At 31.5% G+C, this 71367-nt stretch overlaps 7 protein-coding genes and 1 non-coding gene across 12 annotated transcripts in view; 4 read left to right on the top strand and 4 right to left on the bottom strand.

Moving 5' to 3' along the window:
- The window catches only part of LOC129308736 (U-box domain-containing protein 6-like), a 5479-nt gene extending 999 nt beyond the window's left edge, over positions 1-4480 (bottom strand). Inside the window, exons 1-5 of one of the 2 annotated variants that reach the window (XM_054950069.1) lie at positions 4266-4480; positions 3247-3336; positions 2924-3109; positions 2671-2784; positions 901-2057 (exon numbers count right to left, since the gene is read on the bottom strand). In XM_054950069.1, the coding sequence (XP_054806044.1) occupies positions 901-2057; positions 2671-2784; positions 2924-3109; positions 3247-3300 (1511 nt within the window). In that variant the 5' untranslated portion in view covers positions 3301-3336; positions 4266-4480. Of the gene's footprint in view, positions 1-900; positions 2058-2670; positions 2785-2923; positions 3110-3246; positions 3337-3554; positions 3632-4265 lie in introns of those variants that run through there. The other variant, XM_054950070.1, reaches the window with a different exon arrangement.
- Positions 4481-15638: 11158 nt separating this feature from the next.
- LOC129308734 (pre-mRNA-splicing factor ATP-dependent RNA helicase DEAH7) lies at positions 15639-24893 on the top strand. 3 transcript variants are annotated; one of them, XM_054950066.1, is made up of 18 exons: positions 15639-15765; positions 16445-16503; positions 16594-16732; positions 16820-17038; positions 17232-17290; positions 18416-18632; positions 18804-18977; positions 19120-19265; positions 19383-19480; positions 20205-20310; positions 21086-21263; positions 21375-21604; positions 21693-21869; positions 22202-22273; positions 22424-22600; positions 22685-22746; positions 22858-23010; positions 23128-24893. In XM_054950066.1, the coding sequence occupies exons 2-18, from the start codon at positions 16498-16500 to the stop codon at positions 24725-24727; spliced, it is 3813 nt and encodes a 1270-aa protein (XP_054806041.1). In that variant the 5' UTR covers positions 15639-15765; positions 16445-16497; the 3' UTR covers positions 24728-24893. The 3 variants fall into 3 exon arrangements, with proteins under 3 accessions (XP_054806041.1, XP_054806042.1, XP_054806043.1); XM_054950067.1 differs by having other exon boundaries at positions 15679-15811; XM_054950068.1 differs by lacking the exon at positions 15639-15765 and adding an exon at positions 15843-16028.
- Positions 24894-34617: 9724 nt separating this feature from the next.
- On the bottom strand, positions 34618-36814 carry LOC129309334 (60S ribosomal protein L17-2-like). The gene is made up of 7 exons (XM_054950880.1): positions 36737-36814; positions 36595-36631; positions 36321-36361; positions 35308-35538; positions 35122-35224; positions 34978-35045; positions 34618-34889 (listed from the first exon to the last, which is right to left on the bottom strand). The coding sequence occupies exons 1-7, from the start codon at positions 36737-36739 to the stop codon at positions 34854-34856; spliced, it is 519 nt and encodes a 172-aa protein (XP_054806855.1). The 5' UTR covers positions 36740-36814; the 3' UTR covers positions 34618-34853.
- On the bottom strand, positions 35871-35996 carry LOC129310185 (small nucleolar RNA snoR74). The gene has a single exon (XR_008593028.1). It is a non-coding gene; the product is annotated as a small nucleolar RNA snoR74 (small nucleolar RNA).
- Positions 36815-37123: 309 nt separating the features above from the next.
- LOC129309762 (probable arabinosyltransferase ARAD1) lies at positions 37124-39934 on the top strand. Of its 2 annotated transcripts, XM_054951469.1 has the most exons (5): positions 37124-37381; positions 37464-38243; positions 38482-38778; positions 38877-38975; positions 39278-39934. In XM_054951469.1, the coding sequence occupies exons 2-5, from the start codon at positions 37779-37781 to the stop codon at positions 39698-39700; spliced, it is 1284 nt and encodes a 427-aa protein (XP_054807444.1). In that variant the 5' UTR covers positions 37124-37381; positions 37464-37778; the 3' UTR covers positions 39701-39934. The 2 variants fall into 2 exon arrangements, with proteins under 2 accessions (XP_054807444.1, XP_054807442.1); XM_054951467.1 differs by having other exon boundaries at positions 37124-38243.
- A 13075-nt stretch (positions 39935-53009) lies between these two features.
- Positions 53010-56959, top strand: LOC129309595 (uncharacterized). Its single transcript, XM_054951220.1, has 9 exons — positions 53010-53320; positions 54383-54492; positions 55085-55153; positions 55260-55375; positions 55481-55535; positions 55726-55846; positions 56087-56134; positions 56279-56373; positions 56536-56959. The coding sequence occupies exons 1-9, from the start codon at positions 53224-53226 to the stop codon at positions 56632-56634; spliced, it is 810 nt and encodes a 269-aa protein (XP_054807195.1). The 5' UTR covers positions 53010-53223; the 3' UTR covers positions 56635-56959.
- Positions 56960-61522: 4563 nt separating this feature from the next.
- On the top strand, positions 61523-65581 carry LOC129307747 (65-kDa microtubule-associated protein 8). The gene is made up of 11 exons (XM_054948623.1): positions 61523-61729; positions 61852-62055; positions 62335-62589; positions 62691-62903; positions 63144-63299; positions 63374-63533; positions 63617-63768; positions 63861-63948; positions 64032-64105; positions 64894-64968; positions 65089-65581. The coding sequence occupies exons 1-11, from the start codon at positions 61646-61648 to the stop codon at positions 65182-65184; spliced, it is 1557 nt and encodes a 518-aa protein (XP_054804598.1). The 5' UTR covers positions 61523-61645; the 3' UTR covers positions 65185-65581.
- Positions 65582-65995: 414 nt separating this feature from the next.
- LOC129310098 (DNA polymerase II subunit B3-1) lies at positions 65996-66869 on the bottom strand. The gene has a single exon (XM_054951949.1). It carries the CDS (start codon positions 66797-66799, stop codon positions 66380-66382), a length of 420 nt encoding a protein of 139 aa, XP_054807924.1. The 5' UTR covers positions 66800-66869; the 3' UTR covers positions 65996-66379.
- Positions 66870-71367: the final 4498 nt, after the last annotated feature.

Below are 71367 nucleotides of genomic sequence, written 5' to 3'. Positions count from 1 at the left end.
GTTCAAAATAAAATAAATAAATATCTATGTGAATGATGCTCCAGAAGAATTTAGAAAAGAACCATTTTTTAAGTTTACAGCACAAACATGGCTTACACAAATATCATAATAGTCATATCTTTGGAAACTTCAGTCACATCCTGGAACTGAAAAATAATATCCAACTTAAGTATTTTCTTGATAGAATATGGTAATAAGGAGCACAAGCCTAATTACCGAAGGAACTATATGGTTGTAAAAAAGTATATATGATGTTCTAAAATCATATGCATGTCTTCCCATTTTTTCCTTGTGAGAGCGTTTTTCTTTTACAAGTGCTACGATGATTAAACAGCTAGAGAACATGAAATTTATTTCCTTATCAGTACAGAAGAATTTACAGAAACAACTGTCATGTCTCCTGTGATGAGCAGTTAGGAATGTTGTGAGTGCTACAGTTCACAATAAGACAAGATATGATATCCACTACAGAATGCCTGACTGGTCTGATCTTGTAATAAATTTCAAGCAGCCTCTCTCAATTTTAAGAAGGGAAATTATGAATAGATCTCATGATGGGAATTTATTTACAACTAAATCTCACAAAATTCAGAAATTGCAGCTAAATCCTTTCAGACCTGAGTGTAATTTGAAGTTATGGTGCAAAGATAATATTGCCCTTATTAATTTAGTTTTTCCTTCCAACTACAGCTATATAATTTACAAGTAAAAATTCATAATTCACACAACAAATTTCTTGTTTAAAACTTAATATAATCACAAATTACATTCAAGTCTCAAAAGACTTGGATACAGTTTTTGAATTTCACGAGGGTTATTAGTATATAAGTCTGCTATGCAGGACCTATTTGTAATTTTCCCTTTTAAGAGACTGCCAAGACTAGATCAGATAGTACGCACCTGTTGTTATTCACAGCAAGGTTGAACAGAGCCATTGCTCCACTTTCCTGTGCTTTCTGATTCCCTTCAGACACAGCTGACTTTAGAAACCGCAGAAGCGCCTCAACCAACCCATGAGCTCCCATATAATTCCTGGCTTCCTCATTATCCCTCAATAATATCCTTAATTGTTCAACAACATTGCACTTTGTCATGTAATTGGTCTCTTCGACCAAAACTTTCAGAAACCCAAGATATTGCTCAGTGTCTTTCTCCTGTGCAGACAAACCTTCCATTTTATCTACTCTGGATTCTTCTGAGATACTGCTCTCTTCTAAAGGAACCACTTTGACACCCTTCAACTTGCATGAGTTCAAAGAGTTTACAGATTTTGAATTGGTTGATTCTGGCTCTGACGAAGCCAATCTCGAGTAGTTAATATCAAAAGATTCAGGAGGGCCATCGGGAACAGAAACTCCATTCTGTTCACACCAGGTAATGACAAGACCCTTAACGCAGTAATTTGGAATCAACAAAAGTTGCTCGAGTTTCTGTTGAGTCTTGGGGCAAGTGTTGTGTCCATCTCTGAACCATTTCTCAATGCAAACCCTTTCATATGTTTGTCCGGAAACAATGATGACAGGATCATACATAAGCTGCAAAGATATTGGACACCTCAACTCTCGAGGCGGAAGAGGAATCTGTCCTGATTTCCTATTAATTGGATTTAAACTAATGGCACAACGTTTTGAAATCTCTCTCTTGAGGGCCTGAGATTGACAGCTAGGAACGCTGCACTCAACAGGTCCTTGTGTAGTGGGAGAACAAGGAGCAGAACCCTGTGAATCATTATCATCTGAAATTTCACTTTTAAATAACTTCGAATATTTCCTCATAAGGTGTAAAAGATATGCAACAATTGTTTCCTTTTGCTCGTCTTCTTCAGCCCTAGCTCTTTCTATGAGTTTCTTGAGAGCTCTTCTTTCTGTAAGAGCTTCTCTTGAAGATGTGATTCCAAGTTTAATAGCACACTGGTGAAAACATTCAAGCTCACTACCATCATTATTAGAGCCGCTACATTGTCTCCCTTGCTGAAGCAGTGCAATTAAATCACCGCCAACTTGCTTCTCCAATGGGTCAAGTGCAAATTCTATACTATCAAATTCATTCACAATCTCCTGAATTTAAAAAAAAAAAAATTATAAAGAGGGTTCAAATACCTTTCCAATTACAATAACAGAAAAAGGCAACATTCATGTGCATATATGCATACAACGGGAGGAGATTCTCTCCTGGTCATTTCCATCATGTCCCCTCTTGCCCCCACATGGGCATGGTGATGGTGGGGGTGGGACCCCCTTTTTTATTTTGAAAAAAACAGTGGGTCCCACCGACACCATGTGAGGGTAGGAGGGGACAGGAGGGAAATGAGGAGGAGAGAGTATTGGTCCACATACAAACGTCAGTATTGAGAAAACACAACTGAATTATTAATAAGAAAGGATGATCTACCTCAGTTTTTACAAAATATTGCCAAATAGTTAAAACTTAGATGGGATTCCATTAGTTTGAAAGGATGACATTAAACGTTAAGAATAGGCCCCCACTCTCTCACGCACAAAAAGGCAGTAACCTTGGTTTATCAGTAACCTCCACTTGCCCCTATTAAGGTTGAAAACTATAATAACAGTTAAAATGTCAAAACATGCTTCACCCACATACGCAATACTCCAACATGTGCATGCAACTCAAATAAGAAAAGCAAACTATAAAGCCATATTGTTCAAGTACCTGACACTGACATGCAATAGATCGCGGAACAATATCTTCCACCTGCTTAAGGCTGTCTTTAATAGCAGATTTAGCCTTCTGAGATTTTAGAAGAACAGTATCCGCAGTTATAGCCTGCATAAATAAAATAATGCATTTCAGAAAAAGTGACTTCATCAACCAATAATTGAAAAGCAATCCTGTGGAGTAAGATTTAAATCCAGTTTTTATACTTGAGACATAAGGAAAGAAATAAAGGAATGAAGACCCATACCAAGTAAAGTTTACTACACTCTGAGCAGTGCTGAAGAACATTCTTGGCCTTCTCTAAGGCTACATGCAATGAACATAAAGCCTCAATGCCAGATTTGCTCCTAGGCTTAGCTGCTTCTAAAGATGGAAACATCGACGATACTTTGCAATACATTATAGAGAGAGCCTTGCACATTTCTCCATGTAACTGCATGAGAAACCAAATTCGCATTGGTTAGACTACATTATCAGACATGTACAGGAAAGAAACTAGCAACAGCTTGCGAAGCAATGCCTCTAAAAACCAGAACAAAAAAAAAAAAAAAGTAGAATGTATCATCATACCTTGGCATCACTTGCTGCAAACAGATTTTCTTCAACCTCGGCAGCATCCATCATTCACTTCTTGGTGCTAAATGATCTCAACTACTTTAACTGGGATCATAACGCAGAAATATATAAGTTAGCCAAGGGGGCGAAAAGATATCATTGCATATTATTTTATAAATAATAGCAGTATTTCATAGTTTGGTAACGCCCGTTAAAGTAAGCAGAATAAAATGTTGAAGACGATGACTAACAGAAATTTACCGGACAAGCAAAGAAAAAACATATATCGTTTTTAGGGCACGGTGTTCACCTCACAAACTCACCTAATGCAATGAACACAAAGAACAATGCAAGGTAACTTCTATCAGGCAGTATGCTCATCCGCAGTCCCATTTCGGACGTAATCCATAAGGACGGTAAGAAAAGTTAATTAATAATAATAATATAAGGGTGGTCTATCTATATATAAATCAGTTAATCACGTACAAATGGAAAAAGTAAATGAAGCTAGAATAAATCATATGAATGTCTTTGTGGAAGAATGATCCTCAGATGGCAATAAATATGAGAAATTCCAAAAAAAAAAAAAAACAAGCAAATCAATTAAGACATTCCAATATTTGATCGAATAGTCCATGGAACGCAGAACATTGACTAAGAATAAGAAAAAACAGAGCAATGAAATCATTATAATTATTTCGCTATAAGTGTAATACAAACAACAGTTCAGACAAGATACAAATTAAACACTAGAGACTTGAAAACGGAATTGCTAGCTCCAACGTCGACTAGAACAGTTTCCACAAATGAAACGTCCAGCAATACAAATTCCAAAATGCAAGAAAAGAACAAGAACCCTTCGTTGCAGGAAATGAGCAGTGAAACATTTTGTCGCCATGAAAACTCTGATTCAGAAGCAAAACAGAGATCCCCGAATGGGGGGAAAGGGAAGAGAGAAATTTCAGACACAAATAACAATAGAATCAGTAAATGCGGATGGAGAAGCAAGATTAGGATTCAGAACAAATACGTACCCACAAATGTCCCTTCATCTACGTCCGAATCGAAGAGCAAATTTCTCAGAGCACCCATACACGGAAACAGAGAACATCGTCAAAGGGAATGGAGACAGGGATTCGATTATTCAGGTTAAAATTGTAAGAAAAATATGGAAATCGTTTGAATTAGAACTTGGGTTTGATTAATTTGCATGAAAATAACACAAGCACGATGATTTGTAGTTTTTTAAATTTCATATTTCATAATTTCATTTTGGGGAACGAGTAGTTGTATTGTTCTTATCTTAAATAAAACTTTCGCGGCTTTAATCTCTCCAGTTTCCGGCCATCAGTTGTTAACCTCCTCGTTTATCGCCGAGCAAAAGTTGCCATAACCGTAATTAATTAATTACGGTCCAAACGAGAAAAAATTAGTTCCTTTTCAGCTTTTTTTGAATTTTTTTTTTAGTTCTTTTAAAGATTTTTTTTCCTGCATGGTTCTTTTTAAGCTTTGCTTCTTTAAATTAGTACTCTATTTATAAATTTTAAAAAATAAAATAAATTGATAAATGACAAAATTTAAAATTCTTAACTGTTTTAATAAATTGATAATTGATAATATTGCATGATTAATTATTTCACATGTGATTTGATCTCTTTAATGTGGGTAGACAATTAATATATATATTTATATATTTGTGTAACTCATTTTTTTAAATTAAAGTATACTTTTAATCTATTAACTTTATATAAAATTTTATTTTAGTTCTTTAATTTTATAAAATATATTTTTAATCCTTTAATTCTAACACAATTTATTTTATTACAAAGAATAAAATTTACGTTAACTTTTTAAATATTGATAAAATAATTCTCAAATGTTAATATATTAAATTTAATTTTTTTAATTAATAATAATTAACACAAAAAATAATAATTTAAAGCTGACAATGTTATAGAGACAGAAAATATATTTTATAAAATTAAAAGACTAACTTAAAATTTTATGTAATGTTAAAGAATTAAAAAAATATTTTAATTTTTTTTATAGTTACATGTTAAATATATATATATATATATATATATGGATAATAAATTAATATTTTAGGGATGAGCGTAATTCGGGCAAATACACAAAAGTCAAACAGAGATCAACTTATAAGGCCATCCAAAACTGCTTTGGCTTAAACCTAAGGTTAGGATGAAGCCTCTTTTTGGCCATTCATGCTGGTAAATTTGGCGCTCACGTTGCAGAGGCAAGCTTTTTCGACGAAGGAGCACAAGGTGAAAATCAACTCCAGAGGTGGAATGTTACTTGCTCTTTTAATCTTATTTATAAAACACTTTTAATATATTTTAACATAATTTAAAAAATTAAAATTTAATAATTTTATTTAAAAATTTAATAATTTATCAACTTTTCTCTTATTAAATATAAATATTTTAATAATATATTTTTTCTCTTCAACATTTAATAAAGATCAAATGAAAAAAATTTACAATAAAAATTTGATAAAATGGTTTATAAATAGAATAAAAAAAATATTCTCCATTTGTTTTATAAATAAGATTGGAGGACATATTGTAGGTGAAGTTGAATTGGATGTGGATTGCTAGAAATAGCAATGTTGATTGGTTAATTGATTTCAATGCAAATACAGGCTATCATCCTCTCGCTATTAATCAAGCCATTGGCATCATATATGGACTACAAAAATGCTGGAATTGTATCTTGAAAAAATCAATTTTCCTCTGGGAACTCCATTTTGCTCCAAGCTGTTTATTTGAATATTTTTAAGAAAATCTTGGTTAGGATTTTATAATTGATTTTGACATATAATAGAAATATTTAGAAGATAAAATCTTTTCTTTTGTGAAATATAATCTTTACTACTGTTTGTTCTACAGTAAAAACAACGGTAACATTTTTTAAAAAAAAGAAACATCAATAAAATTGACCCATCCTGTGTATCACATTGGGGCATAATCTAGTTATGATTTTATAAAAATATATTTAAATATTTCTATTATATGTCAATTTTATATAACATGATATAAATATTATTTCTTACTTATATTAAAGGTCAAAATATGATTTTGACCAATTATTATTTTATGGACTTAATTGATATTAATTTTTTCATGGGATATTCATTTGCAATTTAAATTATCCTTTTGTGTAATTTTTTATGTCCCTTTTGTATTTTTTTTGTTAATTAAGTATCAAAATTAACTTTTTAAATTATAGCGTGCCTAATAATCCATTTTCAAATTAAAAGAAAAAATTACACCATATATAAGTTTAAGATGCCAAACATTCCTAAATAAACAGTTGAGAAGTAAAAATGTCATTTACCTTAAAAGAATTTAATTATGTAATTAAACATAATTTTTATAAGGGAAAATGACAATTAGGGATTCTGTAAAAACATTAATGACAATTACATACCTTAAATTATTGAAATTTTAATAACAAATTATAGTATTTACTTATTGTAAATTATCTCTTATTGATTAACTTGAGATTCACAGTAAACTTTAATAAACTCTCCTTTTTGTAATTGTGTACCCAAGTGATCTGTGTGTGCAGATAATAATTTCAATCATATTATTTGCTATAATATATCTTTTTTTTTTGCCAAAGATTTGCTATAATATATCTAATTAAGTAATACCTTTCAGTAATTATTATATGCATTAATTTTATTGTATATATTAAACAACACTTTTGAACTAGAGTCTAGCCAAGTGGGCTCGTTCAACCCCATTTAAATCACGAGTCAGACGCAACACTTGTATAATTTTAGGATTATCAATCTTAGACAAGTCGGCCTATTTATACTCATGTAATTTTTTTCAAAAAAAAAAATAACCTAAATTATTGTTGAATAGCAGACTAGGGAAAGAGAGAGATAGAGAGAGAGAGAGAATTTCAAATATAAATTAAGGATATGACTTAATTACTAGTGGGTTTAAAAAAATTCTAAAATTTTAGTTGAGTCTAGGAGAATAAAGGTGAAATTTTCAACTGTGAAAAAGATCAAAATACTCTTCATTTGCTATGCAGAATCACTAGTTATGAATTTTTTTTACTTCATATGTTAATTTATTAATATCGTTTGTAAATTACATTCATTTGTCAAACAAGTAGTAACATGAGTTATTAATTTGCTAACATTAGTTATAAATTATAAGTCCTGTTAATAATTTATAATTGATATTAGTAAATTATAAGATTTGTCAATAATTTATAACTAATGTTAGTAAATTAATAAGTAAAGTTAGCAATTTAACAATTGATGTTGCTGTTTATGATTGAACAATTGATATTAAGCCTTATATAATTATTGACATATCAATTCGTATAATTTGCAACTCATATTAATAAATTAATAAGTGAAGTAAGAAAATTAATAATTAGTGATTTTGAATAACAATGAAAGATACTTTTTTGAACAGTCTGATTTTTGAAAACCAATCTGGTTTCTGGTCTGACTGTTAGTCCGAAATGACTCAATTTAGCTAAACTCCCAAAACAATTTTTACATGCTAATTGAGCTAAAAATCAAATCAATGGATGGTCAAACCAATCCAACCATATGACTTTTTAATCATTAGTTATTAATGTTTAGCACTTAGTTTCTATTTCTACCTTTTAAGCTTCTGCTTGCCTTTGTATCTCCAAAAAAAAAAAAAGTATGCTACAAGCTTGATGGGTTCCAAGTGGTGTAGAGTCTTTATTGAGAACCTGGAGGTTTGGAGAACTTCGATTAAGGATGTGTTTAAGAGTGGGTTAAGGCATGGAGAAGTGATTAAATAAGGGCAAAATGGTCTAAAATTTTAGCTCCTCTCCAAAAGAAAATCTCAAATTGAAGGGAAGTAATACAAGGAGAGGGGAGGAAAAATTTTGGCTCTCCTTCCCTTTAAAATTTCTTAACCAAATCATCCTCCTTTCTTTCAAAATTTCTCGACTAAATACTCTTAAAGATTTATAGTTGTTATTTGAATAAAATATTTTTAAAAATAAATGAATGCTAGAATTGCAATATCTTAATGGAGAGTCATGATTGAGGGTGGAGTAGTTTTATAATTTTTAAATTAAAAATTTGAAATTTTGAATAAGTTAAATTAGAAAGTTTGAACATGAAAGGCATGTGACATTACTATATTGCTAGCTATTCTACATTTATATATATATATATATATATTACAAAATTGAAGTTGATTATTATTTTTGTAATTATTATAAATTTAAAATTAAGTTGGGATAATGGAGAGAGAGGGGGGAGAGAGAGAGAAGGTGATTTTGTTTATTTTTAAAACAAACAATAAATTATAAAATCATAAAGAATACATGATATCATTAAAGGACCCGTGATGTCACCAAACATAAACTTATGATTCTATTCATTTACATACATATATACATACGTACATACATACATACATACATACATACATACATACATACATATATATATATATATATTTGTATTATAAATATTATATTATAGATGTCTATAACTTATAAATTTTTAGGATTCTTTTATTCTTAATGTTTTCATGAATGGCATGAAAAGAGTTTCTTAGTCTTAATAGCTTATAATCTTCAAAGGTTACATAATGCAGTATTATATGTCTCATTATATCCTTATAACATTAGGATAGAATTTGAATAGTTGATGCCTATAAATAGAGATTATGTCCAAAATATATGTACACTAGTGAATAAGAATTTTCCTCCATTATTTTCTTTCCATTTCTTGTATTGCTTTGTCTTTTTCTACTCTTCATATTAACTATATTTTATAACAAGTTATTAGCACGAATTGACTCTGAAAATAAGGTATGAGCTTTTAGTTAAATTAATGTGTTCTTATATTATATATATATATATAATATAAAATATATATAATTATATTTTATATTATTGTTTTATTAACATTCATGGTTATGTTGTTCTTATATTTTATTATTTTATTTTCCTATCATTTCATTTTCTTAGTTATAAAGTAATTTTAAATTTCTCCATTTATCCATTTGAAAATAATCATGTAATTAGTGATTTAATTTAATCAAGCCTCATTTGAAATTATTTTCTTTATTTTTATTATTTGTTGTTATATATATTTTTATTAAGATTGATATATTTAGTTTTCTTTCTTTATATTTATGTATTTGATGTCATTGTCATGATTACTATTACTATTACTATTATTATTATTATTATTATTATTATTATTATTATTATTCATTGCTTTATTATTTATTTATTTATTTATTATTTTTATTATCATTTTACTCCTCCATTAAATTAATACTATATATACATATTATATATTTTGTGTTTGTTTATGTGTGTGTGTATTGATCAATTTATGTTGTTGATATAATTTATTTTATCATATGAATTATTTGTTTTATCCGTCAATTTATTTGCTTTACTGCATTTTTTATCTTTATTATGCTTTATTTGTTTAGTAAGTTTGGTTATTTATATTTTTGTTTCTTTATATTGTGCCTCTTTCTATTATATTGTATTATAAATTATATTTTAGCATGTGTGTGTGAAATATTTTTTTACTATAAAATTTATTTATTATGCTTTATTTATTAATTTTGTTATAATTCTAATTGTTATTATTATTTTAGTTTGAATCATGGCAAATCTTATCAAACTTGAATTTACGACTCTTAATATTACGGAAAAGAATTATTTATTATGGGTGCTAGATGCTGAAATTTACCTAAACGCCAAAAGTATAGGAAGTGTAATTTAACCTAGAAATCAAGCAAGTAGTCAAGATAAGGCCAAGGCAATGATATTCTTTTGTCATCATCTTCATGAAGGGCTAAAAGCCAAGTAACTTACAATAAAAGATCCACTTAAAATTGTGGATTAACCTAAAATAAAGGTATGCTCACCAAAAATAGTAATTTTACCTCAAACCCAATTTGAATGAATGTATTTGAGGTTGCAAGATTTTAAAACTATAAGTGAATATAATTCAGCAGTTTTTAAAATAAGTCCTCACTTAAAATTATATGGTGAGAAAATCAATTATGAGGACTTATTAGAGAAGATATTTTTAACTTTTCATGCTTCAAATGTGCTCCTGCAGCAGCAATGTCGTAAAAAAGGTTTTAAAAGGTATTCTAAATTAATTTCTTATTTTCTTGTGGTTAACCAAAATAACGATCTGCTGATGAAAAATCATGAAATTCATCTCACTAGATCAGCTCCATTCCCTAAAGCAAATGTGACTATACATAGTAATTACCATGATCGTGGCCGTGGACGTGGTCGTGGCAGGAAACATGCTAATTACCACTATAATAGTGATAGTGGTACTAGTTATAATCCTAATACCTATCAAAAGAAGAAAAATAATGAAGGGCAGAAAAGAGATAAGAGCAGCCCTTCTAAAACTGTTAAAAATCAATGTGATCAGTGTGGTATAAAGGGGCATTGGTCACGTACCTGTCATATGCCTAAGCATCTAGCAAAGCTTTATCAAGCCTCTTTCAAAAAAAATTCAAATAATGTGAAATCAAATTTCACTTTTTAAAATGATGATGTTAAGGCACATTTTACATACAAAAATGATGATACCAATAAGTTGGATGATATTAATCATCTTGATGCTATGGCACACTTGGAGGTGAATGATTTCTTTAAAAATCAGGATTAGATAAGTTTGGTTGAAAAATAATTAGAATAATTTGGATTATGTTTCATTTATGTTTCTTGTTTTCTTGTAATTTAAGTTATGTTTCATTTAACTTTCTTGTTTTCTTGCAGTAAAAGCATTATTGCTATGAATAAATTTTATTTTATTGAGTATTTATTTTAATATATTTTCTTTCTTTTGTTGAAGAATATGGATATTTCATTTTCTTTCATTGGACATAAGAATGAAGATATATGTCTCGTGGATAGTGCTACAACGCACATTACTCTTAAAGATAAAAAATATTTTACTTATTTAACAATAAGAGATGAAAGCGCCAATACCATAACAAGTAATCCTAAATTAATCAATGGTTCTAGAAGAGCAATTATAATATTATCTGAAGGAACAAAAATTATTATAGATGATACATTATATTCATCTAAATCTCAAAGAAATTTATTAAGCTTTAAAGATATCCATCGAAATGGGTATCATATTGAGACTACAAATGATAAAGATATTGAATATCTACATATTATAAATTTTAAATCCAGAAAGAAATGTGTTCTAGAGAAATTATCCACATTATTTTTTAGTTTGTACTACACAACTATTAGTACAGTCGAAATAAATATAATAGTCAACAAGAAATTTACCAATCAAGATATATTTATCATTTGGCATGATCACTTAGACCATCTCAGTTTAACTATGGTGCGAAGAATTATTGCAAAAATTCACATGGACATCCATTGAAGAACCAAAAAATTCTTTAATCTAAAAATTTTTCATGTGCAGCTTGTTCTCAAAGAAAATTAATTAAAAGACCTTCAATTATAAAAGTGAGAATTGAATCTCCTGCTTTTCTTGAACGTATCTAAGGGGATATATGTGGACCTATCCATCCGCCATGTAGACCATTCAGATATTTTATGGTTTTAATAGATGCATCTACAAGATGATCACATGTGTGTTTGTTATCAATATGTAATTTAACATTTGCTAGATTACTTGTCCAAATAATTTGATTAAGAGCATAGTTTTCAAATTATACAATTAAGACGATTCATTTTAATAATGCAAGTAAATTTTTATTGCAAATTTTTGATGAGTATTGCATATCAACTGGAATAATAGTTGAAAAATTTGTTGCCCAAGTTCACACTCAAAATGATTTAGCAAAATCATTCATTAAATGCCTCCAATTGATAGCTAGACAATGATCTTAAGGACAAACTTCCTATTTCTATAGGGGGACATGTGATTTTACATGCAACAGCACTTGTGCGCATCAGGCCAATAAGTTATCATAATTTTTTCCTATTACAATTGACTTTTTAGTTAGGAGCCAAATATTTTTCATATTAGAATTTTTGAATATGTGGTGTTTATTCCTATTGCTCCACCATAACGCACAAAGATAGGACCTCAAAGAAGGGTGGGAATATGTGTTGGTTCTAAATCTCCTTATATAATCAAGTATCTAGAATTATTAACTGGAGATTTATTTACTACACGTTTTGACAATTGCCATTTTGATGAAACAATTTTTTCAACATTAGGGGGAGAAAATAAGTAGTTGGAGAAAAAAAATTATATGAAATGAGTAATAATTATCTCATCTAGATCTTCATACAAAGTAATATGAACTTAAAGTTAAAAAAATAATTCATCTGCAAAATATTGTAAATCAATTGCTAAATACATTTACTGACCTTCAAAGAATTACCAAATCTCATATTCCAGCTGAAAATGTTCCTATTAGAATTGATGTCCCAGTAAGATAATTAAAAAGTGTAAATGAATCTAAGCCACATTTGAAACATGGTAGATCAATTGGTTCCAAAAATAAAATTCTTAGAAAGAAGAAAGGAATACAAAATAAAAATGACATAGTAAAGGAGGCTGGTACTTTAGAAGAGTACGGAGACATAACTAATCAAAACACCCCATAAAAGGTCCTGGCACTTGAACATAATGAAGAGATCTTGATAAGTTATGTCACTATAAGAAAAAGATGAAATCAAAAAAATACAATCGTCAATGACATATTTTCATATAATGTTGCTGTGAAAATAATGAATCAAAATGAGAATCTAGAATCAAAATTGATTGAAGAATGTAGATATAGAAATGATTGGCTAAAATGACAAGATGCAATTCAAGCGGAATTAAACTCACTTTCAAAACATGAAGGTTTTGGATCTGTAGTCTAAATACTTAATAGTGTAAAACCAGTTGGATATAGATGGATATTTGTGCGAAAACTAAATGAGAAAAATGAAGTCGTTAGATAAAAAGCATGACTAGTAGCACAAGGATCTTCATAAAAACTTGGTATTGATTATGAAGAGACTATTCTCCTATAATGGATGCAATCACTTTAAGGTATCTAATCAGTCTGGCAGTACACAGAAAACTTGATCTGCACCTAATGAATGTTGTTACAGCCTATCTATAAGGCTCTTTAAATACAAAAATTTATATGAAAATCCCTAAAGAATTCAAATTGCCAGAAGCATGTAAAGATTCTTGAGAAAAATATGCAATTCATTTGCATAAATCTTTGTATAGACTAAAACAATCTAAAAGAATGTGGTACAATCGTCTCAGTGAATATTTATTGAATGAAAGTTATAAAAATGATCCAATCTCTCCGTGTATTTTTATAAAGAGAAATGGGTCAAAGTTTGTTATAATTACTATCTATATGGATGATTTAAATATAATTAGAACTTTTGAAGAGTTTTAAAAGGTAGTTGATTGTTTAAAAAAAATTTGAAATGAAAAATCATGGAAGAACAAAATTTTTCCTTGTTTATAAATCGAGTCTTAGCAAATGAAATTTTTCTTCATCAATCAACTTACATTAAAAAAATATTAAAGTGATTTTACATGGACAAAGCACATTCATTAACTATTCTGATAGTTGTGAGATCTCTTAATGAGAAAAAAGATCCTTTTCACCCTCAAAAGAAAGATGAAGAACTTCTTGGTCTTGAAGTACCATATCTTAGTGCTATAGGTACATTAATATACCTTGCTAATTTAACAAGACTTGATATTACATTTGCTGTAAATTTATTCGCAAGATTTAGTTCTTCCCTAACAAAAAAACATTGAAATGGAGTTAAACACCTATTTCGATATTTTCAAGGGGCAATTGATATGGGTTTATTCTATTCTAATGAATTTGGATTACTACTTATTGGTTATGCAGATGTAGGATTTTAATCAGATGCAAATAAAGGTAGATCATAAACTGGATATTTATTTAGTTGTAAGGGTATAGCAATATCTTAGCGTTCAACAAAACAAACTTTAGCTGTTTAGCTGCTACCTCATCAAATCACATAGAAATAATTGCAATTCACGAAACAAGTGGAGAATGTGTTTGGTTAAGGTCAATGATCTATCATATCCAAAAGATGTATGGTTTATTGTTGAAAAAAAAGATTCCAACAATATTATTTGAGGATAACACAGTGCGCATAACTCAATTGAAAGGAGGATATATCAAAAAAGACAGAACAAAACATATTTTTCCAAATTTTTTTTCACTCATGATGTTTAATAATTTTACTCATGTGACAATCTTATAGATTTGTTTATTAAGACACTACTCACTTCAACATTTGAGAAGTTAATGTATGGAATTAGAATGTACAGACTCAGAAACATAAAGTGATGATGTCATCAGGGGGAATGAAGTGATATTATTATCAAGAGGAAACTATGAAGAGTAAATATTATGCTGTACTCTTTTTTCCTTTCTAAGGTTTTACCCCATTGAGTTTTCTTAAGAAAGTTTTTAATGAGGCAACATTAATGAGCATTTAAAATATTATGTATTCTTTTTCTTTCATTAGGTTTTTATCCCATTGGTTTCTTCTAGTAAGGTTTTAATGAGGCATAATATTTGTTATGAATATTCAAGGGGGAGTATTATAAATATTATGTTATGAATGTCCATAACTCATAGCCCTGAGGATTCCTTTATCTTTAATGTCTTCATGAATGACATGGAAGGAGTTTTTTAATCTTAATAGCTTATAACCTTCAAAGGTTACATGATGCACCATTATATATTTCATTATATATTTGTAACATTAGGACAGGATTTGAATAGTTAGATGCCTATATAGAGGTCATGTTCAAAGTTATGTACACTAGTAAATAAGAATTCCTCTCCACTATTTTCTCTCCATTTTTTATATTGTCTTGTCCTTTTCTACTCTTTATATTAACTATATTTTACAACAATTTGATTATTATTACTTTTTAATTTAGGAGAAATATTTTCTTTAAAGTAAAATCAGTTCTTTTTCAATACTTTTGTTCTGATTTTATTAAGATTCTCTTAAGTATTTTTTTTTAGTTAATTAGATGTCTTATTTATTTATTTATATAAAACGCGATTTGGGATTAACAGAAGCTATTTTCTTAAAAAAAAAGAACATAAAATATTATTGTTCATTGATTTTGAATTATTTTTATTGTAATAATATGTGATGGGTGATTTTTTTTTTCATTTGAAAAAATTATTTATTTTTTAAAATTGCTTTAAAAATGTTGTAACGTTTGTTTAAGTTTTTAAATATTCCAATTCTAAAATAAAAAAACATATTTTAGATTTTTTTTTAACTTTAAATTGTTTTAAAAATAATCAAATAAAAATTTGTAAATGATGTTTGATTTATATCAATAAAGATAAAGATTTCTTTTTCATCTTAATCATCTTCATCGTTGACATCCCAGCAGTCTCCACCGCCAGAGCCTCCATCAGAGAGCCAATCCAAACCCTCTTCGCTGCGAATAGCAGAAACCGCCATCCTCGAAAACCAAGATTGGTAGAGGTCAAGGTAAAAAACTGTAAAGTTAAATTAAACCCTAAACCAGAGGATAAAGGTAAAGATTTAAATATCATAGGGATACTGTATCATCTTTTTTGATTATTACAGAATCGCTTTAAAATACCGAATCATATCCATCTTCTCTCTGTTTCTGTTTCTCTCAAACTTTTCCAAAGCTCTAAAGATTGAAACTCAAACTCAAGCTGTCATATGCTTCATTTCCATCTCTCAATTTGCTCAAGGCTTAAGGTCGGCAACTAGTCAAGTGAAAGGTCCTTCTACTTCATTGTCTGCTCAAGCTTTGTAATAAAACATCTTTCATTTTCATTTTGCTCCCAATGGTTGATTGGGTGTTCTGCTACTGTCGTCCCCATGTTTTTTTTTTAATATTCTAAATCAAATGTCCCCTTCAGCATTTCTTGTCTCACTCCTTAACCGAATTAGCTAACCGAATCGAATAATACTTCGCTTCGGTGTTGCTTTAGTTTACAGATGAAATATGGTTCGGTCCGGTTTGGTCCATATAATAAGTTTGTCGGTTTTGAGCAATTTGGCACCGAACCGAAGGAACCGAAGCTCCCCCCATTTGAACTATTATCTTTTTTGTTTTTTTAATCAAAACTTTAAACTACTATCCTAGTTGCTTTTAGTTTTCGTCTCTTAAAACGTTTCGGATTTGTGTTGACAGGAAGGAACCTCAACGAACCACCAACGCGAGATCGTTCTAGGGTTCTTGTCTTCATGGAGGTCAGTATTTAATTCACTAATATTGCAATTTTATGTTTTCCCCCCTAGACAATCACAATCGAAATTTACTTTATTAATTTCTTTGAGTAGAAAGGAGATGGTGCTGCAATCCTTGACCTGGACAAGACAACAGTTACGTTGGAACCAGAGAAGTCCATTGGCGGCGGCCTGTATGTTCCTGGGAAGGATAAGGTGGTTTACATCCCTCAAGAAAGAAAATCTCGTTTAGGTATACTTTTTCATTGTGTTAATTTACTTTGATAATTTTGTATGTATATTGTATGTTGTATGGTGTTATTGATAAACGATGTAACAGGACTAGATGTCCTTGCCAATGCAAAGCGGGGAGGATCTCAGCTTGATGGGGGATTCAAGGTACCAAAAGAAAAGATAACTTCTATGGCAGCATCTGCGGAGGAAGAAGAAAGGCCCGAGATTTCTGCTGTGGATGAAGGTACTAATGTTAGATCTGTTAGTTCGAAGAAGCATGCTAATAGGAGATACCGTGAAGTGACTAGTGAATCGTCGCAAGCAGGTATTTATTTGTATAATTAATTTAATCTCATCTCTTGTTCTTCATTATACAATTTATTTGTTATGGATGTGCTTATTGTTAGTGTGCAACTGTATGCCTTCATATGAGCAATCAGTTTGAATTTTGATTCAATCAAATCTTCGTTGCTTCAAACAAATAATAATATCAAAAGTTTATATGATTTATTCTGCAGAAAGTTCTGTGACTGAAGATCAGTATAGAACTCGTCCAAGTGAGCATATGGTTTCAGATGTAAGATATTCTATCCTATCTCTCTCTCTCTCTTTATCTTTAATGATGTTAATCTGGTTAAGTTGTTATTTTGTGGTTTAGAAACATTGTTTTAATTGGTGACTTGTCTCGTCAATATTTTACTCGAATATCTATCTCTTGGCTAAGATTTGATTTTCCCTCCCCTCCTCTCCAAACAAACATAGTGTAAAAATTTATAGTCGATAGCATTTATAGTATGAGTATCCTAGTTCTTATTGCTTTAGGTATAATCTTTTAACTTATCCTATTTTCTGGGAGGTAATCCCTGCTTTGGTTTTTCTGATGTAAAACCAAAATGTATTGCATATATGTTATGGTGTGTTTACAAAGTTGGCCAAAGTTGAAATTTTGGGTACTGGACGGTGAGTCCTACTCATTATCATCCTTGAAGATCAGAAAATTAAAAAAATTAATTTTAAAAGGACTTATAATGCAGTTTTGTATTGTGTATTTTTTAAGTTCCCATTTCTATGTTGGCTAAGATATGTCATGAAGGTCTTAAAAGGTGGTTTGAGAAGATTTTTGGTGACATTGTTAATATATGCTTTTGTTGATACCTTTGATAAAGGTGTTTTGATGGGTACATTAGTGGGATGGGAATCTTACCCCAAAAGCTAGCCGTTAAGGTGGGAGAATCAACCCACTTAAATATTCCGTTGAGCATCCCATATTACTCAATGTGGGACTTGATAGCAATATTCTATGCTATCAAGTTTCCATCAATTGGCTCCTCATAGAAAGCTGATGTGCTGCACTCCGATGCACTCAACTTGACCTCTTGTTGGTCAAAACCCTCTAGGGATAGCATTTTTCAGAACTGCTAACAACTTGGCTCTAATGTCAATTGATAGGTGCTTAAGTGGGATGGGGAACCTTACCCTCAAAGCTAGCTCTTGAGGTGAAAGAACCAATTTACTTAAATGTTCCATTGAGCATCCCATACTACTCAATGTGAGACTTGGTATCTCATATTATCAAGTCTCTATCATGCGTCATTACACAGAAATGACATTTCATTTTTTGCAATTGGCATTTTTCATTAAAAAAAGATTCTTATTGTGAATATCATGATGAGAGCCTAACTTTATGGTGCCGCTTGTTTAGGGTCCTGCTTCACCTTCTAAATATGAAAAGGAGGATCATAGAAGTGAGAGAAGACATCTCAAGCATGATTCAAGAAGTGACGGTAGAAGCATACATCATAGAAGCTACAATGATAGTAGGGAACGGTATTCAGAAAGGGAAAGGGATTCGCATGGCAGATATGATTATGAATATGGTAGAAAGAGAAACAGATATGAAAGTTCCAGGAGAGCACCAGGTGTGTAACAGCTCTACCCTGTGTTTTTGTTTTATGTTTTGTTTTTTTATTTTTTTACCCCAAGGAAGTTCTGATTTAATCCAAATTCTGAAGCCAGCCAAGTAAATGTCATTTATTTTTCCTGTTTATTATGTTTAATATTCTAATGGTCAAATGTTTCAAATCTTACAGGCAGGTCTGACTGGGATGATGGTAGATGGGAATGGGAAGAGACTCCACGAAGGGACAGTGCCTCTTATTCTTCTAAGCGTCATCAACCTTCACCATCGCCAATGTTTGTTGGTGCCTCACCTGATGCACGATTAGTTTCTCCATGGTTGGGGGGTCATACTTCACATTCATCCTGTATGTTATTTCATATCTTCTAGTGAATGTTATAAAGTTTTTTTTTTTTTTTTCCCTTTTGCCTGCATTTGACATGATTGACTCAGATGATACTAGTCTTTGTTAAGCAGTTTTAATCTAATTCATCATGAATACAATGCAGTTGCTTCATCTTCTCCCTGGGACCATGTATCTCCATCTCCAGTTCCAATACGTGCTTCTGGATCTTCAGCCAAATCTTCTGGAGCCAGGCATAGTGGAAGGTCCTATCGCCTAACTTTTTCTTCGGAAAATTCGAAGTCATATGAGGTATTTTTGGCTCCTCGTTTCTGTCATAAATGATATAAAACGTTTTAATGATTATGGCTTACTTTCATTGGTATGCATGCTATAATTGTATTGTTAATTTCTATTTTATTTGTGAAGGATGAAACTGCAGATAATGCTAATTTGGGTGAAGAACACCACTATGAGATTTCTGAAAGCATGCGTCTAGAGATGGAATATGATGCTGACCGAGCATGGTAAATAATATTTGTTCTAGACAAGCTCCCCCCACCCCCCCCCAAAAAAAAAAAAACAAAAACCATTTTGAAGCTGAAACTGCTATATTCGAATAAACTACTGTTGTAGTTATAGATTGTGTTTCGCCATATGTAATTATAGATTAGGAGAACTTAAATGCTTAAAAATAGCATCTGGTGAATGATATGGTGGTTCCTTTTATAATCTTCCAGAAATTGTAGGGTCTGTTTGAAACTGTTTTTGTTTTATCATTTTGAGAACTGGTGTTTTATAGAAAATGTTTTGAGAACCAAAAAAAAAAGAAAAAATTAATAATGAAAATAGGCTTTTTTTTCATTCTTTTTTATTCTCCAAATCCAGAATTCTAAAACACTTAAAAGATGTTTCCGTTTTTCTATTCTCCAAAACTATTTTGTTTTGTTTTGTTTTTTTTTTTGTTTTCCAAAACACTTTTTGAAAACGCGTTACCAAACAGGTTGTTTTTTATTCTAAAAAGCAGAAAACTGTTCGTAGAACAAGTTGCCAAACAGCCCGTAGTAGTTAAATTTTTCTTCATTGGCTATGTCTAAATATTGACTCCTCATTTTTAATTTAGTACTCATGTAACCGATGTTGAAGACAATTATGTCTAACCTCATAATACTTCATAGTCACCAATTCTTTGGGTTTCTGTTATCCTTTCATTCCATCTTATTCTAATTCAGATGGTTCTCTTTTATGTAGGTATGATAGAGAGGAAGGGAGTACCCTTGATGCAGATAACTCATCAGTTTTTCTGGGAGACGAGGCTTCCTTTCAGAAAAAAGAAGCAGAGTTGGCCAAAAGACTGGTATTTGTTAAGAACAAGTTAATTATAATTATGAGGTTAGACATAATTATGAAAAGGACTAACATGAAAGAGTTTAGAAAGCATATGAGAGACTTTGAAACATTATTACATGCTGTTGAATTGAATTGTTTAGGAATCATATGAAAGAGTTTTACTTTTTATAATTGTTGTCTCATAATGTTCTAATATGTTTCTTTTATTCAAATAATTACTAAACTAGCCCTTAAACTAGAAAAAGAAGTACCATGGTTGACTAATTTTTTTTTTAATAAAAAAAAATATAAGCATAGACAATTGTTTTTTTGGATGCAATAGTAAAGGGAAAATATTTTAACGTTAAGTTGATGCATATTTTAAAGAAATCTAGAACTATTTTAAAATATTAAATTTTTTTTAATCGAATTTGTATATGACAGTAAATCAAATATGAAATGATGTCCAGGGTGCCAAATCTCGTTAGAAATATATGAAAAAAACTGGCCATTGGTTGATTTAATGCCAGTACACCCACTTTTTGATGGATGAGATGGATGACTTTTTGTTCTTTTAGAACTTTAAGTATCATTTGCAAAATGATCACGATCAAGTTATTTTTAAGATAATCATGCCCCTGTGTTAATTGTGATCATCATGAGTAGTTTGTGCATTGGATACCGTTTATGTTTTAGATTTGAATTATTCACAATTTCAAAGTTTTAGCTGTATTGAACAATTTACTTCAGCACAAGTTGGCTGCTGCTTGCTCGCAAATTAACTGAATCATTATCAATAACAGGTCCGAAGAGACGGGACAAAGATGTCCCTTGCTCAGAGCAAAAGGCTGTCTCAACTCACAGCTGATAATGCTCAGTGGGAGGACCGGCAACTGCTGAGATCGGGAGCTGTTAGAGGTACAGAAGTTCAAACTGAATTTGATGAAGAGGAAGAACGCAAGGTTATCCTTCTCGTGCATGGTATGACTACTTTCTGACAAATTTTCATTTGAAAAACTGTGGAAATGTAGCTCTTTTTGTGTTGATGATTATCTTTCTTTTTATCTGATTATCTTGCCTTTTTGGGAACAGATACAAAGCCACCTTTCTTAGATGGAAGAGTTGTTTTTACAAAGCAGGCAGAGCCTATAATGCCAATAAAAGATCCTACATCTGATATGGCTATAATTTCTCGCAAAGGATCCACTCTAGTAAGAGAAGTCCATGAAAAGCAAAGCCAGAATAAGTCTCGTCAACGCTTTTGGGAGCTTGCGGGATCAAAACTGGGTGACATCCTAGGGGTTGAGAAAACAGCTGAGCAGGTATTTTTCTTGGATAATTCGTATTTCTGCTGTCTTCTATGTTTAAAAAAAAAATTGTGGTCTTATTTGAATGTATTTCCTCTTGCAGATTGATGCAGATACTGCTGTGGTGGGTGAACAAGGAGAAATTGATTTCAAGGAGGATGCCAAGTTTGCCCAGCATTTGAAGAAGGGAGAAGCTGTGAGTGACTTTGCGAAGTCAAAAAGCATTTCTGAGCAAAGACAATATTTACCCATATTTTCTGTGCGTGAAGAGCTGTTACAGGTTAGCTAGCCTTTTTTATTTTCTTAACCTGATGACTGTTAGCTTGATTGCTTTCTGCTGAAAATATAAAATTATGTGGGGAATGACAGCTTTTGACTTGGAAGTATTTTCTAATTACAACCAATTTGTCGAATTTCAAAATTATTACCTTGATTAGTTTTACCATTAACAACTACATCACATATCTCTTTCATAAGTAACTGGGTTATGTTATATTGATTGTATTATTTATGTTGCTTTCATTATATTAAACACTTGGCTTTGTTGATTAAAGCTTGTAAATATTGTCATGTGTATTTTCTTATAATTTGTTTTGGGTATACAATGTATAGGTAATTCGAGAGAATCAGGTGGTGGTGGTGGTGGGAGAAACAGGCTCTGGAAAGACAACACAATTGACACAGGTTTGGCCTCCAATTCTCTATGCTTTATTATATTTTTAGTTTCGCAGCCTCCATTCTCCAAGCAAGAAGGGGGGGGGGGGATGAAATAGGTTTGTTGGAAAGTAGTGTATGCACTAACAGTGGAAATTTGATATTTGGCTTTGTGGACAGTATCTGCATGAGGATGGCTATACTAAAGGTGGTATAGTAGGCTGCACCCAACCAAGGCGTGTGGCAGCCATGAGTGTTGCTAAGAGAGTCAGTGAGGAGATGGAGACAGAGTTGGGTGATAAAGTTGGCTATGCAATACGTTTTGAGGATGTAACGGGGCCAGATACTGTTATCAAGGTAGTTGCTATCTTATTATATGGGTATGTGGTTATCAATTCCTAATATGGTCTGAAGTCTAACCCCTGTGGTTTACTTTTGCAGTACATGACTGATGGGGTGCTTCTTCGGGAAACACTAAAAGACTCTGATTTAGACAAGTATAGGTATGGTAATTCTGAATTAAGATAATGAAAAATTCTCCCCCCTTGATTTATGCTTCATTCCTTTGTGCTGTCATACAATGTTACTGATCTTCAGAATTTAAAATATTGCAGGGTCGTTGTCATGGATGAAGCCCATGAAAGGTCACTTAGCACAGATGTTCTATTTGGAATATTGAAGAAAGTGGTTGCCCACCGTCTTGATTTCAAGCTGATCGTCACATCTGCAACTCTAAATGCACAAAAGTTTTCAAATTTCTTCGGAAGGTAAATTTGAATCCTCCCCCCCCCCCCCCTTTTGGGCCAAAGAATTTGTATCCTTGACTATGCATGTTTGCCTTGGAACAACTTACTCAGTTCAACTAACTTTGGGCATCCTTGCAGTGTGCCAATATTCCACATTCCCGGGAGAACATTTCCTGTTAATATATTATGGAGTAAAACTCCATGCGAAGACTACGTCGAAGCAGCAGTGAAGCAGGCGATGACTATTCATATAACCAGCCCACCAGGTGACATTCTTATTTTCATGACTGGCCAAGATGAGATTGAGGCAGCGTGTTATGCCCTTGCTGAGAGAATGGAACAGGTGGTATCATCTTCGAGTAGAGAGGTCCCTAAACTCCTGATTCTTCCCATATACTCTCAGCTGCCTGCGGACTTGCAAGCAAAGATATTCCAGAAAGCAGAAGACGGAGCTCGCAAGTGCATTGTAGCCACTAATATTGCTGAGACATCCTTGACTGTGGATGGTATTTTTTACGTCATCGACACAGGGTATGGTAAAATGAAGGTGTATAACCCTAGGATGGGTATGGATGCTCTTCAAGTATTCCCTGTCAGCCGTGCTGCTGCTGACCAGCGTGCTGGGCGAGCTGGTAGAACCGGCCCCGGTACATGTTATCGGCTGTATACAGAGAATGCCTACCTCAATGAGATGTTGCCTAGCCCTGTACCAGAGATCCAAAGGACCAACCTAGGCAATGTGGTCTTGTTGCTCAAATCTCTTAAAGTTGATAACTTGCTTGATTTTGACTTCATGGATCCACCTCCCCAAGATAATATTCTCAACTCTATGTATCAGTTATGGGTGTTGGGCGCGCTTAATAATGTCGGCAGCTTAACTGATCTCGGATGGAAGATGGTTGAGTTTCCATTGGACCCACCCCTTGCTAAGATGCTTTTGATGGGTGAACAGCTGGGTTGTGTGGAGGAGGTATTGACAATTGTTTCAATGCTTTCAGTTCCATCTGTTTTCTTCAGACCCAAGGACAGGGCAGAGGAGAGCGACGCGGCTCGTGAAAGATTTTTCGTGCCAGAATCTGATCATTTAACCCTGTACAATGTTTATCAGCAATGGAAACAACACGATTACAGGGGTGATTGGTGCAATGATCATTTTTTGCATGTTAAAGGTCTAAGAAAGGCCAGGGAGGTGAGATCCCAGCTGCTTGATATTCTCAAGACTTTAAAGATACCCCTAACATCATCTTGGCCGGATACCGACATCGTTCGGAAAGCTATCTGCTCAGCGTACTTTCACAATGCAGCAAGATTGAAGGGAGTGGGAGAGTATGTGAACTGCCGGAATGGAATGCCATGCCATCTCCATCCTAGCAGTGCCCTCTTCGGCATGGGCTGTACTCCGGAGTACGTGGTCTATCACGAGCTAGTCTTGACCTCGAAAGAGTATATGCAATGTGCCACGGCTGTGGAGCCCCAGTGGCTTGCTGAGCTGGGACCCATGTTCTTCTCTGTTAAGGAGTCTGATACGTCATTATTGGAGCACAAGAAGAGGCAGAAAGAAGAAAAAACAGCTATGGAAGAGGAGATGGAGAATTTAAAGAAGGCCCAGGTTGAGGCTGAGAGAGAAAGGAAGGAGAAGGAGAAGCAAAACAAGGCCAAGAATCAACAGCAAGTCTCTATGCCTGGTCTACGCAAGGGTTCATCCACATTTTTGAGACCAAAGAAGCTTGGTTTGTAAATGTAAATAGTATTAACTGTTGCCAAATGTTTTATTTGTAAACTCACCAGTGAATTCACGTTTAGCATAGGTGAGAGAGAAGAAAGCCTTGATTGTAATTTGTAGCCATTGAACATTGTACATTATTTGATCTCACACATGATAAGGAAAGAAATACCTTGCTCTATTTTCTGTTCTATGAATCCTTTTGGCGGTTTTGGTTCACCCCACGTCTCTTTCCCGGTCTGTTAAATCTGGTCATATTTAATTACCCTTTAATTTAATAAATCAAAAAGTGACAAATACGTCTAACATTAGAAAGGTTAAAATTTAAAAATGAACTCTTGACAAAATTGTCTTTTACTTTAAAAATATAAAATAATTAACTAAATTTGTTATGTCATTAAATTCTTAAAATTAAACATATATACTAATAATTTAATTTCCATATAAAATGAAGGTATATTTTTTTCTCAAACATAAATATACCTTTTCGGATGATAAAACTTGTTTATAACACAAAATCAATAAAACATTAAACACGACGTAACAATCATGTCTGTTCTGCAATTGATCCAGACAATCACCCATTCCATATAACCTATGCAGATACTAGTCTCCAGCAAGGACTGGCAGCATACACAGTAGACAGTTTTTTTTTCCCCATAGCAACAATAGAATTAGGTTCCTCAACAAAAACCCAAATGTTTCCACTGTTTTTTGAAGATGAAAAAGTTACATTGATCCAATACAAAAGCAATTAGTTCATGTAATAAGTCCTATTATTTTCATCATCATCATCTATCACCTCTTTGCCAAAAAGTAGCAATTGATTGAAAGCACAAAAGCTATCGACACAATATAGGCGCTCTCAGCAAGTAAGATGGGCATACAAATTTGCCTCTCTATACATAAAATGCAAGGACACCAATTTATACTGACTTAAACACTCCTTGCATGCTCAATTATGTCTTTAAAAGCTTGATAGCTTACATTAGTCCTAATAAACAGGTTGAAAGCTTCAGCAAGATCAGTGAAACACTCTAACTCTCTAAAAGTCCAAGTGACAACAAAGATCAAATCCTTGGATAATACCAATGATCTTAGTAATAGTAGGAGGATATTGACCAACATTATAATGAAACTCAACAATCCACTCAGCTTGACTGTTTTGAATCATACCTCCACATTTAAATGTGTGCCATTCTTATTGGATCCATAAGTGTCCGATTGGAGGTCATTTTCATCAGGTTTATACCAATGATAATGAGTCTTTCGAGAAGGTTTAGACAAAGTGACAAATGAAATTAATAGGCACCAATTGGTCTTGGCTTTCTATAATGTTATCTCTTTCGAACAAGTTCTCTTAACTTCCTCATTAGAGAGCATATTTTTGAATCTAGAGCACCAGATATCCTAGTAAATGTAATATTGAAATATAAATAGAATACAAGATTTATTAGTTTATTACAATATGTTGGTTATTTATTAAATCTTCACTTCTAAAAATAAAAATGATACTTGATATTTATATTATACATGTTATCTTTCCAATTAAGTCGTTTATATCACATATCATTATTGTAAAGTTGAGCAATTATATCAATACACATTTATTTTTTGTTATTTAATATATATAATCTTAATTAAGCTTAGTTTGAGTATGTAAAGCACATTTTTAAAAAAATTCTATAAAATTATCTTTTCTTAAGATAAATATATAGATAGAGGTGACACTTTCTATGTTGTTAATATTTTTAAAACTGTTATGTATAACCATATACAATTATCAGTTGGTCATCATTTTTAAGTCAGTAAAATTACTTTTCAAAAGCTATGTAAACTAATAGTCAGTGTGTGTGTATTAATTTGTCCCCCAAGGTCACAGTGCTGGTTACGCCTAAACAATAACTTAATGAGGATGGTTATGGAGGTACTCGTGAGAGGGTTCAAATGGTATTCATGGAGGTTGCAAATGCGAGGAGGTAATGGATCCACATCAGTATTTTTGACCTGAACTATTTTATGAGAAACACTAATTATCCTAAACTATTCATTAGAGCAATATCCTTCCTTAAGTGTCAAATTCGTTGTAATGTTGCCATTTGACTAACGGACATTGATGTTGATTGTTAACTCCATAATGATCTTAGATTAAAGAGCGTTGTTATTTCTAAAGTATTCATGGAGAAGTAAATTGGCACCGTAAAGTTCAAAAAATATGGAACAATTGATGCTTTTTTTTTCCCCACCTAAACATGTGATATCGTGTCTAAAGTATTACATGACTTGCAACCTATGTATTCATCAGTCAAAAAAAAAGTTTAGTATCCCAGACTAACAATAAACATGCAATACTTTTACAAATTATATATACTTATCTTGAATTGTCAACGAGGAATTTGTAACTAAAAAAAATTCCTCTCAACTTGTAGTAATAATTAACGTCAAAACATGATATACACATGTTTCGATTAAAAAGTAAGAGTAAGAAATGGATGTTACTTGACTTGCAAACAAAGCAATCATTGATAAAAAACAGAAAAATGTATATCAGCCCACACTTAACTATAATAGTTTAGCAACAGGTAGTGTTTGGATTTGTTTATTTGGATTTGAAACATTTCAAATCTTAAATTTCAAATCCATGTATTTCAAATCTTTTGTTTGAGTAATTAAAAAGTTTCAAATCTTAATATTAAAATTCTTTGTTTGGATTGTGCAAGAAATTTTAAATAACCATAATCAAATTCTGTTTTAATTTTCTTTTTTATTTTGTATTTAAATTATCAACCAAAATTCTTGCCCTTCAACCATCTTATCTTAATCATTTTTTAGAAAATTTGATAAATAGAAAAAAACTAAAAATTTAATTTAAAATGATGAATTATAGAATTGATTTATTATTCAACAATAAAACAAAATACTAAGAACATTGTTAAAATTTTGAAACAACAACAAGCCTTTATCCCACTAGGTGGGGTCGGCTACATGGATTGCAAGACGCCATTGTGCTCTATCATTTATCAAGCTTTTAGGAATATTATTAATTAAGAGATCGCGTTCAACAACTTCCAAGAATGTTCTCTTAAGCCTTCCTCTACCCCTCTTAATCGGACTCAAAGTTATATGTTCCACTTTTCTAACTGGTGCCTCCCTTGGTCTTCTTTGTACATGCCTAAACCATCTCAACCGATTTTTTACCATTTTTTCCTCAATAGGTGCTACCCTCACTTTTTTGCGTGCGTGTTCATTTCGAATTTTATCTTTACGTGTATCTCCGTACATCCATCGTAATATTCTCATCTTTGCTACTCCAACTTTATGCTTTTGCTGTCCTTTTAGAGTCCAGTATTCACTACTATATATCATTGCCGGTCTGATAGCAGTGCGATAAAACTTTCCTTTAAGTTTATTAGACACTTTACGGTCGCAAATAACTCCTTTAGCTTTTCTCCAATTAAACCACCCAACTTGAATCCTATGTGAAATATCTCCACTGATTTTGCCATCATTTTGAATAATGGCTCCCAAATATCTAAACTTTTCCACTTGAGGTATAATTTGATCTCCCAATTTTACTTCCAAATTATTGTCGAATAATCTCTTATCAAATTTATAATATAAATATTCTGTCTTACTCTTACTCAGACGGAAACCTTTCAACTCCAATGTCTTCCTCCATAATTCAAGTTTGCAATTAACCTCTTCTCTTGTCTCTGCTATAAGAACTATATCATCCGCGAAAATTTTGAAACACTAAAACTAAATATTCTCAATACCAAGTAAAGCAAAATATTAAGAATATTACCAAAATTTTCAACACCAAAACAAAATTCTATCTGTACAAATCCAATCTCCAAGAAGCGAAAGTAATATTAAGAACACAGCTGGAAGGATAGGAAGTGATGCACATGTTGATCAACATGTCCAACGCCCGACAAATGCACAAGACAAAAAGCAGAAAGATCTCAGACAAGTTGACAGCAAGTCCTTCTTCTCGATTTGTCACATGATATCCAATATCAAACAACCATACCAATACAGTCTTGATGGGAAAGGCCGATAATTTATGAGAAGTGCAAGTCTCAATGCTTGGTGGCATGCTTAGAATTGTCTTGTAGAGTTACAAGGTTCTAAATCAAAATTAAAAAACGCAAGGAAATTAATGAGCTGAGTGAGATAACTTTGTTGTAGTGATATAATATACAGTACTATAAGACGGGGGGAAGAGTAGGCTGAATACGTCTCTAGAATTTAATATCATTGTGGGCAAGAGAAATGGTTGCCAAACAGCTTGCCAACTTAAAGCTAATAACTATTTCAAATGTAAGCCATGGTGAAATTATGGAAGAGACTGTTCGCATATGATACACCACGAGACGACTAAAGGCTAATATATTCCAACTCCTTTAAGCATATTTCATACCAAGAAGAAGAAAATTACACTTCATCAAAAAAGAAGACGAAGAAGAAGAAAAAATTACACAAACAGATATCTGAGTGCCCTGTAACCACCCCTAAACCTCAAAGAAAGAACCAAACTCTAAATAGGAACAAGAAAAATGGCTAGTATGAAGGCCATCTCATAAACAGAAAATGAATGCAGACTCATACATAAGCCTTAAGCATATATACATTCCACATTTTCTAAGGCCTGCCAACTTTAAGTCACAAGCACTACATCAACTCATCATTTAAATTTACTCTATGGCATCCCATATAGGCAGCAAACAACTACATACAAATGACTAGCACACTAAAAATATTTCATAGAACTAGAATAAGAAAAATCAGAGTGGAAAGAGATTGAAAACTTATATTGCTCTATCAACTTGATATTCATTCCGCATTTATAAAGCTAAAGTATCTCTATATTGTATAGTATTGATGTCAAATAAAGTGGAAAATGGGCATGTTTTAACAACTAGCATAATGTTGAATGCTATCAACTTTCAAGAAAAAAATCAAAACCACTCTTTTTTGTCATCGTTGGGAAGGGACTTGATTAAATTAAACACTTCTAGATCACCCTTTATTAGCTTTCTAATAGCTTGAAAACTTCAAATTTTTGAAGTCCTTGAATTTGGGAGACTACAGCATGAACTTCTTCTCCACTAAGCTTTTTTTTTTTTCTTACTTTGCAAATATTCTTTGAATCAGTTTGCTATCTACATTACTGCATCAGCTAAAGGATCTTTTCTAACTCTTTTAACTCTTCTAGAACTTTGTGAAATTTGACCTTGAAGTATCTTGATCTTCTAAATTGATATTAGATTGTACTTTATTTCCTTCTTGATCTGTTTCCTCATTAACATCTTGAAAATTTACAGCACCTTCACTAGTGGCTTTATCACTCCCATATAACATGACAATGTCATCCTAATTCACTATTATTCTATTTTGAAAGCCACTTGCTTTAGGAAAAGTCTAGGAAAAAATAAAAGTTATTAAATGAAACATTAATAACAATTAAAACTTTGTATACCTCAAATTTCAAAATAAATTTCATGCCATTAAAACTCTACATACCTCAACATATTCATTCCAAATTCCTTATAATCCAAATTTTAGAATCTGAACTTGTCTTGCTTAATCCAAAAGCAAGAACAAGCTCACTGAATATTAGAGTAGAACATATAAATTCATATAATCTTAGCTAAAACAGAAAAAACAATAAAGGGAGAAATCTCAAATAAAATTTAAAATCTTAAAACCAGTTCACCCAACATATATAGACTTACTCAATCTAAAACATACTTAGAGAATTAAGAGAAACAAGGTAAGAGAAGAGGGAAGGAAGAAGAGACAAAAGATGATAGTGACAATGTGTGTTAGATGAAATGAAGAGAAGCTTTATGAGGACACTCACTTGAGTGAAAGAGACGAGAACGGCACCTGAGTGAGAGAGATGAGAACGATAGAGAAAACAAGATGACTAAGCAAGAGAAGACTGATGAGGACGAATGTGATGCGGGACAAGAGATGAGAGATTTGAAATAATAGGGTCTGAGAGAATATTTTAAATTATAAAGAAATTACAATGTGACTTGAATTTAGATTTAGATCAAATTCAAATTCATATATTTTTAAATACCCAAATAAAGGATTTGGCCCACATCCTAATCCAAATCCAAATCCAAATCTATAGGCATTCAAACACAGCCTTAGTTAATCATTAATATGGATTGATGCTTTTTTTTTTTATTTATGAATACCTAGTTGGTAAGCCATGTAACACTTTTAATATGATATGGCATGTTTATGGGTTGAAGTGCATTTTTTTTTTCTTTTCAACTATTCTATAAGGAGCACAAGATACCATGAACTATTTATTAATCAATGTCGCCTCTCAAGTGACAAGATCATTACAATGTCATTCCTTAACCAAAAGACATTGATGTTGTTCATTAACTTTTAGTTGACTTTTGGTTAAAGAATATTTTTGCACTTAAAGTATTTATACAAAAAAAACTAACACCCTAAAATTCAGTTATGTGGAGGAATGTGTACCCCTTTATTTAGAAAAATGACACCTAAGTCCCACAAAAAGAGAAGTTATTACTAAGAGGTGTTATAAAATTTACAGAATACTTTAAATTTTAAATTTTGTGTATTTACAACTTGACAACGGACATTTACAACTGGCAACTGACATTTACAACTTGTAAGGGAAAATAATTTTTAATAGTAAGTTATAAATACTCATTATCTAGTTATAAATGCTTTTTTGCTAAGTTGCAAATAAGCAAGATTTGAAACTTATAAATATTTTGTAAATTTCATGAAACCTCTTAACAATAAAATTTCTTTTGTGGAACCTTGGTGTCATTCCCCCCTCCCCCCCTTTTTTTTTATTGAAACATATGGCATTGTGTTTAAAATATCACGTTTTTTCAGCTATGTATTCATTAGTCAAAAGATACTGGGCTTACTTTAAAAAGAATGTATAGGAATTATAGATGATACTCATCAGTATACATGTCCCAATATATAAGCAGATACCTTTTTAAAATAGGAAATAATTACTTGAAATGGAAAATTTTCTTCTCTCTAAAGAAGAGAACGTGGAAACACTTTAAATTTCTTGATATAAATTTATTAACTTTGATATTGATATTGTTGTGCACTTTTCGTCTTTTGTAGTTAGCTGATTGGGTTTTTTTATGTAATGTTTATAGGAACAATAAGAACTATATGAAGCATATTTAGAACCAAAAGAATAGAGTCAACTCAATTGATTTGTTCTTCAGAAACATTACCTCAACCTCAATCACAACTTCAGAGTAACGATATGATGCTATTGGAGAATTGGATTTGATAATGGATTTAGTTTAGATGAATCCAAATTCATCACAAATCTCTCATGCTTCTTCTAATCCTCCATCACTCAGAGAATCCGAAAGTGAGATGTCAAGTTTTGATGATGATGGGATTCAATAGGTTTTTTCGACAATTTAGATATGGAAGATTACAGTATTCCATACATGCTTCATCCTCTGGAACATAACTGCGTAAAAGCATACCCCAAAAATAGAGCCTTTAATATTATAAAGGATTAAAATTTATTTTTGCTTCTAAATTATTTTTGTAGAAACATTTAGTGTCGCAAACTCTTTATAGTAACAATTTTATTCTTAAAATAATTACATTATAGTAATGTTACTCCTAATATTAATTGAGTAAACGCTGACTGTCAACTTAGTATTAGGGATAGCATTGTTATAATTTAATTTTTTTTCAAGCATAAAATTGCTACAACTTAATTATTTCAAGGGCAATATTGATATGATTTGAGTTAAACTTATTTCTAAGTCAGTTAAGTTTATAAATAATGTTTGTCCATTTAATATTAGGGGTAATATTGTGACGATTTAATTATTTCAAAAGTAATATTGTTACAATAAAGAGTTTTTGACACTGGATGATTTTAAAAAAAATAATTAAAGTGTAAAAATCAACCTTAACAGCCAACTAAAGATTTTTATACTTTGGAGCAATAATGGTTGATTGACTATCGCCGTAGGACCAAAAAATTTGTAAATTAACTTACCCAGGGTGTAGTACGGATCATAGCGTGGCTGAAATTGAAATGTGAAAATAATTTTTATTAGCTTTTTTATTACACGTATGCAATTAAAAGGTTAATAATTACAAATTGCAACATTCTAAAAATCCAACCGAATGTAAGATCGACAAGATTAGCGGATATCAATTTTTATAGTCTAATGAGTTAAACTAATAGTTAAATCAATAATATAATAATTAAATAAATAATATTATTATTATATATATACACAATATTTATGTGTGTGTGGGTGGGTGTGTGTGAGAGAGAAAATTATATCCGTAATGTCTCATTGTTAATAAAATAACATAGATAACCATAAATCAATGAGAAAATAACAATTAGGGATTTCATAAGAGCTATAATTATAAATCTTAATAACAGATTATAGTCCTTACTTTCAATTAAAAAAAAAATTGTGAGTTGAAAAATCTACTAAACACATTTAGGATTATTTTAAATGTCAATTGAAAATTTACGAGTTAATTATGAATGTTAATTTTTTACTATAGATAAATTTCTAAAAAAAATTAAATGAATACACTAAAAATTATTTATAATATTAGTTAAGAATTTATGAAAGTCAATTATAAATTACAAATTAATTATTTATTATTTTTTTGCTATCAATATAGAGGCAATTTGTTTTAACTTATTTCAAAGGAAAATCACTTTTGTTTTCTTAAATCTATTTTGTATGTCTTTATTATATTTGTTTAAACTTTTAAAAATGATCAAAATTGCCATAAAAAAATTTCTGATTATTTTAAAAAAATTGGTTTGAATAACTTCTAAAAGTAATTTAATATAATAGATGAAAAAAGTGTTTTAAAGAAATGAAATACACGAAAATATCATAAAATTTTAAAATAACATAACAATAAATTATTTTTATAAAACAATGGTAAAGAAAGATATCATAACATTTAAAAATAACTAATTAATAATTATTTTTTATTATTACAACTAAATATAAAATAATATTTGCTTTTTATAAAATATCTACAAAATAAATTTTTTTATAAATTTTTAAACTACTTAAAAATTACTTATTTTTTAATCTTAAACAAAAAAATTCATAAATAAATCACTTAAAAAAACTCATTAAATACATTTAAAATTATTTTTAAAGAATTTTCATGAATCACTTGTAAATCACAAACTTATTATTTGTGAAAAAATCAATAAAAAAATTTAAAAATCTTCATATCTTTAATTGGGTCTTTTTAATCTTAAAATCAATTAACAAAAAATAATTTATAATCTATTATTAAAATTTCAATAATTAATTACCTATAATTATCAATTAATGTTCTTGTGAATCCTAATTGTCATTTTCCCTAAATCAACTGTTAGAAGAAATTGAGAAATTCAAGAGCAGGAAGCATTTTAGTCCTTTAATTTATCCTTCTAGGAACCCTGCCTCTTTCCAATCCATTGATCTATGGAATAAGCTTACCCAGAAGGATGAACCCAATGTTGAGCATGGAATGATTTTTGAAGAAATCAACCGAACATGCCCTTGTAAGGAATGAGAAAATTCTAAAAACCAAATGGTAGTGCTGAACTCGTCTGAATTCTGAAAACGAGCCATATCAGGATAAAGTTGAGCAATCTTTGAAGAATGAACTTTATTTAAATAAAATAAACTGAAACATTTAAATTTTGAATTTAATAAAAACAAATGGAGACAATATGATTTTAATTATGATTATTAATATAAATTATCTTCTGTTTTCTCATCCTGTATTCATTCTCTCTTTACTTCCTACCAAATATAAAATCCAAGGCAATCAAGGCCCAAAATACGTGAACAAATCAAGAGAGCTAGATAGGCATCTCATGTTCTAAATCAAAATTTAATATTACGCTCTAAACAACAAGTATCCCAACAGAGTAACGAACCAACCAATCAGGTGGTTTAGCACGTTATGTTCTCACGAAGATCTGATCAACTCGAAGTATGAGACAAAACACAACTCTTCTAAGAAAAGCTCAATGCCAAATGTAAACAACAAGTAAAAATCACAAAACTCTTATGTCAGCAGCAATTGATGATGACGCAACACTGCAAAAAGCTTAGGCTTTCTTGCCTGTTGCCAACTGGGTCTCCGGCTACAAAACAAAGAAAGCACAACAAACATTAGATGAACAAAGCTGAAAAGGAATCAACATCCAAAAGACAGATGATCATAATTCATACCTCCTTCCTCACAGGCTCTTCTTTTTCAGATAGTATCAATTCTATGTGGCATGGAGATGACATGTAGGCTGCAAAAACAGTCTTCAATAAGTGATGGCACACAGCGAAAATATTAAAATTAACATCTCAAGGTTTTAAACATACGGTTGATTCTTCCATGAGCACGGTAGGTTCTGCGTCTTTGCTTCTGTGCTTGATTAACCTGGATGTGAGAAATGTAGAGAGCATCTACATCCAAGCCTTTCACCTGGAAGGATGCCAGAAACAGTTAAGTTGATAGGCAAATGTTAACATAAAAAAATCGTAAATAAGCATATTAATACGACATACTTCAGCATTACTTTCTGCATTCTTGAGCAAATCAAGAATGAATTTAGCTGACTTCACAGGCCAGCGCCCTTGTCCATTAGAATGTCTGTTCTTTGCCTGAGCTGTCCTCCCAACACCGCCACAGAACCTTCTGAATGGAATAGCCTGTTTGTGGGCTATCACATCTTCCAAGTACCTTTTTGCCTTCGCCAAGGGCAACTTCCTAATGGCAAAGGCTGTCTCCCTAGTGTTCTGTAAAAGTTAGACAAAAAGTAAATAGCACGAGTATTGTTTAGGTTTCATCTTTCACTAAAACTTATTACAAATAGTCAAGACGAATCACACAATAACAAATTGCATATAGCTTAAGTTTTAAGCCGTATAAAGTAAGTAGAATAAATGACTTCTTTTGCAAGCCAATGTTGTTAATGAGATCGACTATCAAAAAAATTAAACAAATAATCCATTAGATGAGGGGATAAATCATTTCACTCAACTTTAGACGCACTAATGTATCCTTAAATAATAAGAAATCTTTAACTAAAATGGCAACAAAGAGATTAGCCAATGCAATCAACTAAAAGACATGTTCCATCATTTACTGAACCTTCAATGACAAAATACACACAGGTTCACCCAATAACAATGGTGACTATGTCCCTGAAGTTTACGAGTGAACTGCTCACAAAGGCAACAGATCCTGCTTTTTTCCATCAGGTTTTCTTATTTCTTCTTAGTACTTCATGTTGACATTTAAAATGGCCTAATTTCAGTTTCTATTAGGAAAGATGCCGTCAGTTATCAACTGTGTCTGGGACTAAAAGCTTCAGAGAACTTTAGAAATACAACACGCACCATGATTGCATCCAGTAACACCGGAAAATTTCATGCTCAAGAATTATTACTGTTTAAAAGAAAAGGTGAGCCTACTGCTAGCACTCTCATACCCTAGGAACGTTAAACGGCGATTCCATTTCAAACTCAATTGAAGACAATTCACATCATAAAGAAGACCAAGATAGCAGATACAGTACCTTAAAATGGACTCTAAGGTCGGAGCCTCTCGCCTTGCAGGCTGCAGCGTATATGGTCACATGTTAGAACCAAATAAAGAAAACAAAACTCAACAGTTTGAAACCATACAAGTTCGCACCAAAACACAAGGAAACCAATTTATGCACAAAAAATATAAAAAACAAAGATATAAAAAACATGCAAAGGAGTAATTCTAACGCGATCTACTCGAAACGCAGAAACAATAGATGATTCCACAATGTAAAGGACTTTGGAAGGCAAAACTGCACTTACACTTCGTGGTATTGTCGGGTTCTCTGGAGTACTTCACCTAACAAATAGGAAATTAATAACATGTAAATCAAAAGTGTGCGATTAATTACAAACAATGAATTGGAGAAGAGAAGAGAATCGGAAGGAAGAGGCTTGTCTCTACCATGGCGGCTGGCTTGTGCTGATGCTCCTGCCCTAGCTAGCTTGAAGGCCGAAGAAGGAATAAATATGACGCTCACAATTTATAAAAGCAAAAAATATAAAGCAACCAACAAACCTGAGCGCTCTGGCCCATAAACCCTCGTAATAGGTTTGGTTATTGGGCTTTAATCAGATCTGGCCAATTCATGAGTAATGGGCCAAACTAAATCCGGACCAGGCCTATAAATATTTTCACACGTGGCACCAAATATTATCACATCAATTAATTATTAATTAATTAATTAATTACACGTGAGATATTTCTTGGCCAACGAACATGATCCGTCAGATCGATTAAAGTGGTACTGTCGGTCAAGAGAGCAACATAACGTCTCTTTCAACTAATTTGTCGAAGTTCAGGGATCTCCTTATTCTCTCTTTTGATTCAGAAGGGTCTTAGGTTTTCCTCTTTGGTCTTCGTCTTCATCTTCGTCTTTCTTTCTCGTTCAGTTTTAAATTTCTCTGTGATCCTTTTCTTTCCTCTTCGGAGTTACATTTTCTTGGAGGCATTCTTGACCAGTGATATATACAAATCTTTGCGAAACGCTTCAATCTTTTCATGTCGGAGCGAGTTTATCACATGATTGACGCTGGACAAATCGATAATGTTGGTTAGAATTTCCAATTCTTTCGCTTTTGATTCAGAACTGTAATTGGTATTCCTGAATCGGATGGCTTTCTTCGAACAGAGCCTGGGTCGAAGAACTGGGAAGAGCTAGGTTTTATGAAGAGTTCCATCACTGAGACTTGACTCGCCTTGAGTTTGTCGAAAATAGCCATTGCAGGGAAACAGAGACGTATGAGCTTCTTTTCCATATCGGAATGTTGGAATCTTCAAGGCAGAGTTAATAATTATTCAATATTAATTTTTAGCGTCACACTTTATTAATGTCTTTGGAAGATTCACCTCCAAATTTACGTGAATCATGGATGGTGTACTTCACGTTTAGAGGAATAAGAAGGCAATTTTCTTCCTCCAATAAAATTTCAAACAGTGAAAAAACATGTTTGGAAAAGTGGTTCTTTCTTCCATTTTCGTGGTCCTACTCATAGCCTCATATACAGTTTTCAAAGGTGACATTAATATTCGATCTCATTTCTCCTTGTCATTAAATTCTTCGTCTCCATGTCCGGCGTCTGGCCCTCCTTTCCGGATCTACATGTACGATCTTCCTCGCCGATTCAATGTCGGGATGCTTGATAGGAATAATTCGGCGGAAACTCCGGTCACCGCCCAGGATTGGCCGCCGTATCCGATGAATGCTGGGCTGAGGAAGCAACACAGCGTAGAGTACTGGATGATGGGTTCGCTTATCTATGATGGAGACAAAGACCAGCCCGAAGCAATAAGGGTTTCGGATCCTGAACTTGCCGATGCCTTCTTTGTGCCATTTTTTTCTTCTGTGAGTAATAATTTACATGGACATCAGATGAGTGGTCCAGCTGCGGAGGCTGATCATCAATTACAGGTGTTTAATTCAAAGTAAAATTTGATCCATTTTTTTTAGCGTATATAATTAATTAACATTATCTTCTCTGTGTTCGCCAATGTGACTGATTTCACCGTATAAATTTGTCCTTTGCTTGTACGGAGGTGAACTCTGGCTCTTCAAAATTGCTACCATAAGTAAAATAACAGGAAGTTTTAAAAGTAATATTATAATTTGTTATCTGAAGGAAATGATTCCGGCTTGTTACTGATTTCAGAGAGATGTAGTTGAATTCTTGAGAAAATCTCAATATTGGCAAAGGTCAGGAGGCAGAGATCATGTTATTCCTATGACACACCCAAATGCCTTTAAGTTCCTGCGAAATCAGGTTAATACGACTATTGAGATTGTTGTCGATTTCGGTCGCTACTCCAAACGTGTTTCTAATTTGAGGAAGGACGTGGTGGCCCCTTATGTGCATGTTGTGGACGCTTTCACAGATGATGACCCGCAAGATCCATATCAGTCTCGCAAGACGTTGCTTTTCTTTCGAGGAGGAACAAAACGAAAGGATGTATGTTTTGTTTAAGAGTTAATTTAAAGAACTCGGTAACTATTTCTTCAAATACTAACGAACGTGAAGTTGATTTTCTGTGTTCTGTGATGTTGCAGGAAGGTACCATCCGTCTTAAATTAGCTAAACTACTGGCTGGTAAATATGATGATGTTCGCTATGAGCAGAGTGTTGCGTCAGCAGATAACATAAAAGAGGTATGTTATGTAGAAGGAAGTTAATATGTTTAATTTACGCCTCCTTAGTTGGCAAAATTTCTAGCATTAAGATTTTTCTTTGCCTTGTAACCAAGAAGCAAGTTTCATTGCACAAAGGAAATAATACTGTTTATGACTTGTAAACAGTTTGCTGCAGATTTTATATTTTATATTGACGAGATTGATATATTGATATATAGTGTTATGGGGATGTTTGAGATTTTGAAACTTTCTGTGTAATATAAACAGAGAATTGCTATCATTGCTGTTGATTTCAATATTCGTTTTTGCTGTGACAACAGGCTTCTGTGGAGATGCGTTCATCGAAGTTTTGTTTGGATCCAGCAGGAGACACACCATCGTCGTGTCGTCTGTTTGATGCAATTGTGAGTCACTGTGTTCCTGTGATAGTGAGTGATAAGATAGAACTCCCATTTGAGGATGAGATTGATTACACCAAGTTCTCAGTGTTCTTCTCCTTCAAAGAAGCATTAGAACCAGGTTACATGGTGGATCAGCTACGAAAATTTCCGAAGGAGAAATGGATTGAAATGTGGAGGCAGCTCAAGAACATTTCCCATTATTATGAATTTCATTACCCACCAAAGAAGGAAGATGCTGTTAATATGCTATGGAGACAGGTGAGGCATAAGCTTCCTGAGGTCAGACTTTCTGTTCATAGAAGCCGCAGATTAAAAATCCCTGATTGGTGGCGTCGTAGATAATTTTAATGCAAGTTGTGAACGTTGTGATGTTATAAAATAAGTAGGTACTTTTTTTTTTTTGGCAAGAAAAAGAAATTACCAAGCTCTAATTCACAGCCGACTTTACCACTTATTCTGATTCAGCTAGGATCTTCTCAAGTGATGTTCTTTGAACATGAATAAAGCTGGTTGAGTTTTACTGCTTCCTTCCTTGCAATTTATAACTGGATTCTTGAGGTACATTTGTAATGTTAAATTGGGGACTTGGATTAAAGATCAAAGGTCATTTTGGATCCAAGAAAAATGTGATTTTGCCAGTGATGAGTTCCAACATTATTAATAGGGAGAATGACAACTAAGTGTCAAGGGCATTAATTTATTCGACTAAAGTTTCAATGAGTTTCCAGCGACTCCAAGATACTAAGCAAGTCATTGCTCTTATAAAAGTCGACTTAGGTGAAAATTTTTACTTGCAAATTTGGTTTCTCATTTTGCAACTTTGAAATAATAAATTTATAATTCATTTTTTAAATTTTAAAAGAGAATGCGGATGTTAACATTGAAATTTGAAAAGTAATAAAAACATTATTCTAACAGTTCTAAAAATTTGCATGTTTGGCTATTTTCAATATTTTAAAAGAGAAACAAGTGCTAATACTTAAAGTTAAAAAGTAATAAAGTTATTATTTTAATTGTTTTAAAGATTTACAAGTTTAGTTTTCAATTTTATAACTTTAAAATGATGAATTTTTTAACTTATTTTTAAAACTTTAATTATATATTTAACTTTAGTGTTTAAGTTAATTTCTTTATAAGTCAGATTTGTAAAAAACAAAAGCATAAAACTTTGTTAATATTTTAAAATTGGTTGAAATTTAAGTTGAATTAATTGATTCTTTAAGATTTAGTTGTCATTTTCTCTCATGAACAAGTCATTCTAAACATTGGATTGGAATCCATGTTATATTGGTTAAAAATTAAAGAGAATTACATTTAAAAACCACTCAATTATAGATAAGGATTAATAATAAGTTTTACTAAAAAAGGACAAGTTTACATTTTCATTTTAATAGCAATTTATTTCATATTGATTTTTATCCATAAATAATTTGTCTAAATGATCCTTGAACGTGACCTAAAAATTACTCTCACTGTGAGGTTCCAAGCATGGTCAACAACAATTTCAGGCTGGACAATTGCAAAAGAATCAACCTACCAATAATCAACATTATCAATCTATTCCCACAACATAAACAATTATTTATAAATCAAATCTTCTACAATTGTAAGGTCATACATTTGAACGAGAATGAATTCGAAAAAGCAAGAATTTACGTCCTTTTACACTTGTATTTTCTCTCTGGTTTTTCAATATTTTCGAATACACTGTGCACAGTATTTTTTTTTTTTAAATCGCTGCAGATATTTTGACCGCAAGTATCCATGTGTAACTCTAATTATCGAAACCTCTTCTTTCGCGGTATCCACATGATTTTATATATATATATATATATATATATATATATATTAGCCCGTATGCCAAATCCAGCCCCAAAAAAGTGCAACCTGAAAGAATTTAGATATCTGCAAGCTAAGCCAAACGAGTAATGTATGTTGTCTTGCTCTTTTGACCTTAGCTGAGGTTTATATAATTATATATGGGGGTGAAAAACAAGTCATTTTTATTAATTATTAAAAAAAAACCAAATACAAACACCAATAGTCAAAGCTAAAAAACATTTAGAAAAATCTATAACATTACAACCTAAACCCACAACTTTGTTTAGGGATTGAGAGATGGGGGGTTTAATTTTTGTTTTCAATTTATGTTGATAATTTCTTTCCTCAATAGTGTTACTATGAATGATGATATGATGTTGAGTCTTCTCTTAGTCTGATCACTTTAATTGGTTTTTCCTTAGTTAAAAAATGATATTTATTAGGCATCGTTGGTTTGATAGATTTGTTTTTAGGTAAAAACGATGTTTGCATTTGTTGGCTTGTTTATATGAATTTTATGTGGTTTCATTCGGAATATACATTATTTTACCCAAGAATTTTCTTCATGTCATCATGGGGAAGGGAGTAGCACTATTTGGATAGGGCAGCTCGATGTTGCCTATAACCAAAGAATGTGAGGACATTCTACAAGCATGATTAAGTAGTAGGCTACAAAATATAGTCCATTTACCTTCCATTCATCCTTCGAGCTAGACATTAAATGGCATGTTCTCTCCTCGAAAGCTTCTCGAGTCTTAAAGGTTAGCATTGCTTTGCACCTTTTTCCCTTAGGTAATGTTTGTTATGTAGGATTGAATAAGTGGGATTAGGTTTGAAATTGGACAATACTAAGTTTTTATGTTTGATAAGTGAGAATGAAAAATTTATTCCTAAGCCCAATCCTATCTAGGTGGATATACATAGTACCACCTTCCTTTTGATATTAGAAAATTAATCCTAGGACTACAAATTTTCAAGCCAAATTGCCCCTTCACACCATTCCCCTTCCTCATTCAAGTCATCTCCCACCTCCACCTTTGCCATTGACAGTGATGCTATGCTCCTTGCTAGCGATGCTTTGTCTTAGGATTGAAAGAAGTAGAAAGATCTTTGCCAAGCCTCAATTCATCACAAGGTACATAGTGGCATAGATCGATGCTACTCAAACAAGATTGAGTTTGAGTTCAAGTTCAACATTAATGGGTTCAAGTTTGAGTTTGTTAGATCTGGGTTCATCTTCCTCCCACCATCGATATCCATATTAAGTCACATGTTTGAGTTCACCATTGATGGGTTTGAGTTCATCTTTTTCTAGATCTAGGTTTGAGTTACAAATTGATGGGTTCAATGTCCCAAAATTGATGGGTTCAAGTTTCATATCTGGGTTCAAGTCTTCCCTCCACTTTGATTGTGTTAGATTTGAGTTCAAGTTCATCCTCTTCCTCATGTAGATCTATTCATCTTTTTCCCCACTCTCCCACCGACTGTGTATTAATGATAAAGGCATTATAGTATTTTGATGATTTTTGATGGATTATAAAATAAAATTAATGCAAGTATTCCATCCAAATATTACTTCATATCAACCATACTTTTAAAACTTCAATCCCAATCAATTCCAATTCTAATCTCAACGTCAATCCAATCACAAGCCATCAAAATTCATACTTGCATTCCAAACAAGGCCTTAGTTCATTGGACTGTGCAACCATAATTAGATTGTTGGTTTGTCTATTGGTGTTTTAAAGAGACCTTAGTAAAGAGTGTCCTTAATTGATGCATGTTGTATTATTAATCTTGTTTAAAATAAATTTGTCATTCTTTTTAGGGTCCTCTGCTTTTCTCCACAAATATGTTTGGGGTTTGGAGAATAAAAATATATAGTTATTTTTTTATTATAATTATTTATTTGTAACTATCTATAGAATTTTATTTCACACTTTCTGGAAATTATTATTTTTCGTAACATTATGAAATTAATTTTACTCATATTATTATTTATTTGTTGGGAGGTGGGATTTTAATGAATTCAATTTTAGAAAAATGAAGAATTGTGGCTAGAAAGTTTTTAATTGATGTTTTCTTTTAATTTTTTTCTCTGACATCTCTCAAATAAAATCTTACAGCACACTTTTTCTGGATGAAAATTTTATGACATGCTTGTCCATTAAAAAAAATTGATCGAACTCACTAAAATCCCCTCTTTTCTTCTACTTTTTTAATTCTCTTTAAACAAAAAATGAAAGTTAAAATTATCAGGCATTGCATTTCACAGATATAAAATCTAGTTAACAATAAAATTTTGACATTGTATAGACTATAGGGAATCAACAACTTTTGTCATGTCCTCCTCTTTTCCTCATGTGCAATTGATAAGTTCTTTCAGACTTTTCTTGAAAATTAATATTGTAAAAATTGAATCAAAAATAAAAAAATAAGGACCAATAAATCATTTTCATTTATTGTAATTTATTTAATTCAATGATCACATGTCACAAGGCAACTTCTGATCCAACTAACCATATATAGCGCCATCACCATGTGGAAGTAGAAACAGAGATCTGAGGGAAAGGAAGCGATGTAATTGAGCATCTCTATTTTTTTTTTTTTGGACATACAAAAGACAGGCTACAGCTTGGATAAAATTCACCGAGCAAGTAATATGAGATTTATTATCCCAATAGAAAGTAGAGAAGTCAACAATAGGTTCCATCAAATTGTAGAAATCTTCCTCTCTGTTGAGCATCTTTGGTCGGGAAGTTGGCCACTTATAAATTCTCTCGGTTATAATAAAAAACTTTCACTTCCCAATTAGAGTGTAGCCAGTTCAGTGCATCAATAATATTTGATCACAAAGAGGGCGTCAATCCTCCCCCAGTTCGAAGCAAGTGGGGTGCTTCTAGAGAGTCCATATTACGATGAATTTTATTTAATTGGAATTGTTTATAAAAAGTTAGAATTGAGGTAAGAGCAAAACATTCAGCTATAATAGGGAGAAAGAAACCCAATCTTTTTTGAAATCTTAGGATCCAATTGCCCAATAAATCTCTAACAACTCCTCTGCATGTGGCATAACCATATTAATTGACCAATCCATCGACATCTAAATCTTAGATAACTAATAAATTGTATTTAATACACACTTTTTCTTACTATTAGTGACCAAAAGTCATATTATATTTGCTCAAGTTCCACATTTATTGCATTAACTATAAAAAATTACTTAAGTGTAGGATTTAGTGCATATTAGAAGCATTTTAGATCATTTGAGTCAATTTTGTAATTTTCAAAACTTTTTGGGGCAAAATGCACATTTCTAGAAGTTTAAGGGTAAAACTGTAGTTTTTGAAAATTAATTCAGAAAAATAGAAAGCTCATCATTTGTTAATTTTTAGTTCTTCATTAATCTCATGAGCTTAATTTGAGTTAATTTAACTTAGATTGTGAGTTATTCACTAAAACATCCTTTAAAATGCATACTTTTTATATTTTAATTGTATTTTCCATAAGCTTCGGAAGTGTATTAGGTTTAGTTTTTACAATAAAAAAACTCTTAGAAAACTTCTCATAACTAAATTCATCTCTTAATCTTTCATTTAATTACTTTAATTCACTTCACCATATTTTCATAATTTACACCTAAGTTGGATAAATTCATGAGACACATGGAATTATTTATATACAACTTACTATTTAATGAGTTCATTATGTGTTTTAGGCTATTGAAAGCTCTTGGATGATTATGGCAGCCCCCTTACACGAAATTAGAATCTTGGATGAGCTGTTTTGATGATCAAAAGGTCACAAATGATTGATGAAATTTTAAGAAAACACAAAGACAATCATAACAATTCCATCTTCCAAAATTAATTCAATTTTTTCTTATTTTTATTATGCATTTTTCCATAATTCCGATCATGATATTTTTGAAATTCTCCTTCCATTTTTAGATTATTAGTTCTCTTTCATTTCCATTTATTGTCATTTAAATAGTTCATTTCCAAAATTTATGGTTATACATAAAACACCATATGAAAGAATTCTTAGATGCACACAAGGTTCGCATCACTTTAAGGTACTTGGTAGGCATAATTCCTAGCTATTAGATTGATCTAAATGAGTTTCAAACACTGCAAAATAGTTTGAATTTTGTGCTCCATAATCACAGCCCCCTCATTCACATTTTTCACTTATCTTCTACCTCCATTCATCTTCATCTTTTCTCTCAAAAGAGACCTATGAACCCTAGAGCCTCTTCCACCATTTCTTCATCTTAAAACCCTCCACTTCACCATCTAAATTCACCATTCTTCTTCTCTCACCTCACACTTCTGTTGAACCCTGATTTTGATGATTACAAAATAAGAGAAGATTGTGTTCGACAGGTTTAATAATCATGAATCAATGACTTGTAAGGGAATTAATCAACTTAAATTTAAATTTTTGAAGAACTCACTATTCCGAAATAATTGCTTTCTTCCCAAATAGGTAGAAACACGTAAAATCTTCTTTAATCTTCTTACGTCGCGTTTCTCACAAAAGATTAAGTATTTGACTTAATCTTAATCTCTTATACTACCTAAATGGTGTCTCAAGCTTTTTTGAATCAAAATCTTATCGTCTGTATGCCTTTATTGTTTTCCTAATCATTAGTCCTTATTTCAAAATAGTGACCTTATTCCAGAAGAGCTTATTCCTAAGTAAGTTTCCTTTCTTCCTAAGTATCATCCTTTCTGCCTATTTAGGAATAGTCTATTTTGGAGTAGTAGTCCTTATTCTAGAATAGTGGTTTGATCTTCGTAAGCATTAAGTCTTTCTGAAGTTTAGCTTGTTCGGGAATAGCCTAGTGAAGAATAACTTATTTGGGAATAGTCCTTCTTATTCCCAAAAAAAGTTTTTGAGATCATCGTCTCATAACTTTATTCTGATATATGCTAGTTACTTCAAAATAAGCTCTCTACATTTTCATTTAATATATTCTTCCTTATTCCTAAAGAGCCTCGCTTATTCAGAAACAATCACACAAATTCATACTCTATTTCATGCGAGAAAAACAAAGGTTTTCATAACCTTTGCTGAATCTTTTCCTTTCACGTTTTGAGTGTTATAGTAATCATATAATGTCTCTAGAATAATTCTAAATGTGTTCTAGGGATAAGTTGAGCTCAATTTGATCTTACTCATAAAATCCTCATTCCTAAATAAGCTTCTCTCTTCTAAAATAGCTTTCTCACCTACCTTGTTAGAATATTTAATGAAAAGTTGCGTTACTTTCCTTACTTACCGTAATAGAGAAAGCTTCACCGAAAAGCACTATTTCATTATCTCAATTCAATGATTGTTTAGATATCTTAAAGAAAAGAAGCCGTTGACTCTAATGGCTATATTCATAAGAGTAACGGATCCTCAATGAGCTTCAACCATAAATACAAATATTTATGAAGATGGAAGAGACATGAAGAAATATGAAAAAGCTCAAGTGATTCATATTATCATTCATCAAACTTCTGAGCGTATATTCATTTTCAGTAAGCTTCATTGATTATATATCAACTTCGAGTGAGAGTATTTAACAGTTGTTGTTCACTTTTGAATATACTCTGTTTGCCTCTGTTTTACTGATTAATAACAGAGCAACTTAAATTCAGAAAGTTTAAGTAGGTTACTTCATTAGTTTTATAAGGGGGAGTGAGACAGACTTTAGTTGAAGTTTGAGATTATGCTGAGGCTACCAAGAGCTTGGATTAATCTTAGTGAAGTTAGTAGAGAAATCTCAAGGAGAACTTGAGGACTAGATGTAGGCTTAAGTAGTTGGAGCTGAATCAGGATAAATATGTGAGCAAGCTTATTCTTCTTTATCTTCTCTCTGCTTGGTGATATCTCTTTAAACTCTCCTTCTTATTTTAGTTATCATTTATCAAATTTTTATATCACCCCCCTCTTGGGTTGACTTCAACTTCAAATCCTAATGCTTTATTTCTTAGTTTGGCTTCAAAATCTTCAAGGTGTTCAGGAAGTATGGTTTGACCAAGGGGAAGAGTTATGTTCAAGTGGATTCCAAGATGACTAAAGGCTAAATCTACAAGGAGTACTAGGAGGGAAGGATGCTAAAGGAGTCTTGAAGTGTCTCAAGAAAAGTAAAGGGTTATGGCCACTCTCCATTAAACCTAAGTTGATTTAATCTTGTTCTTAAAGTTAGAAGTATTTTTATATCTTGTTCTTATTAACCAAAATATTTGATTTGTTAGTTTAATGTTTTTCCACTTGATTTCCCTTTGAGTAGCTGATGAAAATTTTCTCCAATACATTATAATTCACATAAATATATGTTTTATGTGTGTTGAATGTGCCTTATATTATTTAGGCATATATATATTGGGTTGGTGTTTGATAAAATGTCTTGTGTACAAAATTGTGCACTTGGCTTACCCAAGGTCGAGCTATGCTATGGGGAACTAAGGGGAATTTTTGATCACTTTGCACCTAGTTAAAGAATTGATTAGGAACTTGTATAAAATTGTACAAGAATTTGGTTAATTGAATTGATTAGGAAGGTACACTTATGAAAAATTGTATAAGGGGTTTAATTCAGTTAAATGAGTAGAAGTTAACCTAAGTCTAGTTAAAAAGAATAGACAAATAATCTAACATCCCATAACTCTTAGGACTCCATCTTAGAAAGGTTTAAACACTCATATTTCCATTTCACTATTAATTAGGTTTTTAATCAAATCTGTCCATTTAGTTTAATTAGTTAAAATCGATCAACTTTAATTAGTTTAATTCACTAGTTTAGCCTCAATTAACCTTAGTTAGCCTCCTTAATGAAAAACGACCTAAGTTGTCACTGGTACTATATTAATGTTAACTTAGCTATTTTAGAGTGTAACCGACTCATCACTCTAATAACCCAGCATTAGTGGTCTCCATTTGTCTTTCGTCTCCTTCATATTGTGAAACATCTTATGCTTGAGTAGTTCATTCTCAGCTACTTCATTAAGTTGATACATTGGTTATGATATAAGTCAAGAGCTTCAAGTCTCATCCCCTCAAGCACCTATTTTTCCATAGTAGCCAGCAGACAATACAAAAAGTCTTCAACCATGTTTTGGTGTTGTTATATCTCACACCATAATTATTTTGCACATTTACTTTAATCCACACCTACAAGTCTGAAGAGAAGAAAGATTATATATGTAAATAGTTAGTAATAAAAGCCCACACATTTTTTGCAATCTCATAATCTCTCAAAATATGTATAATAGGCTCCTCATTGGAATACCCAAAGGGGCATGTTTCACTCAAAGAAAGGCCTCTCTTAGCTCTAAGTGAATTAGTGGGGAGCTTTCATGAAGAACTTGCCAGAAGAAGTGTTTAATCTTATCAGGGATGGGTCACCACTAAAGTTTCCTCTATAATGGCTCCCTGAGATGATCCCTAGAATTTTGCAAAGAAAAATAAGTTGATTTAACACTAAAATTTCCATTAGAAGAAGCTCTTCAAGTGAAACAATCTTCAAAATTTCTATTTGATCATTTAACCATACTTATTTTCCTGACAACCCATAAAGGTAGGCATTTATTCTATTCTGTCGAGTTCCATTCTCTATCAGGTTGAATAAAGTGATCCACTGTAGTTGTGGGGTTTAAAAGATGGCGATTCTTGTCAATGTATTGGATTAAGGGGGCTCCAAGAGGTGTCCATAAATCCTACTATAACTTGATAGTTGTGCCATTGTGAATTTTCCTACCCACTTTGGATAAGAAATTGTCTTAAACATCCACAATGCTAGTCTAAACTTGAGAAGATTTTTTCTTTTTTATGACAAAAGGGTGCACATTATCCTCACATTTGTACTTGGCTTTCAAAACTTAGTCAACAAACCTAGGGGGCATTAGACTTAAGTCAACAAATCCCAACATAATTTCATGATAAAACCCACATTTTGTTTTTAATGGTCCCTAAAGTCTAACCCTCTGTCATTTCTATCTTATTTCAAAGTATCCCAAGCTATAAGGTGTATTTTTCTACCCTCTATCCTTGATTCTAATAAATATTCCTATTAATCTTCCCAATCTCATTCAAGATGCCTTTGGGAAGGAGGGTAGTATGCATTAAATAACTAGGCACAGCAGAAAACATAGACTTAATCAAAATAGCTCTTCCAACTAGAGAAAGAAATTTATGAAAATAGCTTACTACGAACTTTCTGAAGAATGAGATGATAGGTATGAAATAATCATATTGAGTATTGAGAAGGCAAAGGGAATGAAAAGAAGCATTTTTTTTTTTTTGCAGGAATGTTATTGATCAAGTTAGGATGTTTTTGTATAGGGATTGCTTGGTTTCCTTTGAGTTTTGTTTACAAGGAAGCAAGTTTACATTTTTCCAATTATATCTTCATTAAATATCTTATATATATGCTCCCATCCTTATATATAAGATATTTTCTAGAAGCTTATTTTTTCCTTAAATATATAAGGTGTCAATAATATTTTTTAGTAATTAAATAATTTTTCCATTATCTTAAAAAATGGAGAAGATATTAATTATGTACTTTTTCAACTACCATCATGATATTAATTGTGGCATTATCAAGGGCAAAACTAAAAAAATTATTGTAATTTTGTGTGATTTTAACAAAATAACACTTTTATTGGTATGCGAGATTTGGTTAGCAATAACATTTTTATAGGGACATAGGGAGGGAGTACCTGTTTTGATAATGATAATTAAAATTTTAATATATCATTTTTCAAAAAGAATAATAAATAAAACAAAGGTATAGTTAGAAAAATAATTATAAAAATTATCTAATGTTATATATTTTGAATTTCGCATAACTTTTAGAAGATGTCTTATATTGTGATCTCGTAGGAGTAGCAACCAAGTCTTTGATTAATCTTGTATAAAGGTGGTGCATAATGAAATGAAGTCTCTTACTACCAATTAGTTTGTAATCTTTTTTTAATTAATAGTTTAGTTTTTCATTAAAAAAATGAATTTGTAATGCCTTTAAAAATATAAAATATGTGTTATATATAGAATAGGAATTATAGATAAATTTGGAGAGGAATATTAAATTTTAAAATCGGATTTTCTTTTCAAATTTTCTTTATCTTAATATAATGGGCCAAAAAATTTTTTTTTGTTGATGATGATATCTTTTAGGATGTGTTTAGTTGAAGTTATTGGAAGAAAGATGAGATAAGGGAAAGTGAGGAGAGGTACTCCCCTTCCCTTGTTTGGTTGGTATTTCATAAAGGGAGGGAAGGGGAATGCCTTGTTTGATTAAAAAAAAAAATGAAGGAAAAGGGCCTTCCCCTTCAATTTGGGATTTTTTTGAAGGGAAGATGAGATAATTTTTTTATTAAATTACTTATTTATTATTTTAAAAATTTTAAACTATGTTTGATATTAAAAAAATTATGTATTATTTTTGCCCCTCTCTGTTATAATTAAATAAATTTTATCACTTTATAAAAATTAATATATAATTTTTATTGTCTGACATTTTAACATTTTTTCTTTGGATATACTGATAAAATATAGTATTAATGTATTTATTCCTCAAAAAAAATTTATTAATATAAGTTCATATCCTTAAAATAATATAGTTACTAAAGAATAATATTACTATTTTTAATAATAAATCAAAGCAAAAAATAAAAATCAACTAAAAATTGATAAGAATAAAATTATTAACTTATTATTGGTTTCCTTCCCATCCCTTTCTAAACTAAATAAAGGTTCATCAAAATCCCTCCCCTTTATCCCCCTTCCCTTCCTCTTGAACCAAACACATCTTTTACTAAGAAAATATTAAATAGGTACTCATGAAAGAATTTAATATTTGATAAAGACCCTATATAGATTAGATACTTTTTAAAACAATAATTTCACTTATTAATTTATTAATATTTAATTGTTAGAAATTCTTATCAAATATATTTTCAGGACCACAATATAAGGTGTATTCTCAAAGCTTTGCTTGGTCTAAAATGTAAGTTATTGGATAATTTTTATAATTATTTTTTTAACTATACTCATATTTTATTGATTACTTTTTTTGAAAAAAAATGATGTATTGAATTGCAATTGCTATTATCAAGGTACTTTATTTAATAAATGTATAATTGAAAAGATGATTTTTTTAAAAAAATTAAAGTTTTAACTAACATTTTTCAAGAATCATAAATTAATTATCAATGTCTTATGTGATCTAGAGGGAGTATTAATTTTTTTTTTGGAAGTCTTTAATTAATATTCTCCCTCTTTAAATTGTTAACTGAAATGGTTGTTAAAAAATGATTCTCCAAGTATCTTACAATTTAAATCTTAATTTGATTTAAACGATTTCTGCCAATTAGCTTTGTCATCTTTATTCTCTAAAATTCTTTAATACAATCATCTCTCTAGATCTAAGTGTGATATAATCATATGAATTTTCTCCCTCTCTCAAATTTGACAATTAGTGAATCTTAAAATTAGGACGTGGTGGTGTCAATTATTCAACTTGAAATGGGAAAATGAAATAGGCTTGCATATTCCTATAAATTTTCCAAAGTGATATGAAGCTTGACAAAGCTACTCTATCTAGTCCTATTTTTAAGCGCAGATTTTTTTTTTAATTTTATTTATAAGTCATATTAATAATTTTTTTAAATTTTTTTACCCTTCATTAAATGTAAGAGAAAAAATGTATTGTTAAAATTTAATAAAGTTAATAAAAATTTATTAAATTTTTATATAGATTTAATAAATTTTAAAATTTTTCTTAATTTTGATAGAATATATTAAAAGTAATTTATAAATATGATTATATTTTTGGCCAAGAAAAAATATCAGATTTGATGGGCAAATCTTCACTTAGAGAAGCATTCGTATTTAATACGGAAAAAAATAAACAAAGCAAATAGGTCTTGTCTTCCTTCTCTTTCGATGGTTTGTAGTAAATTTACTCTGATCCCTTTTTTTATCACCTTATATAAGATGTTTTACAAAGTTAAAAATAGTCCTAATTATAAAATGTCTTACAAAAACATGAAACAATGTTTCATTTTTTATTGAGAAAGCATGAATTTGCACAAATAATAAAGCGTTTGCTGGTCTTTCCCAAGTTATATTTTGCATAATCATATTCATATTCATTTAATTAATAAGAGTATAGTTAAGAAATTAACATTTTTTAACAAATAAAATAACATAACAAATTTTTTAATGAATAAAATGTCCTTAAACCCCTTGCACCTAATATAATAAGGGACCTGATAAAGTATATTTGATGTTGATTGATTTAGTTCCATCAGTTCAGAGTTGGATTTTCTTTTCAGCAAAGAAGAGTAAGGGAGAAATCAGTGTAAATTTATATTTAAAAATTTAAATTTGATAATTTTTAAAACTATAAATTTAATTTTAATAGTCTAGATTTATGATGGAAAGGCAGTGGAAAAAAAAAATAAAGAAGAAAAACTCACCCCATCAAGCTCATGTCATAAATTAAGTAGAGTTGATAATTTAAGTCAAATTTAATAAGTTAACTTAAATTTATTCAAAAAACTATTAGGATTGGATTTGATTATGTGTGTATTTTTAAGAAGGTAAGATTCTTCAAGTTAATTTAAATAAGTTTAATTGTTGAAATTTTTAATTTTATATATATATAAAGTATGTAATTTTGCTTAAGTTGTATGGGCCAGGTTGAATCTGACAAAAAAAAAAATTAAAGTTAGATTTAGTTATGTGAGTTTTTTTAATAGGATAATACACTTAAATTCAAATCAAATAAGCTCAATCCAGCCGAATAACAGGGCCTGAAACTAAGCGGGGATAACGGTAAATTTTCATAAAGAAAATGGTTTAATGTGTAATTTTGATGTTGGAGCCAGAAATGTCGAGACAGAATCGACGCTCAGATAACGCTACCACTGGTGTTCGTTCTTCGTACGTTGTAACCGCAAAGCAACAATAAGACTGCATGATTGGGCTTCGCCGGCCGCGCCGCCGAAACCGTGACCGATCGATTAATTAAGCCCTCAGATTTCATGACTCTCGTCGGGTCCCGGCACACCGTGGACGCCATTCCTTCTCTCTCTTCTCCTTCCTCCGCGATCTCCGATTCTCGATTCACTCATGCTTCAGGTAGTACTACTCTTCCTCCCTCTTGCCTTACCTCCATTGCTTTTTAGTTTTGTTTTTTTTTTTGGTTAGTTTTAATTTACAGATGAAATCTAGAATTGCATTGGATTCCTGTTTTGGCTGTTTCGTTTGTCAGTGTTTCTCGGTCTTTTCCGCTTGATTGTTTGCTTAATGTAATTTGGGTATTCGTTGCGGTCAGAGAGGAAAAAATAATTAATAGTATATTGTTTTGGAGTATCCAAAGCAGAGGAGATGATGATATTTTACGTACTGAATCGTTAAAAAAACACAGAGAGATAGATTAAATCAATTTTAGTGCCGGATACGATGGAATTCGGGACTTATCGGCGGCGAAACTGAGATGCGCTTATTCTAATCAAAATAATAAACAATCCATGCGAAGGGAAGTGGGACCCGCTTGTGAGCACATTTAATCCTATGCAGACTACCCCCTTGGATTGGTGAAAAAGATGGCCATCTATGAAGCTACATAGCGTATCAATGCATTTGCTTCTTTTTTTAATTGTTATTTTTTTTCTTTTGCTTTTTTTTTTATTTTAAATTTTTCCTTTGATCTTATCCCACTGAAAATCTGGTAAACATGGAGAGGGTGTGGCCAGCGTATTCAAAAACTTACCAACATGGAAAGAAGACGGAAAAGAGGATCTATTTCTCAGAAGGACACAAGGTATAATCTTCCCACGTGGTCGGTTGGGTCCCACTTCCAATGTCCGCGCATCCCAGCTCATTGCTGATCTATGTCGTTTTGCTTTATCTTTGTCGGGCAAAAGACGACAACACAAACTGCTGAAATTACTACACCTCCACTGTGCACGACTTAATTATGTCCCCTTCCGTTCGGTTGATTACTGTTTCTGTTTGATCGATTCAATCTCAAAAGACATTTATTTATGCTAGGGAATAGCTTTTACTGTTTGGTGGAGTTGATGATTTAGTTCAGTTTCTGATGCCCAACTCGTAAAAAAGATCTTTCTTTTGATTCAATATTTGCTTTGGCTGAAGCGCTAGCTTGAATGAGGAACTCCACTGATTGCTTATATGCAGATGGTTCAACGTGCGGTACCCCTGCTTGGATTGGTAAAGGACTCACTTGTGTTTGCTTCAAGCGTAGGGGAAGCTATGAACGAATATGCATGACTTTGACCCCTTTGCAGGTGAGTAATTCGCAGGTTAGAGTGTTAGACCGTGAAGCTCTGCATAATTAAGTTCTTCCAATACTATTTACCTAATATTATGTATTTTTTAAATGGATCATCTGTTTTTTGATCCCATGGGACTGTTTGTCATACGTTGAGCAACCTTGTTGCAAGTTTCCTGATTTAAAACGGTTGCCTTTGTCTTTATGTTATCATTACATAGATGGCGAAAAAGCATGTCCTTTTAAAATTACTGTTGTAGCAGTACTTAACGACGGGAGTGTGTCCAATTTGACATTTGTATGCAAGCTTGAGTGGTTGGATAATCTCTGTTTCTACTTTCTATGTTGTTCCTCCCCTTCTCTTGTCGAGAGGTGTATTTTTACTAGTGCAAAATACCTATCAGACTCTGATTATCGTGAAATGTGTTTACAAATTAATTGGAAGCTTTGGACTTGTTTTCTTATTTGTTTTCTGAAAATAACTCCATCATCACTGTTCAATGTTCTACATGATGATAAATGAGTTTATACTTGAAGTTCCTATCCTTTTAGCTCATGTTTGCTTGTCTTGATAATTCAACAAAATCAGCTTTATACAAAATTTGCAGGAGGAAAGACTGAGAAGATTGAAGCACAGGATGAAAATTTACTTTGATGCTTCCAGGCCAGATCACCAGGTTTAAAACTTCACAATTTATACATATATCTTGAGTTATCCGTATTCTTTCATATTTTTAGCAATTTTGTTGGAAGTCAGTTATCTGGAATATTTTTTAAGGATAGGAGGCTTTGAGAGCTCTGTGGTCTGCCACATTCCCTGGTCAGGAGCTCCATGGTTTGATATCTGATCAATGGAAAGAAATGGGGTGGCAAGGAAGAGATCCATCCACTGACTTTAGGTTCTGTTTATTGCACCATCCATTTGCCTTTCTCCTTTATGGTTTTGATTCTAGTATTAACTTAGTTTACTTGCTCTGCTCTTCTTGACCAATTTACCTGAACAGAGGAGCTGGCTTCATTTCCTTGGAGAACCTCCTGTTTTTCGCCAAGACATTTTCAGTAAGATCCTATCCTGGTTTTTATCTTCAACTTTGGCAGTATCACGTTTCTATCTAAGACTAGAAAAAGGGTTTAGAGGCCGTCGCTAAGTTCCTCTGTGCAATATGTGACAATGTTCTTTGAAATAATGGTTTTTCTGTGTTCAAAATGATACTCTAAAAATGGAATAGCTTTCTATTATATGTTGCAGACTTCTTTTCAACGACTATTAAAGAAGCAAGGAGAAAGAGGAGCTGCCTGGGAATATCCCTTTGCTGTTGCTGGTGTAAATATCACGTTCATGATGATGCAAATGTTGGACCTTGATGCCAGTACGTTATGCACCTTTTGTCTTAAACTCTCTAGTGCATTTTACGCTGAAAAAGTTATTTGAGTAACAAGTTAACAATTAAAAACTGGTTTTCATCTGCTTAAACTTGAGCCTGTGAGATTCAATTGTCTAAGGAGAGTCACACTAAACAGGTCATGATCATCTTAGGGGAAACGAACGTAGAATTTTTCAAATTCATTTAAAAAAGTTCCTAATGCAAGGTAGTATTTCTCACATGCAGCTAAACCCAGGTCTTTTGTTAGACCGATCTTTCTGCAAATTCTTTCAGGTCAGAATCAGTAACTCTCTTTGTATTGTTAAGTTGATTGATGACTGATAATTGAACCCAATTTTTACTTGACAATATCTTTCATAACATGAACATTCCCATCGTCTGACAACCATTCTTATGATATTTCTCTTACGATTACAGAAGATGAGTGGGCATTTGACTTGCTTTACTGTGTGGCTTTTGTGGTGATGGACAAACAGTGGCTGGAGAGAAATGCTACATATATGGAGTTTAACGTAAGAATTCACTTTGTATGAAGATTGTAGATTCATATTATATATCAAAGTTGCAAGATGAATTTTGGTTCCACATGAAATCATTTAGTGATTTCTAATGTAAATCCGGACGTGCAATAAAGTAGACATGATTTGAACATGTCCTTGTCATTTTATTTACAGGATATTTTGAAATGCACTCGAGTCCAGCTTGAGAAAGAATTATTGATGGACGATGTCCTTCGAATTGAAGACATGCCTTCTTACGGTCTTCTTTGTTGACACTTGACGGTGATAGAAAACCACCCTTATGATATTTAGGAAGGCCTTATCTTTAGTAAGTGATAATATCTTACATTTTAATGATATCTCTAATGAATGTATCTAGTGCTGAAGATATTTTCACGGTAATTCCTTTTCAAAGCTCAAAGTTTTCCCTTTTGCCATTTAACGTAGATGTGTGTACCAGGTGTTAGGTTTTTTGTTTTTGTTTTTGTTTTTTCCCTGGTTGATAGTAGGGTTATTTTTATTTTATCTAGTTTGACTTTGAGTTCAAAATTTTCGTAGTTTTAGAGCTTTGTAAATGTAAAGTGATCTTTGTTTTTCATCTTTCTTGATCATATGTTGTTCTATGCAAAATAAAATAACTAGTGAATCAATGCTTAAAATATATATATATATATATATATATTTAACGATAAAATACTGGAATTATGTAGCAGTTCCATTGATGCAAAACATCATGACCTCTACCTACTATTAGTATTAGACTATTTGATATTTGGTGATATCGCCAGTTTGTCTTGAGTCTTGTAACTCAAATAACACCTCAGGCTCCCCTCAAATGAGAGAGGTGGTGAGATCGAACCCTGAGGGATACAAGAGTGGATTGTGTGTGGGCTACATACCTGCTCACTTATCTCAACATCACTTGCCCTTCCTCATGGGGAAAAGTTTTTTGACTCACATATATTTTCTTACTAGAGGTAATTCTATTTGAGGCACTATCAAATATTAAACATGAGTATATCTCTCAATAGATATTCAAATCTTAATTCGCTATGTTGTGGTAGACTAGCCTCTTTCATTAGATCCAATCCTTGTTGGTTAAGAGTTAGAATAGTTATGTGTGTAAAATTGATTCACACACACACAAAATAATCAAGTTGTTAGGGCCTTCTATCATTCATTCCAATTGTATTACTGCTGTTACCCCTGTTATTAATAGACCTTTGATTTGGATCCGTAATCTTTTCAAGTCCATCAAATAAGGAACAACTTGATTCTCTTGTCTGAAGAAAAATCTTCCACAAAGTAACAACAATAATAAAACCTTCTTGTTACCAAAAATAAAATATTAAAGCCGTCTTAAAAGTCAGAATAAACATTAAGAACCGTGTTTTAATCACAATCAATCTATACAAGTAAAGGGATATGAAAATGTCAAAAAAAAAAAGAAAAAAGAAGAAAATAGATATTCCTTGCTACATGTTTAATGTTCCATGATGAACCTATATTTTGGCCGAATAAGGTGCGAGGATGAGACGTTATATCACATTGCACTCCTTTAATACTTATCTGAAAATAATTTTATGAGAAAAGACATAATTACCCCTGTTCATGAAAGAGAAAATACTAAACGGTGAAGCAGGAACAGGTCTGCAAGCGAAGGAGGAGCAGAGCTGCTAAGTGAAAAATCCAGATTCCTCCATTGTTGTCTTGATGGCCATCCTTCATCCTCATTCTCTTGCTCTTGCTGATTAATCTGATGATGATTCCCTTTCGACCCTAAATAACTCAGATTCCCTGCAAATATTCTGATTATAATAATCGCCTTCAACTTCAAGTCTGAAATTAATCCACCAAAACTCTGTTGTTGTTGCTGATCTTGTTTTGACGGGTGGTGATGAGTTGCAGCAGGAAACATGGTCATGTTGCTTTAGCACTACCCTCCGGTGACTTCTCCGGCGATCTGCTCCCTCTAAAGAGCGAAACCTGCCAAACATTCACACATGATATCATTTAATTTTACAAGAGTCAGCATTTTACAGGAAAACAAGAAGATTCTACAAAGATGACAACTTCTGAGAAATGTTCTGAGCATGAAATAAGTAATAGAAAAATGAAATGCTCATGCAAGAATCAAAGATATTAAGCACGCACCAGTGTGAAATTTGCTGTTACTGATTTAGTGCAAGTTGTAATTATAGTCATCATCATTCTTCAATGGGTTGTTGTTAATTAAGAATAGGTAGTTAGCAAAACTTAAATGGATACTTATTTATGCCAAACTAACACTTGTTCAATTCAACTTGTCTTATTAGTTTTTTTAACTACTTCATTTTCAAATGAATTGTTATTATGCATGATTAATACTCGTCTAATTCAACCCGTTCTATCAATTTTTTTAATTTGTTCATTTCTGAACGAGTTGTTAATTACAAGAGTTATTGTTAAAAACTAAATGCATTATTATTTTAAACTTTAGGAGTAATTAAGTTTTTTTTTTAAAAAATTATTTTCAAATAAGTACCATGGGGTGTAGTGTAATATTAGAATCTTAAGATCCTTAACTGATATAAAAATTTTTCAAGGTCCTCAATTGATATTTTCCCATTTTTTTAAATTTCTAATATCCCCTTTATTCAAATTTATTATAAATGAGGTTTAATTCAAAAAAGTTTTAAAAATCGGACCGAACAATAAATTGAAAAGGTCATTTGGTTACTATTCTCTTAATTTAACTAGTTAGATCGGTGGTTGAATTGATGACATAATAATTAAAAAATAATATTTAAATGAAAAAATGGGTCAAAATGATCCAACTATTGCAAGTCCCAAGTTTTTCTCTAAATCTTTAAAAATTGCCCAAGTCAATTGTTAGAATAGATTAAATGGTTGAATTAAACTGCTTTTCTCTCTAGACAACAATCTAATCTTCTGGATTGGTCTGTGATTGAAAACACTATTAATTGATGGCTTAAACTTGTAAAAAGATAGATAAATGTAAGCATATTTTTTCCCAAATAGGGACAATTTATCAAGAAGACAGTGAAGAATTTAACAAGTATTTTTAAATTATTTTAAAGGTTTATAGTTGTTTCCTATGAATATTTGAATACATACCTAAATTATTTATCTGCGAAAACTTATAACTAACGTTGATTAAAGCAAATGCATATGAGAACTCAAAATAACAAAAGAGTTCAAACTGTTTTCACCTCCTTTAAAACAAAAATTTGTATTCATTTATGTACATTAAATATAATTTCTACTTAACAATTATTTTTGTTTTATTATTTATTTGTATCCTCCCCTATTGAAGGTAATTCTATTTGAAATACATTTAAATGTTAAATGTGAATACATCTCTCAATGAAAAATTTAAATTTTAGTTTACTACGTTATAAGGAATTGGCTCCTTCCATTAAACACGATCTCATTAATATTTAAAAATTACATTACTCACTCGCAAAAAGAAAAAATTGGCGGAAAGATAAGGTGTTGAGCGGGCATGTAATATCGGAATCGAACAAATCATTTCATTGCCTAAGTTATAAGCATCTAATACCCATATCAAGAGACTCGTGGATTTCGTTTTCGGCTAGAGATCTAATCTCTTTGATGTTATTATGGGCAGTTTCGTTTTCATTTGAAGCTTCTAAACGATTAAAGAATAATGCCCATATCAAGAGACTCGTGGCTTTCTTTTTCGGCTAAAGATCTAATCACTTTGATGTTTTTATTGGCAATTGCTTTTTCATTTGAAGCTTCTAAACGATTAAAGAATGCCATATTGTATTTTTATTTTATTATGTCTTTTGTACTTTGCACTCTTGGTATCTAAATCTTCCCTTTTTGGGTTAAATCAACCACTCAATTATAAGTTTCATGCTTCTTATTAGTCAAAAACTCAGCTTCTTACTAAATTAAACAAATTCAATTTTTTAATTTAACACATTCTTTTGGTTCTCTTTATAAGTCATTTTTACCAATCTTATTAATATCAATGCCAAAAAAGTATAAAAAATAAAAATCTATGAAATTGTAAATATGCCCTTGTATAACAAATTTAAAAGTAATATTATGTTATTTTTTTCTTATGAGAAGTAATTTTAAAAATATTTTTTAAATATTATTTAAAAAATAGCACTATGATTTATAAATGAGATCAAATAAATATTTTAAAACATACCTTGTAAATAGGACTGGAGGGAATATTTCTTAATTGACTATCAACTGCCCAAAAAAAAAAATCTATTATAAAAATGGTTTACTTGTCCGTAAATCATTGCTGTTCTATCTCCAAATACATACAAAATAAGACCATTGTATACGTCTGAAAATGACAATTAATGGACTATAAGAAAAACCCAACTCAAAAATAATACCCCCTTCTATCCTTGTTATAAGTCACTTAAAACTAATTCACAAGAATCACGAAAAGTTAATTACATCATTAACATTGTCTAAAAATTGCTTTAATTTTTATTTTTAACCCTAATAAATACCACAAGTTTTTTTTTTAAAAAAAACATGCTCTATCTCCTCATTGGAAATTGAGAAGAAAGGTATATTTAGAAAAGAAAAAAAAAATTAATGCTACACATTTTCTTTTTTAAAGTAACTCATTCGGAACCGTATAACTTTCCAGTAAACAACTAATATATAGAACCAGGAGAAAAGTGTGTGTATGTGAGTTACACATGAGTACAACTCACACACACACAAACACACACACGAGTGGCACTATTAATAGTACTATGCACTGTGTAAACTCACATGGCATTGTAGTTCATTAAAAAATGATAACGATGTGCAACAAACTGATCAAGTTTCATTGCTTGATGTACAAAAGAAATAACGAGGTTCTAGTTTTGGACATTGTTAGATTAGGAATCAAGACCTAAGTCACATGAACAAATGATTCACAGGGCGTAGGGGAAAGTCACGTATCACATCTCTGAATACGAAAGTCTATCAATTTTAGGTTTAAAGAAGAGACAGTTATACTTCTAATTTCAACCCTACGAAAGAGAAAAACAAAAAGTTGAAGGAGAGGATCAAATATGGAAAGAATATGCGTACCATTCTTGAACCCAAAGCTTACATTACCCACCTCTGTCAGTCATCCTTGTCTTTTAAGCAAAATCTTATACCCAATGCTCCCACCACTTGCACCAGAACCTTCTTTCCGAGCTTCCTCTTTCATACCTTACTTGTTTGTCTTTGAAAATCCAACTCAGTGATTGTTTGAGTTCCATCTGCATTGAACAGTACCAAAGAAATCAAAATGGGTTCATTCCAGACACCAATTGGAATGAGAAGTGCTTCAATGGTGGAAACTTCATGTGGGTTTCTGCTGCAAGAATTGCAGGCAAGTAGTGTCATAGATTCCTTAGATTAAGTAATGACTTAACTTACTATAATGCAGGGTTTTGAATCTGATCAGCTGCATTTTCTTTTCTTTTCTTTTCTGACGTGAAATAATGGAACCAGAAAATATGGGATGAAGTTGGAGAAGATCAGTTTGAGAGAGGAAAGATTCTGCTGGATTTGGAGCAAGAGTGTCTCGAAGTTTATAGAAGAAAAGTAGACAGGGCAAATATTTCCAGAGCTCGTCTCCATCAGGAATTAGTAGAAGCAGAGGCTGAATTTACCCATCTTCTTTTGACTCTTGGTGAACGATCATTTCCTGGATGGGTAACTATACATTATACTCACTTCGATTAGTTGATAACACCTATCAAAACCTGCAATTATTTTGAGCATATAAGATATTATTTCATATGCTGCTTACTCTGATGATAGATTCATTCTCGTTCTAATACTATCTGACAATACAACATTGCAAGAATATCATAGTTTTATAGATAAATGTGACTTACGATGATGAATGTTCTGGTACTGTACCAACTGTGTCCTGCAATAAAGCATTATTGAGCATGAAAAACTGATACAAATGCAATGTCACTTGAACAGCCAGAGAAAAGAGTAGGAACACTGAAGGAGCAATTGAAATCAATCACGCCAGCACTTGAGGAGATGTGCTTGAGGAAAGAAGAGAGGTTAAACCAGTTCCGAACTGTACAAGAACAAATACAAAAAATAAGAACTGAATTTGCAGGTAACTCTGAAGTAGAAGCTTCCCCAAGCATTGTTGTGAATGAGAGTGATCTTTCACTGAAAAAGCTTGAAGAGTATCAAACTGAGCTGCAACGGCTCTACGATGAGAAGGTACTACACAGTATTCTGTGGTTCAAACGCCCCCATTTGCAAAATCTCAGGCAGTAATATACTTTACGTTCTTATTATACTTGTTTTGTTCACATTTGAAGAATGAAAGACTACAGAAGATGGAGAAATATATAGAGGTAATGCATAACTTGTCCAGCATCTTGGGGAAGGACCCCTCTGTAATCATCAGCAAAGTTCATCCAAGCTTGAATGATTTGAATGGAATGTCCAAAAACACAAGTGACAGTATCTTGACTAAACTCAATAGCACAGTGGAGTCCCTCATGGAAGAAAAGCGAGATCGGCTTGACAAGGTAAAATGATGCAGCTCTTCTAGTTTTCAGTTTTGCAGCACCTACTTTAACTACAGTAGGCGGTACTTATTATGTTTAATCTATCCATAGAAAAACACAAAATATAAGGAATTCAAAGGAATCTTGCTCAATGGACCCAACTTCAGTAAATTTAAATATAAAACAATTGCTTCAGTCTACTATAGTTTCTTTTGATTTTTAATATTAGATTTTTAGAAATTGTATTCTTGACAAACGCAGCTTCACTATCTTGGTAAAGCACTGACAGATTTGTGGAATCTCATGGATACGCCAAATGATGATCGACTGTCTTTTTCCCATATAACTGGCTTGCTGTCAGTCTCATCATTGAAAGCATTGGATCCAGGAATTCTTTCTCTAGATATCATCCAGCAGGTCAGTGCAACATTGATGATTTTCAGAACATTAGAAATCGTCTGATGTTACAAAGATCTTAAATTATTTTTAAGGCTGAAGCTGAAGTCAAAAGACTGGATCAGCTAAAAGCAAGCAAGATGAAAGACATATTTTTGAAGAAACAAGATGAACTTCATCTGATATGTAAAAAATCGCATATGGAGATACCTACACAATCAGAGATGAATCATATCTTCAACCTCATAAACTCAGGTGAGTCTAGGCAATATGTCTGTCATTAAAAAAATGTGACACTTAGTTTAATCAGCCATGAAATTGACTTAAATGTACGAAAGGGGAGATTGAACATTCCGATCTCCTCAAGAGCATGGATGAACAGATATCAAGAGCAAAAGAAGAGGCTGCCAGCAGGAAGGCTATAATGGAGAAAGTGGAAAAGTGGATTTTGGCATGTGATGAGGAGCGCTGGCTTGAAGAATATAACAGGGTTAGAATCTCATTATTCACCGATCTTGACAATGATTAAGTTTAAGAAATGATTGCATCTGTTCTATATTCACTACCTAAGTATGGCTGCAGGATGAAAACCGATACTCAGTCAGTAGAGGAGCTCACAAGAACTTGAGACGAGCTGAACGTGCCCGAATAATGGTCAGCAGGATACCAGGTACGTATAATGAGACCATAATGATATTGAACCCAAGTGGAATCTAACTAATCATGTGATTTCCCTTTGTTTCATATTTGCAGCTTTGGTAGAAATGCTAATGGCAATGACCAAGAGTTGGGAAGAAGAGAGAAATAAAGTTTTCTTATATGATCAGGTAGAACAATTTATATTTTGCAATACATGGAAATGTTACAATTCTTCACGCACAAAAAAGCGTGCGCGTGCACACACAGATTCCCCATCTACAAATGGCTTCCATGTGCTGCAGTGTTCAAGGCATATACTAACCTAACATGCCTGATGCAAGCTTAGTGGCAACTAACTGATAATCACGTGGAAGCGGATAGAACTAAGAATTTTCCCCCCTAAATTGCTTGCAGAAAATAACAATAATAATGATCATATTATTCAGCACTAATGCCTCAGCCTTTTTCTTAAACGCATAAGTTTGCATTGGAAAAATGTAGACTCAGGCACATGAGAAAAGCAAACTCAGAAAGGATATTTCAAATTAAAAGCCACATATTATATAGAATTTTTTTTTCATCAATAAAAAATCCATAAATCATACCTTCTTGATTGGAATAGAAAGCTGCTACAATATAATCTAACCTTTCAAAAATGTAAAACCCCCCAGGGGCAGGGGGTTCCTCTTTTTACTAAATATGCCCCAATTACAAGGACTTCTAAGATATGCTATCGCCATGAGCTATCTAATTACACTTTTTGGCCCCAAAAATAAAAAAAAAATGGTTATCGGAAAGTTATGCCTCACATGTCAGCAAAAGCCTTCAGAATTCCAAGAAGCCAAACATATTAAGCAGTTCCAGCATGATTTAGCCTGACATAGAATGGTTTGAGAAGTCAAAGGCTGTTAGAGTTTCCTTAATCATGGCCCACTTAATGTATTTCCTAATAGAATAAATTTGCATCCATCTGTAGGCACCTTTATTGGCAATACTGGAAGACTATTACATGGTAAGGCAGGAAAAGGAAGAAGAGAAGAAAAGACAACAGGTTAGTTTTTGGAAGTACAGTGACAACTTCACACATCAAGTCAAAAGTCAAAACAACAAATACTGAACCCTGGGTATGATTTTATCATTACCTCCCCTTTCATTATTTGATTTTCACCAGCAGGGAAAGAAGAAAGTTCAAAGCCGGTTAGTAGTTCAGCAAGATAATATATATGCTTCCAGAACAGGCATCGGCAGCAGGCGTCTTCCAATCTAAAGCTTGAATGGAGGTCTAGAATATACAGCACCCTTGAACAGAAGGCTTGCTCTGGGTATCCAACAGCTGGAATGAAATCACATAAATTCAGAAAATGAAGCCATATCCTTCTTCATGGAAAGAAGGTACCAAAAAGCAGATTTTTGGTTACCCAAACCAAGCCATGCTTCTCATATTCAAATCAGAGATGAAAAGTCTTCATTGTTGTCAATCCATCCTAGACCATTATCACCTTCATTTTCTTATTTTACAAGAAAAATAGGTTATGACTGAAATTCGTTTGCCATAAAACTATTGTAGACCTATAAAAGAATAAATTTGAAATTTGTAGCGTAGAAGAAATTTGAGTGTATTCACGTTTTTGCACATGCTGCCCACAATAGATAGACTTAAGTTGGTCAAGTGCAAATAAAACAAGTTATTGTTCAGTGTTCATATGGCACAAATATTTGTTATAGCTAAAATCCTTTTTCTGGTTAAAGGGTTTGGTTAAGAAAACCTCAATTTCACACTGAAACCGTCACATGATTCCTCAGATCCCAAACATCTCTAGCTGAACCAAAGGAATTTTATTTATGTTAAATGAATCAAACATTTATGTCTACATCCATATCTATAGATAATATAAAATTTAGAAGAAGCCATATTATTGATAAGTCATAAGCTTTATGTAGAACACAATCCCACATGGTTTAGCTGTCCAAAATGCATCATAGGTTTACACAATCATAGGTGTCACTGTTGCGAAGTTCGAATAAAGATAATGTTTTTGTAGATGAATAAACAACATGGCCATAGGGATTAAAATAGATTTAGGTGCCAAATTAGTGTAAATAATCAAATCTTCCGGCAATATTTATAGTGTCGAGTCTTTGTATGCCCGCATAGAAGGAAACATCAAAGGAGAAGTGCATCATCATTACATTAAGCTAGTAAATTGACATCAAATTACAAATCTCCTCTTATAATTCTGAAAACAGGCCATTCTTGGATTGCAGGACACGATGTGCATCATAATCTTAATCCAAAAACCAAGATAAACTAATCTAATAACGTTGTAGAAAGAGAACATCCGTTTATGGGAGTTTGAATCTCATCTTCGTGCTTATACCAAGTCATCTCAGCTTTAGTGACGATATAAAGCAAAAAAACGTCTCTGCTCCCCTTCTTGCTTGTTCCGTCATATGGACATAACCTAAGGTTCATCCCTCGGTTCTGACGCTTCGTCTTCGGGCTTTCGGAAGAAATGATCAATACGGCGAGCACCTGGTGGAGGTGGCTTATCAGCATCCTTAGATTGACTCCGATCTTTGGTCGGGCGATCAACGGGCAGAGACGGCAGAGGAAGAGAATCAAGCAGAAAATCGCTGGTTGGTTGGTGCCTCTTGACAGCGATTCTTAGGTGTTCAAGCTTCACAATCTTGCGCTTCTTCTCGACGGCGACTTGTGCAGACTTTTCAGCCATGAATCGGAGGAAGAGCTCGGTGGAGCATGATACCAGGAACAAGGCTTCTGAACTTACTCTCTGGATTTCGGGATCCAGCTTCATGATTTTCTTCACCCGACCAGTCGGAAATTCTGGTTGCATTGAGCTCTCTCTCTCTTCTTCCGCCATTTACTGGTTTGGAGAAATGAGTGGACTCATTGGCATTGAACATGGACAGAAGATAGGGTTTCCAAATGGTGGGAACAATGCGCATTCGTTTTCCCGCCATGGTTTCGGCTAATATACAATTGGCTTTTTAAACAACTTAATTAATTAATTAATTAATTATATTTTAAAAAAATAACAATAAAATATTTTTAAATTATATAAATGATAAATTTGTCTATTAAAATGTTACAATATCAATAAAATTTTAAATATTTTTTATCATTAAAGAATTAATATAAATAATTAAATTTTTTTAATTAAATATCAATTGCTGTTCACAAATTTTATTTCAAAATTTATAACTTTTTTTTTAAATTATAAGGATTTAATATTAATTTATAAGTTTATATTTAAAATTTTGATATTTCTCAAGTGTTGCAAATATCAATTATTATTCACAAGTTTTGTTTTAAGATTCACAACTTTTCTTTTTAAAATTATAAGAATGTAATAGCAATTTGTAAGTTCACATTTAAAATTTGAATTAAGGACAATTTGATCATTTATATTAATTTATTAATGGCAAAAATGTCTGTAGAGACTATATCAGTATTATGACATTTTGAGAGATTAAATTATTATTTACATAATTGAAAGGGATTTTATTATTATTTTCCTTTATATTTTCTTATTTATTAATTTAACAAAAATTAGAGTTCCCACCTGAAAACTTGAACGTCAATGTTAATAACAGTATAAAAAAATCAAAATATTTTCTCTATTTAAATATAAAAGATATTTTTAATTAAATTTTACCCTTTAATAAAGTAGTCACTTGTTTTTAAACTAACTTTATCTCTTTATATTTACCCTTATTTAGTAGGATGTTTCATCCTAAAACAAATATAAAGTATTTATTTAATAAGAGTACTTAAAAAAAAAGGTGATGATTACACAAACTAAAACTGTCTTATATTTTTTAACATATAACCTCTTAAAAAATACCTTATATTTTTAAATAGAGAGAGTAATAATTAGGTCTTAAAAATTAAATTGATAACAGTTAAGTTTCTGACAAGTTCAAGAATTTTAATAATAAATGAGATATTTTAATTTTAAATATAACAATTAGATTGTAACTAAAATTCATATTTGTAATTGTTTGGAAGTAATTTTTACAATTTTTTTAAAATTTTTTATAGGAATCAATCTAACTGTCATTTTCCCAAAACTTAATATATATATATATATATATATATTATAATAATAAATTTTATAACGTTGCATTGGAAAGAATTATATTTAACAAATATATCTTATTAAATTTAAATAATTTATTTCATTCTAGGAAATAATTTCAAAAATTGGAGGTCCCTATAAATGATTAATTTCAGTCTTTGGATCCTTTTTTAATTCTATTTAAATTAAATCACACAGGAATGCATAAAATATTAAAATTCAATTCTTCTAGTTTCACCACCGAAAAAAAAAAAAAGACAATTCCTTCTAGTTTCACAGATTTCATTAACGAAAAATTGAAAAATTGAAAAAGTCCATGAGATCAATGGCAGCCCACTTTCAATACAGACCACGAGAGTTTGGGCCATCCTTCATTGGCGTCTAAAACTGAATGTCATATTTCATTCATTTAATATTATAAAATAAAAAAAAAGAAAAAAAAATTATAAGATACGCAGCTGCGCTGTGAGCGCAAAATGAACCATTCTTTTGCCTTTTACCGAAAAAAAAAATTATAAGATAATTTTTAAAATATTATTTAATATTATAAGATATTTCTTAAAATGTTGCATTAAAAATATAAGGTATTTTAATTATTTTAAAATATACTTAATAATTTTTTTTTGGAAAAATGCCTTTAATTAAAGGTAATTAACAAAGTTTTCAAACTAAAAATACTCTATTAAATAAAGATAAATATAAAAATAATATATTATTTTAAAAAAATATTTAACTAACTCATTAAAAATGTAATTCGAATAAAAAATATCTTATAAACTAAATGGAGAGAGTAATCTTTTATAATAATAATATAAAAAAGAGTAAGCACTGAAATTTTGTATAAGAAGCAGCTTGTTATATATAAAAAATCATATTATTTAAAAGTAAAAAAAATGTGACTCACAACAAACTTTGTGTATTTCATTCAAATTGACAATAATAATTTGTATATGTTTAGAAAATTCTGCTAATTTGATCAAAAGTGAAATTTCAGACCATTCATGAACGGAAAACAAAAAATATTTTTTGCTTGATCAAGATTAGTACGTATATTCGATTGAGTTATAGTTCTATGAGCGCAGAGATCGATATAAAGTTTTTTATTTTTTTGGCTATTCTACTGCAAATGATGTTCAGTGACCAGAGTCTTAACTCTTAACTGACATTGATAATCTCGTGTGACCTAAATTTTTGTCTTTGTCATTTTAAGCCTTAAATTTGGATACTTCAGATAAGAAAATGATATTGATATCTAACAAGTGTGTGTTCAGAAATTCGTTCATCTTGATAAAGTCATGATTTAATTTTGATTAGAGCAATATAAGTATAGTCTTTGTTGGAAACTAAATACACCACTCACTCCGTTTTCAAATACTGCCACATCATTTCTATTTATATGGTAGAAAGGGAATTTTTTTTATCCTATTTATATGTCACATAATTAAATTTTCATCATAATTTTTTCACCATCTATTAAATGTTAGAAAGAAAAAATATGTTAATAGAGTTTGTATATTTAACAAGGCAAAGTTGAATACTAAATGCTCATACAGAGTTAAGGTTTTCTTTGGTTTCAATAAAACATATGTTGAAAGTAATTTATAAATAAAATAAGAGGAGTATAAGAGAATTATAATCAACTCACGCAATTTAATAAAATTAGTTAATCTTGTAATTATGTCTGAAATTGAAATGTTGGAAATAAAATGTCCTCATAATTAATGTTTACTTTTCTATCTAATTTAATGATACTATCCATTTATGAAGGACAATTTTAAAAAAATATAATTAGTACTTATTGAGATTTGTAATTTTACTTGAAATAAAAAACAGTAAATCATATTGTAATTTCTCTTATGTTTGAAAATGGAGAGAGTATATTGCAAAAGTACAGCTTAAATTTTAACAATATTTATAAGGATAATAAATCCTTATAAAACTTTAAAGATCTTAAATATACCTTAATTGATTCTTTAAATTTAATTTTTAAAATTTGTCTCCGCAATTGATTTAGTTTTATTGTTAAAAAAGTAACATTATATTATCAAGATCTGGACAATGGAATATTGAATTGGCAATAATGTATATTAATGAAAAAGTGTAATTATTTAGGAAATAAAAAAATAAAAAAAATATTAATTCTAAAAAATTAAAACACAGCATAAATGAATAGAATAAAAAAAATAGATTGGTTTGTGGGTTAATTTTTTCTCATATAATCTTATACATATCAAGTTATTAACATAACATACATAGATCAAATTAATTTCAGGATCAATTTATGTTACAAAACTCAAAAGACAAATGTGATAACTTAAGAAAAAAGGATTAAATTTATAAAATATTAAACTTAAGAAACCAAATAAATAATTAAGAAAAATTTTAAAAAATTAAAGATTTCATTATCCCATATTTATATTTGTAATTTGAAAAGTGGATCGGGAAATAAAAAAAAGCATCAGTATGAACGAGAAGTTTTTTCTTTTGTTTTTTTTAATAACAACTATGAATGAGAAGCTGGCTAGGCTGCGATTTCGTGAATGCCCACAAACTTTTTTTCCCCCCTCCTTTCGTGGCAAGTAGTGCGAGAAAAGTGGAAGATGCAGACTGGTTACCTTTCTATTAAGGGAAAGGAATCTTATCTTGGACCTCATATAATGGCCATTAACGTCCAAATATTATTGTAGTGGAGAATATGTGTCAATGTTAGATCATAGAGACACATATTTTATTTATTATAAACAAAGTAGTTTTCTCGTAGACGTGTCTCTTCAAGGGATCGTGAGACCAAAGAGAACAAGACAATCTGTTTTCTCTCTTTCTATTATAAAACATTTTTAATTATCTCAAGGTATGAGATTAAAAAAAAAAAGTTTAAGTCGTTGATATTTTCTGAAAATATTATAATAAACTTTCAATATTATAATTTATATATAATTTAGAATTTTTATTAGCTTTCTTCAAATTCTAGGTTTTCATGATTGAAGAGCGTGTCAAAACTTTCTTAGCATGAAGAGATTTTTTTTTTAATCTTACGGTTAATTGTGACTTTTGTGGTTCCTTAACAATAAAAAATAAAAAATTGATCCATGCATATAGGTCATTTGGTGTAATTTCTGCGTGTTTGATAATAGCGTGAGATATATATGATACTCAAGTTTAATTATATAAGTTGATAATTGATCAGTGTTTATATAGCAGGAATTCAACAAATATTTGGGGATTGTTTAGCCTATAATCCATAAAGTGTTCACATTCAAACCATACTTACCTTGGCTTTCATATCACGTCCTTGAGGTCAGGCGCGCACCCTCAGAAAATAATGTGTTGATATATTCTCATAGTCCTAT

The sequence above is a fragment of the Prosopis cineraria genome, unplaced genomic scaffold, assembly GCF_029017545.1.
Source record: "Prosopis cineraria cultivar Desert tree isolate PC_DT_omini unplaced genomic scaffold, ASM2901754v1 PC4, whole genome shotgun sequence".
Lineage (NCBI taxonomy): Eukaryota > Viridiplantae > Streptophyta > Magnoliopsida > Fabales > Fabaceae > Prosopis > Prosopis cineraria.
This window is presented reverse-complemented; position numbering and strand designations above follow the sequence as displayed.

Bases quoted from the DNA above. Each gene is read 5' to 3' on its own strand.
- LOC129308734 (XM_054950066.1), top strand. The intron at 18,633-18,803 runs GTGTGTAACAGC...CAAATCTTACAG, and splicing joins AAGTTCCAGGAGAGCACCAG to GCAGGTCTGACTGGGATGAT. The intron at 22,747-22,857 runs GTATGGTAATTC...AAAATATTGCAG, and splicing joins TCTGATTTAGACAAGTATAG to GGTCGTTGTCATGGATGAAG.
- LOC129309334 (XM_054950880.1), bottom strand. The intron at 36,362-36,594 runs GTAAGTGCAGTT...TATACGCTGCAG, and splicing joins ACCCGACAATACCACGAAGT to CCTGCAAGGCGAGAGGCTCC. The intron at 35,225-35,307 runs GTATGTCGTATT...GCATCCTTCCAG, and splicing joins ATGCAGAAAGTAATGCTGAA to GTGAAAGGCTTGGATGTAGA.
- LOC129309762 (XM_054951469.1), top strand. From the start codon at position 37,779: ATGTTTGGAAAAGTGGTTCTTTCTTCCATTTTCGTGGTCCTACTCATA. The intron at 38,244-38,481 runs GTGTTTAATTCA...TACTGATTTCAG, and splicing joins AGGCTGATCATCAATTACAG to AGAGATGTAGTTGAATTCTT. The intron at 38,976-39,277 runs GTATGTTATGTA...CTGTGACAACAG, and splicing joins CAGCAGATAACATAAAAGAG to GCTTCTGTGGAGATGCGTTC.
- LOC129309595 (XM_054951220.1), top strand. From the start codon at position 53,224: ATGACTCTCGTCGGGTCCCGGCACACCGTGGACGCCATTCCTTCTCTC. The intron at 53,321-54,382 runs GTAGTACTACTC...GCTTATATGCAG, and splicing joins TCGATTCACTCATGCTTCAG to ATGGTTCAACGTGCGGTACC. The intron at 54,493-55,084 runs GTGAGTAATTCG...CAAAATTTGCAG, and splicing joins TGACTTTGACCCCTTTGCAG to GAGGAAAGACTGAGAAGATT.
- LOC129307747 (XM_054948623.1), top strand. From the start codon at position 61,646: ATGGGTTCATTCCAGACACCAATTGGAATGAGAAGTGCTTCAATGGTG. The intron at 62,590-62,690 runs GTACTACACAGT...TCACATTTGAAG, and splicing joins AACGGCTCTACGATGAGAAG to AATGAAAGACTACAGAAGAT. The intron at 62,904-63,143 runs GTAAAATGATGC...TGACAAACGCAG, and splicing joins AGCGAGATCGGCTTGACAAG to CTTCACTATCTTGGTAAAGC.
- LOC129310098 (XM_054951949.1), bottom strand. From the start codon at position 66,799: ATGGCGGAAGAAGAGAGAGAGAGCTCAATGCAACCAGAATTTCCGACT.